A 72,089-nucleotide genomic window follows, 5' to 3' on the forward strand; every position below is an offset into this window, starting at 1 on the left:
AATAGCTTTTATTAATGCCTTTAGCTGTGATGAGTGAAAACTCCAAGCTGTCAGCTGGAACTGCAGCAAGAGTCGTGATGCTGTGCTCAGGTTTTATATTAAAAAAGGATGAGAAACCGCACATCAACGTGTCAGTGAAAAGCCTGTGGAAGTAAGAACGCACTATGTATTGTTTATTAATATTATGGATCAGTCAAAATGTGAAAGCTGTCAAGTGGGGAGGAGAATATGAGGCCTGAGTTTCTATTCAGTCAGGCTTTGCAGTCCCCATTTGACTATTTTTTCTCTTTCACCTTTATATCAAGGGGGTAGTTCAGGGACCAGTCAAAAGGCTATTTATCTACCTCCTTACACCAACAGATATCAGTGCCTCTCCTCACTCAGATTATCTCCACCACTGAGCAAATCTCTCTGGGCTCTTCCACGATTTACTGGCAACTTTCTCTGTCAGGTTACAAAATCCAGTTTCTGGATGTGGAAAGGGACTTGCTGAGCAGGGCTGTCTGTCCAAAGAAGGGTAGATCTTCTTATTTTCTATCCAGAAGCTTAATCTTAGCAGAGAGTGTTATGTGGCTGCCAGCGTGGGTTTTTTTGATGCTGGGTAGAAATGCTGAGCTGATAAGCTGGAGCCATACAGCCCGGGCCATGTGTGTCACCTCCGTAATATTGCAGCCCTCTTGCCCAGGTTAGCAGCCACCAAATACAACACTCAGATCCCACTGCAGTGGCAAGAGCTGTATCTGTCCTGTCCAGTAGGGCTGAAAGAGGGAAACTGCTGTTACTGGGTTATCCATCCTTAGTTGAGGCAAACATGAGATGAAGGTGGGTTGGGAAGAGCCTCCTTCCTCCAGTGGTTCGCTTTAGCAGTGGCTGCTGTTGCCCAGCTGGGGTTCGTGCTCGACTATTAAAAGGTATGTCCTTTCCTGCTTTATCGTGCAGCCTTGTTAATCATAAATTTGCATTATGCAGTTGGACAGAAACTGAATCTGGCTCAGATTTGATCAGGGATATAGGAAGACAGCATGCTCACACCTTGCAGGAGCTGCTATCTCCTCTGCCAGAAATGTAGTATTTCTTTATTTTTTAAGAAAATCTCTGGTTGCCATGGTTTCAGGGAAGCACAGGTTTCGCATTACAGAGAACCTCAAGCAACAATGCAAGAACTGTAAAGATCCTCTGCCCTGCCATGAGGCTGATTTGGCCACAGGCCTTCAGACAAATAAAGCATTTGGTTTAAGGAAGTCCTCCTGTGCCAAGACGCTGTTTAAAGGTTTCAACAGGACACGTAAAATCTATCCTCAAAACCAAAAGATTTTTCTGCTGCTGTAGGTTTAGTGTTATAATCTTCTATTTTTTAGCCTGTTTAGCATCTAGTCTGTCAATCAATATATTTTGTCTCAAATAAAGGATTTTGACTTTGGTTTATTTTACACCTGTGGGTGAAATCTTGTAGCCATTAGAGGCAGTTCATCTGTTACACATCCAAGGAACAGACAGGTATTATTAGAAATACTATCACCTTTGGGGCATCTGTGAGGAATGTGAGTAGAAGGAGGACTTCCAGGTGGCTTTCAGAGGAAGGCTGGCAGCTGAGGAAATGCCCTTGGAACTGCTCCTGCCTTCACGCTGTCAGCCAGCACTGTGCTGATTAATCACTTTTAAAGTTCAGTGAATCTGTAATCTTGCTGGGAAGTGTTGAGAAAGCAAATTTGCTCTTAACAGAAGACAGTGAGTGGGCTCTGAGTGTCTTTGTTGGTGCAAAACTGAGATCAAGCAGGATCCACAAGTGTCTCTAGTTTGCCTTCCCCTGGCCTTTTTTTCCTTTGAGGGAAGACAATGTCTTCAATTTTTCACTGCTCTCAACTTTCAGTGAGAGTTTTGGAAATGAGGGATGGTTTCCTTCTCTTTCCAGAACAGACATGGGGGGGTGAAGGTAGGAAAAGATCTTAGGAGGACAGGAGGGCTCTGCTTCTCCTCATCTGCCTGACCTGCTTAGTCCATGCTGGCCACCAGCATCAGCTTTGCAAGTGAATACCAGTCCTTTAACTGATACAGTTTTTTGAATGCAGGAATGACACAAACCAGACCTGTAGTTATCATGAACAACAGAAATAAAAGGGAAAAAATTGCCCCTTTGCACTTTCTTCTACTAGTAAATGGCAACACTTCAAACCCCGTGTCATTAAACTGCTCAAGAAAAACAGGAGCTCATAGAAAGCAATACCAATTCCTGCTTCTGTGTGGACTAGAGCCACCAAAACAACTCTTCCTATGGTATCAGCTCCTCCATCACCAGCAGAGTGAGTCCAAGAGGAAAAATTAGTCAGGAAGGTAGGAAAAAAAAATCCACCTCTATTTTTTTTTCTTACCAAATTAAATGACCTGCACCAGGGAGTTTCTAACACTTCTAAATGCTTGACTGAAGGTCCAATTTATTTCCTGTCAGACTCTCGCAGGCTTCAGTGTGATGAGAACTGCCCTGCAACCACTGAGAAGTCTCTCCCCACTCCTCGCTGGCATCCCACGTGTGCTGCTTGCGTGAGCTGCTCTGGACCATGAGTTCCTCACCTGCATTCAAAGGCCTCGCTCACCAAATGTGCTGCTCGACCTCACCCCCTTGGATATTTATCAGGCTTATGAACTGAGCAACTGCTCAGGCAGTGGATGCAGGTTTTGATATGTTTTACTGTTGATGTTTTCTAAATAACTGCTGTGTTTGCAGCTAGTTTGGGACTCCTCATAGCTTCCAGGAAAAGCATTGTTGTATGAACTGTCAGCATGGGTAATTCGTCCTTCTTTCAGATACTTAGCATAGTTCTGATGCTGGTGTAAGATCACTGTCTTGCTTCTGTCACAGATGTATGGACATAAGAAGAAAGGAGGAAAATTTGGAAGGGAGTAGAGGTGGCTTTTGTGTTTTTGGAGTGCAGCTCCTTGCAGTCTGCACTGTAGCTCTGGCCAGAGGGAAGTCAGCCAGGATGCAGCTGTGTTTCTGACAAAAGCTATTTCTGAAGGACTTGATGATTTTAATAGCTTTCAGCTAATGTGAGCAGATGAGACTGAGTCAGGAAAGACAGCCCAAAATATGAGGCTTGCTGCTCTGCTAGGGGAAGCAGCCCAGTGCCAGGTTTTAGTGGGCAACTGAGGTGTTGCAAACCAGCCAGGCTTTGCCAAATGCCGTGGGGTTGTGCTGGCTGGTGGAGGGACGTGTTGGGGACAGCAACAGCTTATCTGGGTGAAGAGAAAAACAACTCACAGTCCATATTGGCAAAAGCAGCATCACTCTCCTGCACTGTACAGGCCACAATGCTGAGAGCTGAACAGCATTATGTATTATATCTTATGCATTACAGCATGCATAAGATTAGTGATATTGTATTTTTGTTTCCTCCTTTGATTAGGAAAGCTTGCTGCAAGTGATGTGTTTAAACACATATTATGCAGGATGGTGATAACCAGTTTTAAGTCATTATACAAGCAGTTTAATTTGATGTTGCTCTATAAATAATCTAAGTCTATTTGCATGCATATTTTATTGACAGGAAGATAAAATCCATAATTCCTACAAACAATGTAACTATGTCATATCAGTGGCAAAAAGAAAGACTTGACAAATTTACCTTTCAAACTGCAATGGTTCAATCATTAAAAAATAAAACTTCATCACATCCAGTAATACTAAAAAAAAAAAGAGTACACCTCCAGAGAAGCAGAGAAAGACTCAACCATGAAAGCTGGAGACTGTGTGTTTTGCTTCATAGCCAAAATTAAATTAAATATAGTATTTCTTTTCCAAAGCCACATTTGCCAAGTCAGGGATGTATTGCCATATTGCTGAGGCATATCCCTGGTAAAGAAAGTGATTGTATCTCCAGAGTGCACAGTTCGTTCATTCCTCAGTGGGTGGTTCTTCATTATCCAAATTGAGTTTCTTAATAAAAGACACCTGTTGTTGGAAATAAGCTGGAAATTTGGCTACAAAGAAGATAGAGACTTCCTTTTTACAAGGAGTCACATGGAAAACACAAGGGGCAATGGGTACAAGTTACTCCTGGGGAGATTCCAATTGGACACAAGAGGAAAAATTTTACGATGAGAATGTTCAGCCATTGGAATAACTTCCCCAGGGAAGTGGTGGATCCTCCAACATAGGACACTTCTAAGATTCAGCTGGGCAGAATGCTGGGCCATCTATTCTAGACCATGCTTTTGCCAAGAAAGGTTGGACCAGATGATGCTTGAGGTCCCTTCCAACCTGGTATTCTATGATTCTGTGTCTTAGCAAATATTCTTAGCACAGAAGTTAATAACCCAATTATTTTAGAGGCAGCACTTTTCAGATTTTTGCATCTTAGTTTTAGTTTATGAGAAAGCACAGTGTCTCATCAGTTCCTAAAAGACAAATCTAAACCACATTCCTTTGACTCAGACACAACCTCCATTTGTCATCATCTTGAACTGCTGAAAGATTTTCCAATGTCACACAACTTGTCTCTGTTGTTTTGTTGTTGATTTTAAAATAAACCATTTCAATGTCAAATAGGTTCCTAATAAGGCACAAAAGGAATCAAGAATGAACAGCACAGAAGTTCCAGTCAGCTCCGAACAGAGACTTGCCCAACAAGGAAGTCAGCAGGAACACCAGGAGGTGATTTTTATCTTAGAAATGTATAATTACAAAGAGTTAATGGAACTAAGAGTTTGTGTACCAGTCAATTTGTTTCTGGTCTTCCACAGAGCAAAATCCATGTGCCCATATTTTTGGTACCTGGTATCTCTGTTTAATGCTCAATGTGAGCCGGCAGGTGGGACCTGCATGTGTCACCATGGCTCATGTGGGAGTCTCTGCCTTATATACAATGAACTAGATTTTTCTGAAGAGCAGCACATACAGAGTTGGCAGCAGGTCTGGGTAGGCTTTATGTCTTCTTTGATCAAGGACATTCTCCCAGACTGGTAAACAGTGAAACTTTCTCTGTGCTTCACTGAACATATCTGGGTATAGAGTTATTAAGCAAATGGCCTTTGATTTGCAACGGGGAACAGTTAGTAGCTCTCTATGGGTTTACAAAATGACATGCTATGTAATATGACTAATAATTTATCAGCATAGAGTATGCATTTACTGCACATCAGGACTTAAAATAAATTGGTCCCAGATCTGAAATAAAATATGAAAAGCAAACAAATGAGAATGAAAACAGTTCTAGTATGAGGCTTCTGATCCCATGGGCACAAATATAGTTGACGATAAGAACTACCCGGTTCTGCTCCCATCTACCCAGGAATGTTTCACTGACTCGGGAAGCCCGGGAGGTGTTGAAGTGACTCTGATTTTTTAGCAAATTGGTGTTTGGTTGTTTTTAAATGACATTCTCATGGTTGGTTGGACACTCAGTGAAATCTGTCTGAAGTGATGGTTGGCAGCACTGGCAAGTTTGGGTCCATTCACAGAGGAACTGCACTAGACAGAGTAGAAGTGCACGTGGCCTCCTTAGGGATGCCCAGGCAGACAGGTCAGGAGGGGTGGCTTTTTGGGCCAGTTTCACCGTTCTGGAAAGAACAAGCTTTTTCACGGCCAGAACAGAAATCTGCAGTGCACAGGCCAGCCAGCTCCTCTGTTTTGACCTCGCTGCCCTGCAGCATCCATCAGCTGGTAAGTGTTCGCTTTGTTGCACTCTCTCACTTCCATCACCAACATTTTTCACTTCCTTTCCTGCTTTTCCAGCTGCTTATAATTTGTCCTTTTTCAGGGTGTTGTTCTGTTAGGCCTTTTCTTTCCTATGGTGCACAAAATTCCCTTATTGTTTGTGTTTGTCTTTCTACGTGCAGCATTACGGCGCTTGAGAGGACTGTTGTGGAATCCTGCAGTTTTCATGAATTAAATTGAGCAATGGTAAAGCAAATAGATCCAGGCACCTCAGAGCAATTGCCAGGCTGACAGCATTGCTTGGGTTTTCTATTCACTATCTGCTGGGCAAGGTGAGAGTCAGAGTCCCAAGGTAGATGGTGTTAGGTTTGGGGGTCTGCTATTCTTGCACAAGGTCCCTTGTGTGTCTTTTGCAACTGGCACATTGGACCTTTTTACCTTCAAATTTCATGCTTCACTGCTGAACTCATGGTGCCTTCTCAGTCCTTTCTGCTTAGCCAAGAAAATCAATTTGGCTGGGGAACGGGTGCCAAGGAGACTTTCCAAAGGAAGCAGAAATGTGTGTATGCGGAGTCATGTTTTACAGTGCAGGCCTCTGGCAAGCAGGGCTGTATTTCATGTGGCCAGGGTTGTCTTCACCAGCTCTGAAAGGCCTCCTTTATCCAAAATGTACAGACGTCTGTGCCACGTTGGACTTAGCAGTGTTGCTGTCTGATTCCTATAACTCATTTATGTAAATCACTTGATTTTACTATAGAAACAAGTTTGTCTTCCTTCTTCCAGATATATATCCATCCATGAGGAAGAAACACCCTCTAATCTTCATGACAGATGCAGATTTTTTGATCAGAAGGTAGAGTTTCACATCATAGAAGACTGTGGCTTCAAATCTGGCATGCAGACAGGAGAGTGACTTCTTTGCAGAAGCCTAGATCCTGTGAAATAATATTAATCTGCTTTAATTGTCACACAGCTGGGTTAAGCCTTGCCTCATTATGTTGCCATTAGGTGCATTAATATTTTTTGACAAAACTACATTAAAACTGTAGATTGATCTTGGGGCACTGTGGATCCCATGCTGGCTTTCTAGAGTGCCTGGAAATGTTTTGTGTTTTGATGTGAAAGAAGATGAAAGGACTGAGAGTCTATTAGACAGATGTCCTGTGTGGTACTGTGCCATTTGGTATATCATGTTTTCAGAGAAGGATTTGAAATGGAGCATGATATGGTGGAAGGAATCCATAGACAGGATAAGTCAGGATACAGTAACAATTAGATAAAAGATAGATAAAATGAAAAGCTACAAGTTCAAGTTACTTCAAATTTTTAATATAATACCTTAGATTTCTAAAAGCCTGAAGTCTAGAAGTGAAGGGTATAATTAATTTCAGCAGTTGTCTGCTCTCTTGCATCCGTACATCTAGCATTAAGACTGAACATCTGTCTCTCTGCAATAACTCTGCACACCAGCAATGTCCTCCATGTTGTAATTTTTTATATTCGGCTGTGCTTACTGGCTGGATTTTAGCAAATAGATCAGTCAGCTTTTCCAAGGACAGGGCAGAATAGGTGCAGGGTAGGTCTGGAAATCAGGGGAAGCTCTACCTTGCAGAAAGCTCAGCTCTGCCTGGTAGTTATGGATATTAAATCAAAAAGCTGAAGCCACACACAAGAGAGCATTATTATTTTTAAATATGTTGATTTGAAGACAGACGGCAGGATCATTTTACTTTTTTTTAATAGATAACTTCCAGTTAGAGAAAGATAAACTTGAGATCACCCTGATTTCTACCATGCGGGATCTGGGGCAGGCTCCTTAACTTCTTGACTCTGAGATTTTGTTCCTGGCTCTTCTGTATGCTGCTGTATGAACAGAGTAACTGAACTTTAAGAGTACTTGCAAGTGGGTTTTAGCTCTTTTGTCTTCACCAAGGGAAGCCAATAAGGACTTAGCCTGCATTTTAATTACCACAGCATGAAAATTGTGCGGCAGTGATTAGGTGGTTTCAGAGGAGATGAGGCTGGTATTTGATGGGAGTCCATGACTTGTTCTTCACTGTTTTGCCCAGAGCAATTCTCCTCTCTTGTGCTGAGGACACTTATTTGTACCTCGCTTCATCTCTGGTTTCACTAATCATCTACAAGCACTTTATTACCTGTTGCTAAGGGATGTAACTTAATACAGATTTGGCCTCCCATCGCCTTGCAGTGACTCTAACAATGTCCTTTAAAGTGCTCTTTCTTATTGCAAAAGCCCCTTGACTGTGTGGAGTTGTCCCTTATGCTCTGTACCAGCTCAGAGCATTGTTTCCTCCTATTACGGTTATGAACTCCAGTTCAGGCTCCTTCAGCTTATTCTTTACAGCACCACTGAGTACTCTGTTCAGTCTTTGGGATGAGAGTAGGGGAATGTATTCTCTTCTTAATGAAATCTTTGCTCCATTTCGTCTTTTAATAATTTACCTGACCAGCTGGGATCGAGGCTAGAATTTTTCTAACATTCCTTTCTCCTACCAAGCAAAATCAAAGCTGCTGAACTCTCGAGGCTGGCTGCTGATTGAAGTGCAATCACTGCTAATCATTGCAACCTGTGAGCTATTGACTTCTAGTGATTCTGAAAGCCAGTGGCCAAAGCTGACCACAGGGCAGGATGGAAGAAACCTCATGGAGATAAGCACCAGGTGGCTTTGCCTCTCTAGCTCAGGAAGAGCAGTGGGAAAACACGAGTAGCAGCTGATGGACTAAGGGAAGAGTTGCAAGGAACTAATTACACAAGCCTCTGGGACCAAGAGGACTTATTCTTGATGCTAGTGAGCAGGAGTTGGAGTGAGTAAGAGGGGACTGGATGTGGAAAGGTAAGTGAGAAATGAGCAAAAAGAGAGGGTGCAACAGGAGCTGCATTTCTGGGGAGGTGAAGGAGCTCAGTGCTTTTTAAGGTTGTTTGCTGTGTACGAATCAGCAGCTGTCTGAGATGCTGCTGGGCTTGCTCCATACCTTTAGTTTTGGGGTGAGCTTTAAGAACCCTTGGTTTAGGGAGGAGGACCTTGATCTTTGCCACCTTGTGGTATCAACACTAGAGGGGAGGCAGCCTCTGCTGCTGGACACAAGCTCTGTGCCATGCAGGTGCTTGCTGTACAACAACCCCAGAGGCCTGCGAACTTGGAGGTGAGCAAGGACCTAAGGTCCCTCTCAGAAAGGCAGTGTTCAGTCTCGAGGCAATGAAGACCTTGTATGGTGAAACAGGCTTTAGTGCTGCAGTGGAGGCTGACAGGATGCAGGGGGGACACTGCTCAGCTGGTGCTGGAGGGCAGCCTCCTTCGGAGGAGAACTAACTCCTATTAGAGTTAAGCTTCAATTTAATTATTTTCGCTCCACTGGGATAATTTAAATTAGCTCTTCACATCTGATGTTTTCTCTCCTGTTTTGCTTAGGCAGCATTTGTCCAGATTTCTTTACTCTTGTGCTAGAGTTTGGCGTGATTAAAAGTCTTGCCTGTGCTTTGTATTTATGCTTTGCATTTCATTGTTTATCAGATCGTTCAGGAATTGAAACACCTTACTGGAAGCAGTTTCTTTTTGATTAAAACTCACCTGAGGTGTGGAGGTTGGGCTCATTTCTCTGCCTCTCTTATCACACCAGAATCAACTCTCAGCCAGGCGCATCCTCTCAGATGATTACAAGCATTCTTATGAAGTCCTGTCCCACCCCCACCATGGTAGTCGCTTAGCAACTGCATTCCTGTCATGTCACACATGTGATGGAGCTAATGTGCTGGCGGTATCTCTTCATTTGTGAGGAAAGTGTGCTTTGAAAAGAAAGAAGGTTACATAAAGAAAATGAACTCTATAAGCTTTGGTGAAAGTGGCTTGTTCCCTTGGGGTAAGACATGTTTAAAAACTTCGGCCCCCCCCAAAAAAATCTTTACTGGGACTCAGGGTAGTCTTGTGCAGATGGTGGGAGAAGTAGCGTCCTCTTGATCAGGTCACAATCCCAGAAGGGCCTCCTGGATCTGTTCTCTCTTCAGGGTCAGGACTTCCCATCCTCTGGTTTGTACTAAGACTGAAATAAAAATACATATTACATTTTGTTTCCCTTCCCCACATCATCTACAGCTCTGGGATGGCTGTACCCACGCGTCATATAGGTTCTTTCTTGCCTGTATTTATTTCAATTTCTAGACTGATTTGTGAAGTGCTTTTTTTTTTTTTTTAATGTATGTCAGCTGTATAATTCCATGATTTAAGCCACTGCCATCCCTGCTCTGAGGGGCTTATTGTTACACAGATGGATGTGGCTTTTTTTGCCCCACAGAATGGTGTTGTGCAGCTGCATCTGTTTTGATCTTTCATGGAGGGCAGGAGCTCTGCCTCTGTCAGTCTGGAGACCTCTGCTCGCTTGTAGTTGTTCTCTGTTTGTTTTAGCCTAACCAGTCTCTCCCAAGTGGTTGGAAATGTCAGAGATGTGATAGTGTGGTCTGAAGGACTGCCTCCATTCAATATCAAAGTAAACTTGTGGTTGTCTTGTAATAATTAAAACCAGCTCACCTAATCAATATGTCTCAGTTCAGCTAACTCTTACTCAAGTTCAGACTTTCTCTTTAATTAAACATGCTTCAGTGACCTTTTGTTCCTTTGCTTGCACCAATAATGCCATCCACTTGCATGTATTAATGCAACAGGAAGAATGCACTTAAGCCAGCTGCATGGGAAATCTTGATAAAACAATTTTGTGAGGAAAAGGAGGATTTGCTAGGAAGATTTGTGATGGATTTTCAAGAGAAAGACAGACTCGGCTAGAAGAAAACTACTTCAACTCCTTCACAGGAACTGGAGGCTGTTGGCAGTGAGTGTCCTAACTGCTGGTACTGTGGAATGTTGTATGTTTCCTCTGGTGATCTTCCATGAGGTCTTATTTTGTTTGATCTGCAGCTAGATGCTCATTTGTTCTGGAGACAGCAGGGTTCACCATTTCCTATAAATCTTGGTCTAGCTGTGCAGAATCTAAGACTTATATTGTTAAAGCTACGCAGATCCATATCCAATAGGACATGGAAGGTGATCTACCAGATCACCAGTCTGCTCTGACATGTGCCCCCTCTTCTGCTCCTTTTGGGAACAGCCCAGATTTGCAGAGTGGGAATTTACCATTTGTTAATTCTTCACTCTGTGTGAAACCGGATCAATCAGGAAACTCTTTGCTGTGACTGTAGCAAATTTACATGTTAAATTCTTCCGCGGTAAGAAGCTGAGTAATACAGATGACATTTTGTCTGGCTCTGGATTTGCAGCCTCTGTTGGTGCGTGCCATCTTGAGATCTCTTGGCTTTACGCAGACACATCTATTTAGCTGTTTTATTTCCTCTCCCCAGTAAACACTGGCTAATCTTTCTTGAATGCACAGCAGGAGAATTTCTAGTGGGAATAAGTCTGCTTTGTGTGAGCCAGCAGAAAAATCCCAGTCCTACATCGTGACCCACTAACTTGGGGATGACAGTTGAGAGTCATAATAAAGCCAGAGGGGCTTTGGGCAGGGTTTGGCGCCAGCCAGCCCAGTAGGAAAGTGCGTCATGCTATGATTCATCCTGAAATGGGAAAAATAGCTGAACTTTTAAGTCACAAGAGGGTGGGCAGCTTTGAATTGTTTAAAATCACTGTTGCATAGACGGTGTGTGAAGCAAACCGAATGTGCTGACTTTGTACACCCCCTGCCAATCTGCTCCCCTGCTCTTTGGTATTGAAGGTCACTGGATGCTCTGCAATACTTAGCAAAATCTTGATATACTATGTCTATCTTTTGGTCTACTCCTCCTTCATTGCACAGCTGTGGCCATCTGGGGTTGCATTTTGACAGCAACAAAATCATCCTCTCTTTCTGCAGCTCTGCGTCAAGCTATCTCCTGTGTTATAGAGGCAACAAATGATGAAATTCAAGGCTGCTCGGTTCTGCTTCCTGCTTGTTGAAAAGACGTCCAAAGGGTGGAAGCTAAATGAAGCAAAGGCAAACAAAGCATTTTGCATTAATATTTTCATAAGCTCTGGGGGCAGCATCTCCCCTGTCCCTAGATAATGGGGTCCTGAGTTGCACTGACAATTACAGTGTGGGCACAAGCTGAAAACTGCACTAAATTAGCTCAGTTGAAATAAAAAAAAAAAAAAAGAGAGATGAGATGAGTGTGGCTAATCTGAAAGCAAAAAAGGAGTCTCAGTTTTGCATTGCTCTGGACTGAGCTCCTCACTGCTGTTATGCTTCCCTCATAAATATCAACATAGAGAAGCTGGTGATCTGAGGAAAAGCTGTGAGCCTTTTCTTGAGGCTCCTCTGTGGTGACAGTAGGGTAGGCAAAAACTTAATCCATTAGAGCGATTCTACTTGATCTCCCATGTCTGCTGAATTTCTGTTTACTTGGATCTGTAACTGTAGATACAGCGCGCAAAGGATGCTTGCACACTTGGAGCAAAAGCCCTTTCACTGCCAAAGGGAGCGGACAGGGGATCGCAACCATTTGGCTGTGTAGGAGGAGATGAAATGCAACATTAGCACACTGACGTGTGGAAAGGCAGGTAATGGCCCCGTGGAATGAACTGGGTATCAACTGTTGAAAGGAAATAATTACCAGGCTTCCCATTTGCATGAAATATCCTCCTTTCTGTGTCGGGGGTTGGTGAAGCTGCCGATTATATTTAGCAAAACTGAATATTTCTTACCTGGTTCTCTTCTCGTTCTCTACCTCCCCTTTTTGACACTAAAATTAAAGCAGAGTAGGATCTTTTTTGTTATTGGATAGGAAAGCTGTAATTAACTAGTCCATCATGATTGCTTTTTATATCCGAGATCATTATAGGTAAGGTAAAGTCACATCTGTTCCTATGATATGCTGCTATGCTATTGAATGTATAGATACATTTTGAACATTTTCCTACGAGATCTCTAATTTAACTGAATATTACTGCAGCCATAGGCCTCTTTTTTATTTTTTTAAGCAAGGTGCTTCTGTGCGTATATATATTACATATATGTGCATGTATGTATTACCTTAATTACACAACTCTATATTGGTAATTTGGTACTTAATTAACAAGGGTTTCTTGGGTCACGACTACTTCTTTTCACTCTGTATCACTACCAGAAGTTTATTTGGGAAATACAATTTCTCCTAATTACTGTCTTAAAAATATTTATGTACAAAGGTAAATGCCCTCTGGTTAGAAAAGACGAGATTATTGGTGATTTTGTCTAGTAAATGCTCTTTAAATCAATCAAGCCATGCAAAACTAACAAAAACAAATAAATAAATGCAAAAATCCAGTCTAAAAAGCCCCTCCAGTCTCACAAGAAGTGGGAGAACTCGGTGAGTCTGTGGTTTATTTTAGATGATGGCAGTTCTGCAGTCTTTACTATGAATGCTGTAGCTCTTGTGTATGTGTCTTTCAGCTGCTTCCTTCAAAAAAAAAAGTTTCTCTTTGGCTCATGTTGGTGTTGCAGGGGACTGTAATGTAGCCAGGCACTACACCCCCAGGTGTAACCCATCTACCCCACTCTCCTCCACCCCTTCTTGCCTAAAGAGATCAGACGAAAAAAAAAATAAAAAAAAATTTCTAAGATGAGAGCTGCTCCCTCTATAACCAGGAGACTTAAAAGCCTGACAGTCATGTGAGAGAGGGGGGAAATTCCTAATTCTTCCCCCCTCCATTTACAGCCAGTTTAATCTCAGATGTTCCTATACATGACATAAGACACGGGATCTGGAAAATCTAGGTCATTGCAACCTTGAAACTTCAGCCAGGGCTGTGCTGCCTCCTGAGTGTAGTTGCCAACCACTAATACCTAAATCTGCCAACCAATTTGTGAAGCCTTTAAAAGATGATGCTTAATCACAACCATTATGGACTTTTCTCTTCCCAGAAAGCCCATCTCCTGGAGGGTGAATAGCAGAACTGATTCATGGCTGCGGTTAGAGATGCCCTGGCAGACTTGACCAAGGTCAAGATGCAAAGCATTGGTCTCTTCCCTGTACGTGGGTTAAACCTTCCATGGAGAGCTAACTTGGGTTTGGTTTGGCCAGCACGCTAAGCCACGTAAGAACAGTCACAATCTTGCCTCTGGTGTCCCTTGTCTTTCCTTCTGCCACAGCTCTTCTATCTGTGTATTTAAAATCAGGTTCTCGGACAGCCTGGCCACAAGGCAAGAGCCCTGCTGATGGGTCCAGCAACCGCTCAGCAGAGTGCAAAAATGGGCATCGCGGAGGTGCTCTGAAACAGACAGCTGCATTTCCTAATGTTGGCCATCAAATGTTAACTAGGTCGTAAAAATGTCTGTGGGCTGGCTATAATGAGTCTCCTAATGAGATGCTATTTCAGTCCCCTCTCCAGTGACCACGTTTGCGAGAAGGATGGCTTGAGAAAGGTTGCATTTATGAAAATGTTTTAGGGTTAGTAATCATTTCACTCTAAGTGGCGGCAGTGACTGTGTGCTGGGAAATGCTCCTTCAAGTTTTTAGGGCTGATTTTAATCTAATGTTTTCTTGTCATTTGGCGTGAAGAGATGGTATGTAGGATCACTTAGGTTATATGCAGACAATTGTACTACTCTCCGAGCTGGACAGAGATAGGATAATAACCAGATATATTTTCACAGTTCTTTCTTATCCCCATCCCTCCACAGATTTATAAATTGTAGGTGGTTTGGGGTTTTTTTGAGCATTCGCAGCTTAAAAAGCACTAACCCAATGGCTTTCCTGTGGTATGGAAAGCTGTACTGAGATTTTTGCAACCTGGCTTAAAACTCTAAACAACAAAAAAAGGCTGAGTGAAAATGGTAGAAACGGTGTTTTCTAGACAAAGTGATGTGGGACTGTTGATGGGAGCCAAAGGCAACAAGCTCCTCATTTAAGGAGGTACTGCGCATAAATAATTGTTTGCTGAACCTGCTCTTCCCATGGAATTACCCCTCCTGCCTTCTCACAGGGAGTACTGGGTGGTGGTGGTGGGCAAGGGCACAGGGTACACCATGTGTATATTTGCACTGCTCCTTCTTTCACCTGAGCTCTCTCCATCCAATCTGTGAAGCTGTAGCCCCATAGCTGACCTGTAACACAGGTTCTACTGTAGCAGCGCAGAGCAACTGCCTGCAGCATCGGCTCATCTTTCTGCTCCCTCTTGAGCAAACAGATTTCATGTTGCCAGAAGGGAAGGAGCAGTCAGATGTGCATAAGCTGAAACGTCTCATGAGCTTTTCTGGAGAGCTGACTTTCCCTAGACAGAGTGGCTAAACCCCAAAGTGGGGCAGCCTGGATTTGAGCACCTGGGCCCAACTTGGCAATTTGGGAAGTAGCCCAAGAGGTGGAATTGAAACTCCCAAATTACCTGTTATGAAAGAACCTGTGCAACTTTCATAAAGGACAGCTGGGGACAAAGACATTTCCCTGTTTTAGGTCCCTATTTCACAAAAATATTTTGTTGTTGGGATTTTTTTTTGTTTTGGTGGCTTTTTGCTTGTTTATCAAGCACATCAAGGTCCAGAGGCAAAGTAGGAGTAGGCAGTGTATGCCTCTACTGTTGTTCCAGCTCCCTGCTTTGAGTCCCTGGCTTTGCAGTGCAGTCTTTTGCAGACACCGTGCTCCTGGGTTGCTGTGTGTAGCTCAGCCACATTGCTCTCCTATTGGCAATTGCTTTGTCCTACAAGTTGTGAGCGCTCAAGGAAAACCAGGCATCCTCCTTCCCTTTCTTCCACCTTGCTCCACAGAGAGTGACTCCTGCTAACTAAAATAATTGAAGCCCTAATTCACATTCAGTGAAACCAGTGGGGGAGCCTTTCTGCTGACTGCCTGATGCCTGCCTGCTTTGAGTTGCTTTAGGTACTCCATGGAGCTCTGGATTTCTCCCCTCATAGCACCTTTTCTGGCCTTGGCCAATGCCTTGCTGTGCAAGGCTACTATAACTAGACTTTAATGAAGCATGAGCTTGATTTAGGTAGGGACCATGTCCTTTTGCACTGGAGCAAGAGGGAGGAAGCCTTGCTGTGACTGCTTATGCAGACTAGCTGAAATGAGCTCCACGTGGAGCATGAGGTACTACCTGCCCTGCAGGGGAGGTAGAAGAAAAAAGTTAAAGTCTTTGGCTCATTGAATTCAGTAGCATTTGTTCTCATGACTATCCAGTTTTGGAGCATGTGAAGATTTCTGAGGGATGGTAAATTAAACTTTGAAAAAAAATCCATTCTTCAGAATAGCTCATAAAAAAGTATCTTTTGACAGGAGTGCAATTTCTGCTATTATTTAATTCTGCCTTTCTGTCCTTTGGAGCTAAATGATCAGCCAGATTATGTGCTGTGCTTCGTTACTCGAGAACATTGCAGCAACGATCTGGAATAATGAGTATGAGGCTTCATTCAGATGGTAGTTAAGATCCCCAGAGCTTCAAAAGATCAGATTTATCAATGAGAAATACTGAAACAACCTTATTTAAGAAGTGTCTATTTTCATGGATGGTTCCGAAAATTACAGCAAAATCAGCTGAGATGACTGGCATAAAAGGAGATACAAAGTCTGAAGATGGACTGCGTGATTTCCCAATAATACAATCTGAACTGAGTCTGTCTTGGCTGCCCTTTCTGGCACTCAGCGTTTTGCAGTTCTCATTTCCAACTCTTTACAAAAACAGGCAGGTTTGGCTTTATTTGTGAGAGAGAGAGATCTCTCCACTAGGAGTGGAAACAGAAATAACTGACACACTAGCAGCAAAATGTAAAGAATGTAATCAACTTTGCAAGCTTTAAAACCCATTCTGGAGGGGAGAAATGGTACTACCCATCAAATTATTCTCATCTCTCCTACCTTCTTAATGTTAGGTTTCAAGCACCATTTAATCTGCAAGAATAAGAACAATATCAGTTTCAAATGCGCGAGGCTGCCAGGCTGCTTTTGTTCACATGAGCTATTGTGTACGGGAAGGTTCAGTTTGCCCTTATCTCCTGCATAGTCTCTGAGCTAAAATATTAGCATTACTTTTCCAGAAATATATTTTATCTGTCTAGAAATGAATTTAAATATATCTTTAAATGATGTTTTGTAAGCTGTCTTTCATGATGGACTTTGACGAGTATCATGAGCTACCTGGTTTTGTTTCCCTTCTTCAGACAAGCTGACATTAAAACCTCAGGGTTTATCCTGAGATATCTCGTGACATTTGTGTACTTTTGCTGGGCATTTTGGACATAATTTTGTCCCTTCCTGGATTAGTTCTGCTTTACCCAATCACTCAAAGATTATCACTTGTACCTTGTGCCCAGTATAACTCTTAATTCCCTGGTCTGTAATTCCCACAAAGTACTTGATTAACTTCTGAGGTATTCTGGATAACGTTGTCCTAAGTCTGGTTAAGTATCCTCAAAGCAATTTAGCAAGCCTTGCTGCCTTCACAGTATTAGTGTTCTCTTAATGTTGCATTCTGATGATAAACCTTATTTTAAATAAATAAGCCCACAACACTGAGTATGCATTTTGATCAGACTAACACTGATCTCTCATGCATTAATATGAATGAGCAGGATTAGCATGGGAAAATTTGCAATTTCTGTAAGTGCTGGAAGCCTGAATCAGACTAACAGTGTTAAAATTTTGCCTTGGTTTGTTCATCCTTAAAGGGTTTTTTTCCAAGATATAACCAAGCATATAAATTCAGTCAAAGGCCAGGAGCATGCAATATATTTAAGAAGCTGAAACTGTAATGATATAAGTTAAAGACATGATAATTAGCAGGCATTTTTATTCTGAATTTCCTACATGGTTGCTTTGTGGGTTGTTTTTTTGTTTGTTGCCTATTTTTCACATTGAAACACACATTCTAAACTGGCAGGAGCTGGAGTGCATGACACATGCAGAGGGTGGAGGTAGCTTTTCAGCCTGGAGACAAGGAGATGAAGCAGGAACTAAATGTCATCTTTAACTACCCGAAGTGGAGGCTGTAAGGAAAGAAGAGCTAGGCTCATCTGGAAGATACAGATTAAAGGGTCATGAGATACCTTCTCACCTAATCTATTTTGTGGGTGTATGAATTAAGCAGGTATTTGTGTGCGCAACAGTCCCTCCAGATGTGTTTTTAACATGTGTTACAGAACATCAGGAATGACAAATAGTCCCTGTCCCAAAAGGCAGTGGGAAGGAGGGTGTGTTGGGTGTGTGGTTCACAGCCAAACGGTGACAGGACACCTGTGATCTGCAGATAGGTTCCTGCAAGGTCACAGCCTTTCGTGGCTTGCTTGCTTTCATGACCTGTGCATCTGTTCGACTTACAGCCTCTTTCCCAAATAGAGACATCAGGCAAACTCCTGGAAACTGCTGACAAATGGCATTTTTTGCTGTTCCTCTTTGAGGCATCCTCCTCCAAAGAACTGCAGTCTCCTTACCCAAGCAACTTAATTGTAAACTCCCTGGTGAGCCAAGCTCTCCTCTTTAGGTCACTGCAATGAGGAAACAGCTTTGTCAGAGCATCATCCATCAAGGATGAAGACAATGTCAGTGACAGCTTAGAAATGGAACGAGCTTCATTAGTGCAGCCATATGAACATCGCTTTTCTTCTCACTGCCCTGACACTGACTTATCAGGGGTTTCTCAGGGCTTGGGCCATAACACACAAGGAGCTGAAAATTGGAAAACGGCATCATGGACTATATTTTCTCCTCAGAACTCTCCTTTCTCTGATTACTTCCTCCTCCCTCTGAGTATACATTAACTTTTGTTATCAAATATACATCAAAGCATTGTATGTTGTTACCACCCACAAATATTCCCTATCTTTACGAAATAAGTGAGATGCAACTGCTAGATGAAGTTAGTGAAAGTGTCTGGATGGAGAGAAAGGAAAAAAAATAATAGAAGAAATCTCTCCTTTTTGGGTCTTGTTTACTGTGCTAGGGACAGTGGATAATTAGGACATGGATTTTCTTGACATACCATCTTAGACTGCGCTGTCAGAAAGCACACATCTCCCTCGGGGTCTGGAGCAGGAGTGGAAATACAGAGGCAGATGCCAGGTCTGCCAGGAGGAGGGCTGGCTCTGCAGCAATCTTGGTCGCTGCAGTTCCCTGCCCAGGTGAATCTCACCTATTATCTGTTGTTCCTAAGTAGTGATACTTCTCTTCTGCAGGGCTGAGGCTGATCCTGGAGCTAAGGATGTGCAAGAGAGAAAAGTTATGCCGTCCTTCCTGTGAGGCAGCAGAGTCTAGGGGACTTCACTTCCAGGCATGCTGCGTATATTTTCTTTTTTTCCTATGGAAGCCAGCCTCGGCAGTCAGCTAGGGTTGCCTTAAACCAATATGTCATGATTTCACCACAGCTGTGTCATTTTGACTTTCTGCATGTTTCTGTAGAACCATTTTATATGCATATATGTATGAATAGATTCAACTCCCTAGGCTGTGGCTGGGAGCTTAAGCCTCTAGCAAATCCAATTTTCAGACAGAAACAACATGAGAACAAGAAAATTCAGACACTAGGGGATCTGTTTTGGTGCTCCCAAGGACTGAGAGCTCTGGTTCCTCCAGAAACACTCAACTCCTTTTTTGGGAGGCTCCATGGTGGTTTTGTGAGGGCAAAACAAAAAAGTATCTCCCTTGCTGATTTTCACCAGTGCAGAAAGTGCAGCAGAGTTGCTCTCCCACTCTTGGCATGTGGTAGCTGCTGGAGACTGCTGTTTGCTCCAAACCCTGTTGCTTGCTCAGTCAGGAGAAGATTAGAAGAGGGCTCTTTGGAGGAGGGGCAAGGTGCATGGGGAGGTAGCTTGGCTCTTTCTTCCTTTCTGCCTTGTCAGTGTTGGTGCATTTGGGTTTGCAGCAGCTCTTGTGGGTTCCAGGACTGCAGAGGAAGAGGCAAATGCTCCAACCCATTAGCAAAGCCACTCTGAATGCTGTGTAATTCTCCCCACAGACAACTGAAATACTTACAGGCATGATTAAAGATCTGGAGGCACCAGGTATTTGTGATACTGACCTCCTATGAATTTTCTTATTTTATGATATTGCGGCATACAGTGAAATAGTGGGCTCCTCACAACACAGCAGCCTTGCACCCAGTGTAGCCGCCAGGCTGCTGCCTGCTGAAATGAGCCTTTGTGTTTGAAGGTTCCCTGGCAACCAAGGAGATGTATCCAATCCCCTTTTCTTTTAAATGTCAATATAGTTTTGTAATTAAGGAGGAAGTGATGGAAAGCACAAAATGTGGAGCATTAATGTGTTATTTTGCAGCATTTACTTGTTTGCTGGAGTGATGGGCAACTCAGCCTGCAGGCACAGCGAGATTTCTCCAAATGCTTTTGTGCTGGGTCAGGGTTAAGCCCTGGGTTTCTCTGACATTTGGGGCCTGGAGATCTCCAGCACTGGGTGAATAAGACGACAGTTTTGTGCTAATAATCTTGGTGATCAGAATGCAGACACCTGTAAAGATCTGGTGGGATTGAATGGATAGAGGTACAGCAAAGATCCTGTGTTTCCTCTGTGCTGAACTTTGCAAATAAGTGACTTTGGCAGAAATGCTGTAGGACAAAAGTTTCCACCTTTTAGGTAGAGAATTGCCCTGCTGCAGATGAGATAATGCTGACCCTGAGCCCCCGTCCCTCCTTCACTTTCTGCAAACTTAGCCACTTCAGGGTTGTTCCCAGATTTCCAGGCACAGGGCACAAGGCAAATCTGAAGCTGCCAAGCCTGCAGTGATGCAGGTATAGGGTCAGGGTGGGAGGATAGTTCTCAGCCCCTTGGTTCTGTTACAAGAATCTCTCCCTCTATACACACACAGAAAAAAAAAACAGAGCCAGAAAAAAAGCAATTTGGGATGTTATTATTCAGACAGTGCACTGTGAATTCAGGAAATTGGACCATGGAGTGAGAAAGCAAAACCCTTGCTGAGTATGAAGCAACAGGGAATCCAGCTTAAGGAAAGAGGGAAAGTGGGTAATGAGTCTGTTTATTTCCTGGTGCTGAATTTCTGCTGAAGAAGCAAAACCAAGACTACGCAAAGTAGTTATAACCAGGTGGAAAAACCCTTCAGTTCTTGGCTTTTCCGGAAGCAGCCTCATTCACTGACGACATGAGGTTAGGGAAAGTGCTCTGCCTTTCACAAAGCTGAGATGGGTTAAGTGATACTTGAGTGTAGCTGTTAATTCCTCCAATATTAGTAATATTTGGAGGTACGATGGTAAAACTTTTAAATATGTGTCTTGTGGACAGCGAGCTATAACAAACAGCAAATGATTAACGTATGACTAATATGAATTGACAGACAATCATGCCAAAACTTGCCAAACTCTGAAAATCGAGCCCTTCTATATTGAGAAGTGAGCACTTTGAAAAGATCTGCAACCCAGAAGCACCATTGAGAAAAGTCAATTATGCTGCGACCCTCCTCTCCTCGGAAGTGCAGGGTAGCAAGTCAGAGAGCTCTGAGTTACCTGGGTGTTGAAAGCAGTTCAGTAGAGGCAGAAATAGCCATTTTGAAGCAGTGTTGGCATCTGAGAAAGAAGTGAAATTGGAAGCAGAGCAGGAGAAACATGGCATGTTATGAGCTACATGCTTTATTGTCTATAGGTGTTTTGCTGTGTTTGGTCTCCCTAGTTAAGTCTGCTGTTGGTTTGCTTCAAAGTGGGATCAAGAGTTTGACCTCTATGACGAGGTTATATGAAGAGGAGGGCAAATTTGCCTGGGTTATGGCATATAATGTGAGAAGAGACTGTGTGGTTGCACAGGGGCATTGCAGCAGAAAGACAAATAAAACTGTGATCCCCTCAATCCCGATACAGCTCCTATTCCTACTGCAGTCAAGCAGCAGAAAAAAACTCACAGCTAGAAGTGGTGCTTGCATGATGTAATCTTAAGCAGCTGCAGTCCTTCGCCTGGAGTGCCACATTGGATTGTAGTGGGCTCTTAAGTCAAAAAGTCCAGTTATACTTAGGTTTAATTCAAATTAATACATGCTCTTTTGATTTCCACTGAGAATTACCTGATATGAATCATGAAAGATTGAAAAGCAGACTCATTTTGAGCATTTTTGTATTTGTCAGTCATGCTGACAATTTCTCTCAGGTTTTCAATGCATAAGCTCGTAAAAGTAGCTACCCACACAAATGTGGGATCTAAATCTCATCTTCTGGAGAGACTGGCAAAAATATTCACAATCTGAATGGGAGCAGCACTGGTAGCTGGACTGTCGCTCTGGGGAGCACAATACTCAATGCCTATAATCTATAACTTGCATGTAACGATTTTGCTGCCAGGGCTTTGTGGATTGGGCATATGAAACCAATTTATTTATGTGATGCCAGCAATAATTCTAGTCTAAATATGGTCATCCCAAAGTGATTTTGCTAGTAAATACCTTGTTTCATTCTGGAGGTTTTTAGAGGTGCGTTTGACAGGTATGAATTTATTGGTTGTTGTCTGTACAAACTGCATCGCTGTTGGGAGGGTTTGTTGGTAACAGGATACTTTGCAATAACAGAAAACCACCTCTGATAGCTGCAGATAAAGGTGGTAAGTGGATGAGGTAAAGCACAGGAAGCAGTAAAGATGTGCTCATTTTCCTCCACTACTAATAAATTAATAAAGCCAATGTACTGTGAGGACTTCACATGATTTCAGCGCATGAGCTCACATGGCATTAATCACTGAGCCTTTCTCCATGTCACCAATGTGTATCGTGGGAAGAATAACGGCACTATTAATCAGCCATCATTCTGCAGGAATCCAGAGTCTGGCTATTCAGGAGGGTGAATTTTTTCTTATTTTTTGCCCCCATCTTCAAAACTGCAATTTAACTATTGGAAGATCTGTAGGAGACAGTTTTCCTGTTGAGGAGCAGATATTTATGCTTTGAGAAGCAAATACTCTTAAGTAACTAATAAAAATAACCTAGCCAGTTACTCTCTCATGACTGCATTTCAAGAGGATTTCAATAATGTCTCACGACAGGCTGTAAACATAACCTGATTATCAAGACAGGTATAACGTCCAATTCCAAATAATGTCCATTTCAATCCTGAATATAAAAATCTAAAGCTGCTGAGAGATAAGAAACAGGTGGCAAATATAGAGTAAATGACTTTGCTATTGGAAAGATTTTCTTGTAAGGTTTGCAGATAGGAAATGTTTGTTTAGCTCCTTTGATCTGCGGGTACCAAGCTGTCTTGGAGTGGGAATAGCCATTTCTAGTTGTTTTAGAATTTCAAAAATCATTTGATCCGGAAAAGTATTAGAGACAAATTCTCTGAGTTTCAAAGGATATAGATAATACATCACATGCAGTAAGAGACACCACTGTTGTTCTCCGAAAGATTAGACAGGGCTATCTGAACGTCCTCAGGGAATTTTAAAACAGGCACTGAAAAGTATTTGTTCTGTCACTTATGAGGAATATTTGATGAAGCTTGTTTGATTTGATTGTTTCACTACTGTGTGAGCTCGTCTATCTAATTATGGTATTGACCACTTTCTCATTGTATTGAATTTTAATAGTCCCAAGATTAATTAGATGTGCATAAAGAGCAGCTGCGAGAGATGTGAACCTTTTGTTCTGGATCTTTTTTTTGTACTCTTTTGCGAAGAAGAGATGAGAGATAGCGGAATGCAATCAAAATACAGTCATGCTCTTGATTAACAACAAAATTAGTTAAAATCTGAAAGCTTTGCAGGGAATATCTGCACTTGGTATCTAGGGCTCTGCACTGTCTAGAGAAAAAGACAACGTTTGGGATTTGGTTTACTATTTATAAAAATGATTGAATCTTTTAATAACAAAACATGTCTTTTTTTTCAGTAGTAAAATAAGTAAATAATAAACAGCCAAACTGAGAAGGTATGTTTCATTGCTGTTATGCAAACCCCAAAAGGGAGAGTTTGGTCTCACCTGCAGCTATTTTGCAGCTGGCATTTCTCAAGCTTTTCTAATGCAGACCCAGTCTGATGCTTCAGAGAGAAATGCAGAGGGAAAAGGGCTTTTTTCCTGGAGTCAAACCTTCTTTATAAAATGCTTCAGCTTAAGTGGATGCTTTAGATAGGCATAGATGGAGGAAGATGGTGCAAGTTGGGAGGGTGCTGACCTGGTGTGGCAGCGGCTGGCAGTGAGTGGGGATGCACAGAAGGTGGAGGAGGCCATTATCTTCTTTAGCTACGGACTAAAATGTATACTCAGCATTTTTTACAAAAAAATATCATTTTTTTCAGTCTTATTTAGCAGTTCGAATTAAGAAAAAAAAGTATCTCAGGCTGTAGCTGGTGGGAAAAACCATGAGACTTTTAATGAAGATTTTTTTTCCAAAATGCTCCCCTGCTTCAAGGAAAACCTTATTGCCGATGAATATTTGAAAATACCTGGCTTTGCACTGAGTGAAAAATCATGTCTAACCTTAAAAAACAAAGCATTGCAATTGCTATCATTTGTGCATAGTCTGTTTATTTGGCAAAGGAAAAGGCACAGGACAGAGAACTGTGAATGATATCTTATTTAAATTCTATGTAATGATATGCTTTTACTTTCAGCTTTAAACAGAATAAGCTATTTAAAAAGCCCTTTGAAACTATGGGAAGGCACAAATGTGGTAACAATGAATCTGTATGTTCTCCCAAAATAAAATATATGTCTTGCTGTTCTAGTGTTATATTCTTGAGGATTTAAGTGCCTCCACTCCTATATAAATCACTGAATTCTCTTGGTGTATTTACATGTTTGCAGTGTATTCCTTATAAGCTTTTCACCTGTCAGTTTTAACTTATCAGATTCCACTTAGCATCACTGCTGAGGATCACAAAAAATGGTAGACTAGAAAGCTAGCCAATTTATTTTTTTCTGTAAGTGAAACTATTAATTTCAAAGACTGGAGGAAATCTGGCTCAGTTACAATGATTTCCCTGAAAGTTTTGATCTAGTTTTTTTTTGATGAAAAGTAGATTGATTTTTGTTCAATACGTTTTCAGTGCCCATAAATCCCTATTGTGCATGAACTACTACTTTGCAGAAGGAATTTATGGTATAGATTGCTTCCTTTCACCATTCTTATAGCTTATAAATATGCAAAAGTAAATTCCAGTATGGAATTTATTATACTTTTATTAATAACTGTCTTTTCTAAGAGTAATTTTGTGTAAAACACCGTCTTCATAGATTCACATTGTAGATTTGTAATCCAGAAAAGAAAGTATTACCGTACCTCACACAAGGGATTCCCTGGGAGGTAGATCCACTATTTTCCAACAGGGATGTGCAGAGTAGAGGGTTTTGGCTCAAGAAAAGCCGGGTCAGTTTGATTCTGTTCTGGTGTTGTTGATACTTTGGCTTGAAGCTTTTTCTCTATTCCAATGAACTGAAGCACAACACAGAGGTCTTGTCCTATTTATACTGAATGTGTGATAGTTGGAAATTAACTGTGCTTGCAGCTACTTCTTGGTGGGCTCATAAAAATTCCTTTTAACTCTGCATGTCCCTTCAGTATGCAGAAATTCTCCAGTGCACCATCTGCTCAGGGCTTGTGGACATCTGCAAGTTACTTCTCTGTGACGGGGATATCTGACTGCTGTGCGGCTGTAGCATCCGTAACTAGTTGGAATGTTTCAAAGCGAACTACTGGTGGGAATGCAAAAGGGATTCTAGCACAAAATATAGGAATGTACTTGCAACTGCTTACCTTCTTCTAAACTTGTTGCTATTGAATTAATCCTGGAAAAACAATCATTTCATTTTGCTAAAACTGTAATTCATGCATTGGATGTGTTTTTAGAGCTTCAGATCATCTGAAAACACTTTTCTTAATTTATCACCTGCTTTCCAAAAACCTTGATTTGTAATTTTTCTACTGTGCAATCAAAACCCAATCATTGAAAAGGCTGTCACTCAAAATTTCCCCTTTCTTTTTGTGATGCGTATATTGTTAAATGAGTTCTCTGTCAAGTAGCTTGTGGAATTCACTGGGGCCAATTCTTTTCCAGATCTGATCCTATTTTCACAGCTGTAAAGCATGAGAAAGTCCACTGACTATTCACTGCAAATTATCCGATCAGCTGTTATCCAGTCTCCTGTTAGCAAAACCCAGTGAATGTCGGGTGGATTTACAGGCTGCTAAATACCCTCTTCCTTAAATCATTCTGCTCCTGAAAAGGAGAGTGGTGTAATGCAGGAGAGTGCTGAGCTGAGGATGCCCTGACTATAAGGCAGTGAAAGGCCACTGTTATACTTTCTTTCCATCAAGCAGAGAGAACAGATCATTTGGGTTCTGTAATCTGTTGCCGTTGATAGCTGACCTAATTTCTGAGTGCAGAAATGACTCAGTAGCAATCCCATCTCTTTGATAAAGGCAGTGAGTAGAAGTGGTGTGTTGTTGAGTGGCCTCTGCCAAGAAGGTCAGCAAGTTCTTAAGGGAAAATGTTTGATAGATGCTATTAAACGTACAAGGCTTCTGCCTATTGCTTATCGACAGATTCTAAAATTAAATGATTTTCTCTCAAGCTTGAAGGTCACTTCTCGTATGTGCCTTGGCACTAAACTCAGGATTACTTCAAATTAAATGCCAAGAGCGGAAATGAAAAATTAAAAATATTCATATGCAATTACAAAAACCAAACAAATCAATAAAGGAAGCATGTTTAATGAGACTCACAAATGTCAGAATGCAACTCCAAGACACATCCACGTCCATGGCTGAGTAAGACTTTACTCTGTGCATGCCCATATTGCAATGCTGAAAGACAGAGGAAAATTGAACCTCACTGACACCCTTTATCTGTTTAAAATAATTGCTTCCAATGCATTGCTGGGGAAAAGCAAAGTGAATGTATAATTAGACATCTCCCTTGGTAGAAAGTCAGTCTATAGGCTTGGATGTCTTTTTATTTTTAACATCTCCAATGCCATCTGGAGGTTACTGTAACCCCCAAATGTAAGAGACTGTTGGTAAGACAGAGCAACTCCAACAGGGCTGGGCCCTGAGGTTCAATTATCATGCCTGGTGTAATGTCATAACTCATTAATTTTCAGAAACATAAATGTATAATGTAATACAGCAGGCATAAATATTTTTGGCATTTGACGTGAGGGGATTAGAACAGAGCTGTAGGTGGAGTGGTCTTTTTGGAAACATCGCTGTGATGCCTGCTTATAAAAGGAGCAGCCAACTTCTGGATGTGGTTGATTGTGGTGATTGTGTTCTGTCTCTGGGAGGTATTTTTCTCTGACTCTATAAGCTGTGAAAATGGCCCCCATGAGTCTGGGTTCAGACTTTGTGCTGCATTTGCACATTCCATTACTGAAATAGGATATTTGCTATTACAGTATGGAAGGTAAATAGGGTAGCACTTTTTGCTTTAATATATTTGTAAATGCTTACGTAGCATGCCCGGCAAAGATTTAATTGGTTTTCTTTCTGTATGTATACTACTCACTTCTAAATGTCCAGCTATCCTGCTAACTATGACAAGGAAGTTACTTAATGTGCTAAATTAAAGTCTTCCTGTCGCGGTGCTGGATTCAGAGAATCCCAGGAGACCTTTGTAGACCCCCTGGATCTTGACTTTTTGCCCTGCTTCTGCAGCTTCTTGTAGATGCTCCTTGCGTGCAGCAGTGATGGGCAGGTGACAGGAAGCCTGAGGGACAGGGTCAGACACAGTCCAGTGCAAGTCACCCCTCTGCAAAGCCTGTAAAGTCTGTATGCAGCCTTCCTGGCCTTTCTGCCCCTCTGATGTTTTTGCTAGCAAGGAGCGTTTGGAGCTGCAGCGAGTGGTATTCATGGGTCACCTCACCTTCCTTTCAAATGAGACTGGTGACTTGGAAAGCCTTTATCAAGAGTGATAATGCATTTTGGAAGATGGATGGAAAAATTCTTGTTATGCATAATACATATCCCCACCCCCCGAAGGACAAAGCTGAAAGTGCTTCTCGTAGGATGCTAATGATAGAGATGAGATGGAAATTCCCACCTTGAATTCAGACCCACAGTGCTGTTTAGTAGCTGGTGAGCCCTGGAAGGTGGAAGGCTGGAATTTCCTCCTGGATGCTACGCTGAGTGCTGCCAGGATAGGATTTGGGGGCAGGACAGCTATAGAGCAGTGTTTCAGCTAACTGTGTGTCTGGATTCAACCCTCTCAGGACCTGGGACCTTCCCAGAACTGCTGCAGTATTTCTGGTGGTTCTCTCAGCATCTGAGGCCAACTACTGTTTGTGCACAGGGAGAGATGCCAGTAGCTCCACATCTGTGCTCCTGCACCAAAGCATGGGCTCTGCCACTGGAGAAGCAATGCCCCAGGGCAAGACACATGGAAGAGTGATGCATGAGTGTGCAGCTAGAGTATATTACATGGCTACTACCAGCGGTACTGGTGAAACAGGGTTTTCAGATTGCATTAGCACGAATAACCACATCAACAGACCTTGCCTGGGGCTGTGTTAAATAAGTACATGAGCATAATGCAATTAGCAATTATTTCTCAGTTTCCCTGTCCTGAGATCAGAAATAATCCTGGCTGTGGCTCTTCCATGTGTCTTGCTCTTGGACATTGCTTCTCCAACAGAAGCCCGTTGTTTTCCTCTCCTGTCCCTGGCTGAGTTGCCACTCAACAATCATGGGCTTGGCAGTGGGATGCTGGTGACGTGGGCTCTGTTTCTCTTTCCTGGTTATATACAAACCCTGGGATCCCTCATAAGACTATATGTAAAATGCGGCAGCGAAGGTTTTCAGCACCAGCAGGGAAGGGAAAGGAAGGCAAAGGACTGCAGGTCAGCTATGAAATGTTGGTTTGCACTGCAGTACAAAAGATCATCAGCAGATATCTGGAAAAGCGTCCTAGTGGGCAGTGAAGTACTTGAATAGCATAAGGAGGTGATTAGGGACGGATGAGACATCTCACAGGCAAAGGTTCAGCTGATCCTGCCTGAGGCAAGAGAATGTATAAGCTGGATCTGCGAGGTGCCTTCCAGCCCTGTTTTTTGTGATTCTGCAAATCTGTCATTTAGGCTCACACAACATTTCCCAGTGCGCTCTGATGGCCCCGTGGCTCTCAGCTCTCATGGGCCCCTGCACCGTGTTCAACACTGGAGCATCTGAGAACTGAGCACTGTGTCATGCTCAGCCTGAGGGGGCTGCTGAGGCCAGAGGTGCCTTGCAAGAGTAAACCCAGGAGGAATTTTCCTTGCAAATAACACATCCAGTCTCCAGCTCACTTAAAGGGCAGCATTTGAGCACGGTGGGTGAGACAGCATCTTTATGAACCTACACCCAGAGAATACCTGTGCAGGGAAAGAAGAGCACAGCATGAACTTCTGGGCTCATGAGATGCAACAGCTTGTTTTTGGAAGCCTTGGAAACCTGTTTTTCCCAGCTCGTGAATTGAATAGCTGATTTGCACCCACATAAATATATGACTCTATATGCCGCAAAGCATCAAGAAGTACCACTTAGTCCAGTTCACAGGCAGTGGGTTTAGTCTGACTCCAAGACCTATTTCCTTCCCTTAGAAATCCTGTTCACGTTGCTGGGACTCCTAGTCAAGGCACTTTGCATGCTGCAGCAGCCCCAAATGCAGATTTACTGCAAACTCTGCTATTGTTGCCTGCCATGTGGAGTTACTAATTCTCCTTGTATGACCCCAGGTGAGAAAGCCTTTTTGCTTGTCTTCATAACTTCTATTGCAATAGAAATACAAAAGTTCAGTCTCCTGGCTATGGTGGAAAGAGAAGTTTTATTGGATTATTGGGAATGCTACACATGTGGTTGGGCTGTAATGAAAGAAAACTGGTCTTTCTAGGATGCTTGGATCCAAGATTTTGATCCATCATGGTCATTATGGAGAAGAGACCTGTGTGGAACCTGAAATTTGGCTTCAGATAGTTTCCAAACATTTAGATGCATGGCTTGGGTCAGGAATGATCTTTGGTTCTTTGCTTTTTTTCTGGTGTCTGTTTTTGTGGACTTCAAGATGCAGACGTAATTTTTTTCCTTAGTCATCAACATTGCCAGAATTAAAATAGCTTTTGGTGAAGTCACTGATTTGAGGCAAGTATACTAACACCTGATAGGCTCTTTCTGGCACCTAGATTCAATTTTATTTCCTATGAAATGCAGATTCTATAAAATGCTCTGTGACTTCTCTGAGCTGTTTTGGTTTTCATAAATCAGTTTTGAAAAAAATTCTTCTTCTTCAGGCAATCAATTTTCTTGACTTTTGACCTTTAAACTCAATCTTTTATATCCAAATTAGTTGGCATAGGACAAAAATACAGTATTGGAAACTTAGCTGCCTTACAGAAGCAATGATCAAAATTCTGCTTGCAGTACAAATCCAGATTTAAATTTAGAAGTTTTATGCCCGATCTGAACTGAAAGCAAAAGGGGGCTGCTTAGTTTGATGCCAAATTCTATTAAAAATTCTGTACAACTTGTGTCCTTGCAGAACATCGGTGGTTTTACACATGAAAATATTTACATCATGAATAGATGATGTGGTAGAGATACTGTGGCACTAAACTTTCAGGCATTTATACTGGAACAACAATGTAGCATGTTGTTATTTTAAAAGATGCTGCACTTGTAAGGTTTTGCACCTCATTATAAGACAAATTTGCCATTTTTCTAGATAGTTATAAAATGTGACCATAATGTATCTACAAGGCCACATTAATTAAAAATACAGTGAATAAAGTGTTATCCAGTTTAAAGATGTGTTCAGACTGTAAGTGATGAGATATTATATTTCAGTGCTACTTTCATTAAAGATTTTGCCAGGAAAAAATCAGGTGTCTACCCCTGAAAAGCCCTTGGCTACCTACTGCGTGAGGGGCTGTGAATTTTATTGTCCATCTAATTGCTTGGCTGAAGATTCCAAGATTTAAAATCCCATTTCCCACCTCAGTAGGGATGGTAGATATTTTTTTCCTGGACCAAATCCAAGCTTAGGAGTGATTTTCCGCATACCAATGTGCCCCTGCTGCTACAGCTGAATATACTTCTTGATGGTTTGTCCTGAAAATATTATATAGCATTGCTTTTGCTCTCTGCTCCACGGGCGTGTAGTGTGACTGAGTACCTAAGCAATATAGTGAGTGACATTTTCCTAGTCCTTTCGAGTCTGCCAAGGAGCCCTGTTAGGTGCAGACTTATGACCTGAGGGTCTCCTAACTCCACCAGGGCATTACCTCACTTTTATGATCTGCTGAAGTCAGAGTGAATCTGGTATATAAAGGTGGGATATGCAGACAGGGGCCAGCTGTGAACCTCCATATCATCCTACAAAAAGTCAAGATACTTGGGAAAAGCTCTGTAAAAAGTGATGCATAATGCACATTGCAGGGGAAGACCCTTACGTGTTATTGAGAGAAAACCTTTGTCCTATTTTAAATTGAGTTTATTAATTGTCTGTGTAATTTTGAGCTTGAAGACAATATGATAGTGGGTGAAATGGCAGTGTCATGTGTGCAAGTGTCATACCAGCCTCTCAAAACTCCTCCAGCTCTATTCATGGATCAGGTATTGCACCCATGTCAGCTGCTGGGAACGATGCTTTATCTGCCTTTGTTCTCATTTAGTTCAGGGCTGGGTTCACATCTTATCTCTTTGTGAAGGTAAATCTATGGGATTTGCTATGTAGAGCAGCATAAAATTCCCAGAAATGCAAAGCTAATTAGTGTTTCCTTTCTGCCTGCATGTGGTGTGGATATAGCAGTGAGGATCTGGTCATTTAAATCGTGGGGACCTGGAAGTCCCACCATGAGGTCTGTAGACAGCCTGATGATTTATAAAGAAGTAAAATATTTGTGAACTAGGCAAAACAAGGGAGGAGACAAGAAATACTTCAGATTTTCTCTCCAAAAGTAGTAATTTACTGAGCATTCAAAGCTCCTAATTAAGTATATAAAATAATCACTCCTTCTTCCTCTCTCTCTCTTTTAATAAGGTTTCTAGAGCAAAACAAAGGTGTGAAGTCGGTCAGGCTCTCCTCAGAGGATTAAGGCAAATTGTGTAAGTTATATTTAATTCAATTAATCTTTCCAGATAGGTCCTAAATCATGTCATCAATCTATTTGATTCCACAGGCATAATCCTTAACATGCAGCTGCCTTGCACAATAAGCCAGGGAGATGCTTGGTTGCATTCAGGGGAAATAAATTTAATTATAAACACATCATAGAGTCGAACATTTCCTGAATTTGGAATTCAATGTCTTGTCAACCTTCCAGCCAAGAACACCATCAAACTTTTATAGAGAAGTAGACTCTGTTCTGAATTTATATGTACTGGCAAGTAGCTTAACCAAGGGAAAACGTAAAAGCTATGTTTTCTTTTTTTAACGTTTTTAAAATTAAAGCTACTTTTGTCCTCAGTCGCACTATACACAGTATTAAATAAAGCCAAGAGTGCTGCTTGTCAGAACTTGTCAGAAAAAGGAAGAAATAGAAAAATCTACCAGGTGCAGAGGGACACAGCATCACACTCAAAAATGCTGAGGACTGGAGAGGGGCCTGGGTTGGTAGCGGTGGTGTGATGAGCCATTCACAGCCCGTGTGCGCAGCCAGAAATTCAGTCTCTTACTGTATTTAAAACCTGAGGGCTCCTGTTGGTGCTGGTCATTACTGAGTGATTCTGCCGAGGACCTTAGATATGAGACTGATCTCGCTGTGCTCGCAGTGACTTGGGAAGTTGAGGTGTGCTGGGATCAGAAGTCACTCAGTGAGGCATGGCCTGGTGTACAAAAAGGAACAAGCACCCTGCAGAGAGGGGTATCAGTCCCTCCTGGGGGTGACAAAGCCAAGCCATGGACGTCCTCAACAGGAACGGAGCTTCCCAGCTCCGAAACAGCCCTTGCTGACTGGCAGAGTCCTGTTAACGTTAATTGAGCACATCATAGCACATCTGGATTTATTAGAACATGAATAATTCTGTTCTCCTCTTTTATTTACTTGTTACTATAACTGGGAATTGTCTCCTCAGCTGTACAGATGCCTGGTTCTATCTGGATTCCTTGAAGAGGAATGATTGACAGATTTTTTTACTGCCTGATTTTTTCACGTAACCCCAGGTTATGCTAAATATTCCATAATTTATAATGGAATATTATATAACAGACATTTTCAATGAATTTTATGCTTTGGAAATTATATGAAAGAAGAAAAAAAATTTTTGAAATCCCTGAAACATCCCCTTCCAACATTTTCTCACAATGTTCCAGTTAAGGAGTCAAAATCAGTTTTAATTTTCAAATGTGACATGGTTATGCTTTAGAGGCTTCACAAAATGAAGTGTTTTCATTGCTCTTCCATTGTTAAAGTAAGAGTCCAGGCAGCAAGCAGCAAGGGTGTGAGAGACAGAGCGGCTCGGAGGTACTTACGGAGGTCAAGCAATGGATTTTAGTGTTCTCAAAAGAAGGTGTCTGTGTTAGTGTATTACATATCATAAATGCATAATGCAGGAAAACTATTCTTAGGTAATAGTTTCATTTAGTTAAGAGTAAATTTTTAATCTTCACTTTTTGCAGGCTTAATTATTAAAGCCAATTTCACACTAGTTGGGGGTGTTTCATGCTAGCTTTGGCCCTTCTTGGGGAGATAACATTTTATTTATTTATGTGGCAGTTCTCCAGTGCCCTACCAGCTCCCACCTACAAATTTACCTTCTCCCATGTTCCATAGTTTGCATTTATCTTGTTGTTTCTAATGTTACAATGATAAATAGTCTTCATTTATAATCAAACCAAAGTTGTGCTGGTCTTGAGGGCTCGTGGTTGTTTCTATGTTGCCCTTTGTTTGGTGCCTGCGTGGGATGAAGTTGTGTGGGTTTGTATTTTCTTTTCTTCAGCTGTACTGCAGACTGTTCTATCGTCCACGGAGAATGAGAAATTCTGGGCTGAGGAATAAGTGATCAGACGTTTTCCTCCTGCCAGGGAGATGCTCTGAAGCGGATGCTGGGGCAAAGGCAGTGGTTGCTTGGTGGGACGAGGTGGGGGCCAGCTCTGAGTGCTGGGGCAATGGGGAGATGCTGGGTCACCTGCCTCCTTGGACACACAGCAGGGAAGGTGGCAGCTCGCCTGCATTTCCTACAATAACCCCCTATGTATGTAGCATTAGACACATACAACTGTTTCACCTAGTATTTTATTACATCGACTGTTTCCCCATATTTGTCTGGGGTATTGGCAGAGCAGGTGTAGAACAGCAGGAACCTGCCTACCTGTGTTGTGCAGGAGAGGCAGCAACAGCCACTGAGCTGCCTCAGGAGCCATTATTTTTAGATGACATCTTTATCTGTGCAGGATTTGCATCTGTCTCAGGTAACCCTGAGACACCTCACCAGAAAATTTAGCGGCTTTCAATTTCTACCTTTGTTTTTACATACGTGGTAGCTTCTCAGGAACAGTTAAGCTTTCATTCATGCAACACTCAGTAATGTCCATTATACTTTTTACTAAAGATGCTAGAAAAACTTTTGTTACTTATATTCTGTGATATTTTTTTATTTAACAGAAGCTAGATACTATTAACGCAAACTAGGTGCAGAGTATTTTGGTGATGGTTTGAAAATGTTTTCATGAGCATCTCGCTAAATCTGTAGAAATCTTTTCCTAATTTTTCCATCACAATTAATATAGAATATTTTCCAAGCTCTAGGTGATGCCTTCACTGTTTAAGGGCATAAATTAAAGATAGTATATAGAAAGGTGAAGATGTCACTGTTGTCTGTGATTGACCTCTTTGACTACAGTCTATTTATCTTGAAAACAGCAAGATGAGTAGGCAGGTCTTGCCAGGGATGGCAAGATATTGTCTGACAGTGCAGAAGCAAATGACCACGGCTGCTTGGGGTGGGAGACTGCGTGCTGGGAGACAGCCCAGAAACTGGATACTGAACGCTGCTGCAGGCCACAGCCTCCTATGGAAGCGCAGGGTGATGGGCTCCTCATGCACCATCCTGTAATCTGTGGGGAGGAAAGCTGAGCTATCACGAGAGACTTCAATCTGACTGACAGACAGAGGTCTCAGGCTGTCAGTGCTAAAACATCCTTGAAATATTTCATAATTATAGATGACAATCTCCTAACTCAAAAAATGTTGCATTTGGCACAGGAGAAATCTGTATTTGACCTTCTCCCAATGGGGAAAGAGGAAAGATGTTTCTAATAACTGAAAATGAGTGATTTGCCTGGGTACAATTAATTCTGGCTGGACTACACTGCCAAGACCATCTTTACTTGCCTGGGTGATGGAGGGTAATTTAGTAACAGCAGGTGCTACAGAGTAGTAGACCAAGCATAATAAGTTTTAGTAGAAACCGAAGCCGGTTCAAACAGGAACAAAAAGCTTTTCTGAAGCAAGGAAAGTCAACTGCGGGAACAATTTGCAGAAGAATTGTGGTCAAGTCGTTATTACAAGAAATTTTCCCAAACACAACCAGATTATTCTCTCTGAAATCTGTCCTCTGGTTCCCACAGTGATTGGACTTGAGGCAGGAATTAATAGAGTGATTCTCTGGCCAGCTCAGGCACTGTTTTGGGAGGGATAATCACAGCAGTCCCCTCCAGCTTAGCAATTTCTGAATCTCTGAAAATATCCACCCAAGTGGATTTCACTCTCTTCTGCTTTTCCCTGTTTGCATTTACAACAATGTATTGAGGCACAGTGATATGGCATAGCAAAAGCATCAATGTTAAGGAGAAACAAGATCTCTAACAGAAAGGAGAATGTTTTCCTGATGCTCTTTTGTGCCCCTCCCTGAGGGGGGCTCTTCTTTTCTTGGTGCTGGGCTTATTTATGGTGACAAATTTTGATTATAGCATCATCTTTGTGGGTGGTGGGTGCCTCACGCACCCATGTTGTGCTGAGTGTGTGTAATCTGGCAGTGCCTAGAGGGAAAGTTTGCATCCCCCACTATTCCTGAACCACCCCGAGCCAAGGGAAATCCCTTCAGACCCCATGTTTGGCAGCCAGGTTTATGGCATGTGCCTGGAGCAGGTGCAGTGCTGGGGATGGACGAGCCTGGCTCTAAGGTTTCATTTTCAAGGTAACTTCTCCAAGTTATCTTACAGAACTCGGGGGACAAGTGCAGCTTTCCAGCCCCTGGCACTTGCCTGGGGACACTGTTTGGGGTGAAATTTCATCTTTTTTTTGGTGGAGGGGAAGTTTGGCTTTCAGAGCAGCTAAAGCATGGTCGTATTAGATTCAGGTGACAAATGTGGATAGCTGCAGTTTCAGCTTCTCTGGCATTGCATTTACTTCCAGCAGCAGAACAGTGATTCCTGATTGGAGAGAAGTAGAAGAGGTTTTGCCTTCAAGAGCCACTTTTCTTTACTTGGCTAATACACCAAAGCCAGACCATTAGGTATATGTATTTGTGCTTTAATTATAGTTAACAACCCTGCCCTTACTGCTCTTCTTGATTTTCTCTCTACTTTCTTGGAGATAGTAGTATGCCAATTAGTGTCTCTACTGGTAACTGCTGCTTCAAAAGGGGTGAGAAGTCTGTCTTTTGGAGCATTTCAAAGTACACATGCAGACCCGATCTCTTCAGTATGTGTTTAGCAGAAAACTGCACCATGGAGAAAACCTAAGGAGAGAAAACTACCAGGCTGGGGAGTGGGCTTCGGTGGAGTTGGAAAAAAGGGTGAGAAAAGCGAGTTTCAGGTGTTAGTAAGCATGGATATGTGCATGGATGAAATAAGCCAAGACTTGGCTCATTCAAGAGGGGTAATAGTTCCAAAACATCAATGTAATTCTGTGCAGAGGACAGTTTTTAATGGCTTTGGTGCTGGCCATTGTCTGCTCCATATCCTTAGAGAAGTTAGCAGGGGTGATGGTGCACACATTATGCTACCTCTGGTAGAGAGATATGGAAACAACATTATTTCGCTCTGCAACCTGGTGAGCAAGTTAGCCAGTGTGATTGGGCTCCCAGTTCGGCAGGAGGGAGAGATAGCTTCTCCGCCAAGGAGTGGGAGCAGTATATTGACTTGCTTCAGTCAGGGTAGAGAAACCACCCTGTAAAAAGTGTCAGGCTGTGCCTCACAAGAGCCTGAGAAAAGCACAGACAGCTCTGCTGCAGTCAGAGACAGCTACACCTGGAGTGTTATCACATATTTAGTTACAACCACACTCCTGGAGACACGACTGCCCACTGAGTGACTAGCAAAGAATTGCTTGGCTGGCGTGGATGGGGGGGAAGAAGGGTATAAATGCACCTAAAAGGCTTCCTTCCATGCAAAAAGACACCAGTAAACACTTGGGTTTTTAGCAAGGGTGAAGTGCAATCTGTTAACATTCTGCTGCATTAAATTAACATGACAGATTAGCTCACAGCAATGGATCATTGCAGGGGAAGATGTCTGGAGCAGCTTGCTGTGAGCAAAGTTCTCTGAAAGTACCATGAAAGGTTGTCCTTTGACCAGTTTTGAATGAGGTCCTCTTGGTCCGTGACATTTTAGCCTAAAGACAATACATGAAGTTAAATCCTTCTCCATGCTCCATCCTCATTGTCTCACGGAAAGAGAAGAGATTTAAATCAACCCCCCAATGTATAATACAATTATCCCCCTGCCTGATAAGCCCCTGAGTAGTCTGGAAAGAGGTGTGTGTGAAGGAAATAAAATTCTTCACTGAAAGGGTCATTAGGCAATGCAACCGTCTGCCTAGGGAGGTGGTTGACTCACCTTCCCTGGAGCTGTTTAAGGTGCGGGTGGATAAGGTACTGAGGGGCATGGTTTAGAGATTGGTGGGAATGGTTGGACTCGATGATCTGGTGGGTCTCTTCCAGCCTGGTGATTCTATGATTCTGAGATGGAACTGAGCAGTACTGGTTTCAGGGCAGGGGTTTATGCTGAGATGATTGCTGCTGGTGCAGCACAGATGGAGAATTAGCTGCAAGGCAGTAGATTTGCCAGCTGATGGAGGCTATAGCACAGCACCTGCATGTAGAGGCTGCTGGAAGAGGCTTCAGAAACTACGTTCTGAAAAAGGCTTCACCACTCACGAGCCAGGAGCTCTCTCCTGTGCTCCCCTTTGGATTGACCCTGACTCTTGAGTAGACCAGGGAGCACAGAGGGATTGAGGGAGCCCAAGTGCTATCACTGATAACTAGGCACCCCTCTCATGTGAGGTGGTGTTGGGACCTGTCCTTGTAGTCTCTTTTTGTGCTCCACCTTAGCAGCTGTAGCAAGCAAGCAGATCTGCTTTCATTCCATTGTAAGACAAAAGAGTTGAGAGCTGCTGCTGTTGTTATGGCCCTTTCCACTCCTCCACACCTCTGGAAATGGATCTTTATTAGCGTTATTGTCAGTCATAATGGATTCATTTCCATTTTCATTACTAAAACAATTTTGGTGCTTGATAAGTCACATAATTTTCACTTATATTCAGAGCTAATTGATTCCCTTTGCTTATTTCCTCAGGAGTAGAAAAAACATTGCTCATAGCCAAGCAGAAGCTGTCTTCACCCTCAGCCTTGGTCTTCCTCTACTGCAATGTGGTCTCTCCTTCTTTCCCCAGTCATTTAGGGGCAGATGAAGACATTGTGCCTCCATCTCAAGTGGGAGCTCTCTCTCTGCACAGCCCAGGAGGGGTTGGCTGGAGGGTACATGGGTAGGTGACTGTTTTTCTGTACCAACTCCAGGATCTTCCAAGTGCTGCCAGTCCCAGCATGAAGCATAGAGGAGGAGTGAAAATCTCCCATGGTTTGTAGGTGAGCATTAATTAGCCCACAGCAGATGCACAGTCACTTGCTATTCTTTACCTAGAAAGTCTTCATGTGCAAGTCTGGGAAGAGGAAAATGAAGACAGGGCAGAGATGTTGCCAGGCAAGTCATCTTTGCAAATAGTGATTTCTCTTGGCAGAAGAAAAGACATCCAACAGCAAAATCTATTCTTTGTCTGTGTTTAGGGAAATAGTTTGGTTTCCTTACAACCCTTCCTTATGCTTTTGAGTCCTTAAAGTGTTTTTAAAAGTAGAGATATAGACATATAGAACAAAGAAGTGCCTTTTTAGTTGTTTTCTATATAAACCAGATAAGATCTCAGTTTCCCCTTTCAGCTGAAAGGGTCAGAAAAGCCAGTGCCATGCTACAACTTCTTAAGGGAGAAGGCTAAAACCATGTTCAAGGCTTTACTATTTGTCAGATGATTATTTCTTATTTTTGTGTCAAAGAATAGGACAGAATAAAAGGAGGGATGCCTTTATTTTAAAGTCGAAGGGACGATATGTCGAATTTTACATTTCTATAGCAACATACACATTGGTAATATGTGCACAAACAGCTGAAAAACAATTATAGCAATCTAATATTTGACATCAAAAGTGAGGCAAAGCAGGGGAATCAAGCATGTAATTTGTTCATTGTTCATTTATCAGACTCAACATGAATATTTTTGTATCTGAGACTTGGACTCAGGGGAGTTGCATCATGCAATCACAGAGCTTTGCTTTGAAAAGAGCCTTTTGCATTAAAAAATAAACAGTAACAGCAGCAGCAGTCTTCTAACAGATCACAGCTGAAGCAAAGCAGTTTTGTTTCAAGTAATAGAAGTTGGTTAAGAGAATTAGTGGCTGAGGCATCAAGCTGCATATGATAATGAGACGGGTTATGAATAATGTCATTAATTTGCCTGTCCTTTTAATACATGCCACTCAGTTAATGTACAAATCCCACATCTCTCAATGCAAAATACACTGACCTCCTCATTAAAGTATCTAATGGTATGAAATCTGGTTCACGTGTATCTGCTGTCTAGTGCTCCAGATCAGAAATAATTACAGGGAAGCATTTCTGCTCCTGAGCTAAGAGGCAGAAGTATTTCTGTCATGAGAAAGTAAGAATCTCTTTGTGTTTCATGTTGCCTTTTCTAAGAGTTAGGGTGTGTTATGGGGCAGCACATCCCCCTGTGCCCTGCAAGGAGAAGCTGCCTTGGAATCAGAGCTGGGGTACTCCAGCATCCTCCAAAAGCTCTGTCTGTCTCACAGCACTCCTTGGCATATTGCTGCCAGGCCCTTAAAGCTAAATCTACTTTCTTCATCCCTCTGCTTACTCCACTATCAGTAATTTTTCTGCCAGGGAAGGGTCACTCCTCATGGCAGTTGGCATTTTCTCTGTTGAAGCCTCAGCTGGGTTCCCAGGGATGCTGAACAGAGGGATTTCCTGCAGGATGGCCTCACCCCTTACAGGCAACCCCAAGTTTGTCACTTGTTGGAAAAGAAACAGTCATTATGGGGAGCAGACGTGATGTGCTTGCAGTTCTTGGGGCTATACAGAAAGGCCCCAGCGCCTCAGTGTGCACCATTATATCAAAAAGAAAGGCAGAAGCAACCGTTTGTTTTGGTGGGGGTTTTTTTCACTGTTTTTCTAAGTGGAGAAGTGAATGAACTTCTGGAAATCACCTGGAGAGAGCAGTTACCTTCACAGCATCACATGAGAGCAGTCAGCATCACATGCAGCTTGAGTAATATTTGTCCTCTTTCCATATTAATAGAGAGAATGTGATGGGTGTTTTCAACAGACAGGCAAACTACCTCTCTGCGATATTATGGCTTTTGTCAACGACAGTTTCCATGGTGTTAATGTCTTCTTCCTCAGCCTCAGAGTTTGCACAATTTAATTATCACCAAAGACAGTATTTAAATTCCCAACTTATTAATTAATTAAACACTGGTAACTATAGTTCTTTTCTAAATAATCTAACAAGGATAATTCTGCTTTGGTGATGAGAATTTAATTATAAAAGCAATATTTATAATGTACCTATAGAAATTGTAATCAACAGGAGTGCCGTGTCAGGACAGTAAAGGTCGCCTCTGGTCTGCACAGCCAGAATCCTACTTCATGATGGGAAAGGAGATGCTGGTTTAAATGCAGAAAATATTGAGCCTGTGGCCATTTCATCAAGGGATTTGGGTGATCTTTGGTTAAATCTCTCATTTCCTACTCCTGATCCCTCCCTGAGGTGATCTGATCCCACTGCAGCTGCACTGGGCATAGTGTTCCTGGAAGGAAGGGATGCCCTGTGGTACAGGGATGGTGCATCTCCACTGACCACCTGCGTCATGAAGACACTGGCCAGTTTTGTTCAGGCTTTTTTATCAATGACCTTGCTGATTTTTTATATAAAATATTCACAGGACTTAGAGCTAAGGTGGAGCTGTGGACTTGTGCTGTGTGTCCCTCTTGTGTGCTCGCTGCACTGCTGGATTCAGATGCGACTTTGAAAACCCCATTCAGAGTGGACTCTAGTTAGCCTGGCTTTTGCTTGAAAGAGCTATTTAAAATGCATGGATATGGATTGGAGCTATAGTGTGACCGACAATAAGTGGGATGAGTGCATGGCCTCCAGCTCATTTATGTTTTGAGGGATTCCATTCCTCAAGGTTAACAGAAACCTGGAACCAGAATAACCTGAAGAGTTTGCAAGGATTAAGATTTCTGTTTTCTTTCCAATGACTTTCTTGGCACTGATCTCTGCATCCCTCCTGACAGAGACCACAGGCTGTTCCATACTGCCCAGCATGGCCAGTCTTAAACCCTCCTACGCTAAGAGATCATTGCTTTAGAGGGTACTTACAGCAAATGGTAATCCCACAGTCACCAGGTCACTGAAACACATCAGCATTTGCTTGAGCTGAGTTAGAAGGGTCAAACCTGTGTTGGAAAAAGTCCCTCTTTGGAGTTAACAGGGGGGTAATTTTGCTCTGAGACTACTTGCCCAGCCCAAATGCCCTTAAATCATCATATTGACTTACAAATCATGAGATTTAGAAATTAATATAGCTGGTTGGTTTGTTTGTTTGTGTGTTTCCATCTAAGATTTGAGTTTTCAGAATGCACATTTCAGACTTTATTCTAAGCTTTCCAGGGAAGAAAAGAAGATGCTGACATCCCTCTGTAATCTCCTGCCTCTTGGAGCTGCATCTCCACAGACACCAGGTATCAGAAGAGCTAACAAAATCACAGGGGTTCAGAGCTGGCTTACCTGGCTGTGGCGGGCAATGTGTTTGCTGTACTGACAGGGAAGCATCACTGATGGTGTGCAAGAAAATTCTGTAGGTTTGCCAATGCTCATATTCACAAAAAAGAAGCTAGAAATCCATGGCAGAAATGTCAAGAACAGGGGTCCAAATGGCCTCTTTAGTCACCTCCTGGACTACGGGATACTCGGGGCAAACAGAGTGGAAAGAAAGCTGAACTGTGATTTTGGGTTGAGGAGCAAAAATTCACCCCAAAATGACTCCTCTGAAAACAGCCCAAAGTTGCAAAGAGCCAATGTCTATGAAACGTCTGCAGTTACTTCATTATTTAAAATTATTCCCTTTTCAATCTGTGCTAAAGTAATCTGGTTTTGTCATACAGTGCTGCTGGCTAATGGGTGCTGGCTTACAACATCTGTACCGGTGTTTCTTCTTCAGTTTCTGCAATGCTGAGTTGAAGATGGGTCTGTGCACCGGGCTGGAGACTAATGCCAGAAGAACTGATTTAATTCCTGGTCTGGCCTCAGCAATTCCTCCATGCATTAGGTAAGACATTTGCCTTGGTGATGTTTATAACCTGGTCCTGAGGACAGTGATTCCTGCCTTCGTGACAACTGCTGGCCTGCCATCATTCTCTGCTATTGCTGCAAGAGCTGCCCGTCCTGGAAGGGACATAAAACATATCTAGCTTTTTCTGTAAGAAATTAAAAGTGGCTTCTTTATATTGGTAGACGTTACACACCAACTGGCTTATAAATATAACTTTAATGCCTAAAAAAAAGGTGATAATCACCTTTATACTTGCTTCATGGCATCATTTTAAAGTGAATTACTGACATCATATATTACCTTCTTCCCCTACAGTAAATGGTCTCTCTCTGCTGTGTTTTATTACTTATTGTAAATTCATTGGAGCAGTATATTTTGCTTTCAGCAAGGTACCCTCAGTTACTTTTTCTGTCCAGGATAAATTGAGATAAATTTTGCCTGTGCCTGGGTTTTGCTCATGGCATCCATCTTTGCCTGTGAAAAGTTACAGCTGGAGTTGAACAGGACTTGAGAAATGGTAATATCATCCTGCAGAAAGTTACAGATCACCAGTCTGCAGTCAAGCTGTGTACAGAAGACTCACTGAACCAGCCAGGAGTTTAATAGGAAGTGAAAAACATAAAGAAAGGTAATGCATTCACTAATGTTTATCCTGATAAAGTAATAAGTATATTACAAGAAAATGACACTGGTTATTTACCATGTCATCATAAGGTTCTACAGTAGCATATCACCCCAGGCACCAGTGTTTGTCACTATTTACTATTTTTGCCCTTGGACATCTAATGGATTCATTGCCTGAGCTATAGAAATGTGATTGGGGGGGGAGGGAGGATGGAGACAGGGAGATTTCAAATAACAGAGACCTCCTTCCCTTTGCTGACAATTCTATGCTCCAAAGACTGAGTAAATCTCATAGCTACGGTCACCGTGCTGTCAAATCAAATAAAAGCCATAAGGCTGGGACCAATCTGCTTCCTGCAGGAATTGTGCAGCCCCTGTGAAAACCACCTGATTGAAGACTGGTTTCACAGCCGTGGGGGTAAAAGGTGACTCCAGGGTAGGTCAAGCTTTGCAGTGGCTTTGGGGAGACGTGCCCATGGCAATGAAATCTTCACATTTGTATGCTTTTTAGGTCTTACTTAGGTCTCCCTAGATGCAACAATTTTATGGGTCCATCTAGCCCTTGGTTTGCTGATCTTGTGGCAGAGTGATTCGAAACTTATCATTGGGGATATTTCTGGGCATTGCTGGAAATCCCATTCAAATCTGATTCTCTTTGAAAACAGGCAGCATGCTAAAGCCTATTGTGTTTCCAGTTCCCTCTGTGAGGGGTCACAATACATATGGATCTGCAAATTTCCCTTATTTTGTTACAGAACTGATGGAAGGGCAGGTCTGTGTGCTTGAGGGGACCAGAGCACTTGTGGAAGGTGGTTCCTGAGCTCTCATGGGCTGTCTGTTGGCTAACTACTGTAAAACCTCTGAAGTTTATTCTGTCCACACACGCTGATGAGAAGACAGAAGTGTTTCCTCTGGAGGTTTTAGCATTCTGTAAGTAAAATCAATTGATTTTTAAATTATGGGTCTGAGAGCTGGAAGCCAGTTGGGATGGATTTTGTTTAACTTCCCTATTTAAATAGCTCATGCTGTTTGAATACTTACACTTGCCTTTTTTCTTAGCTCACTCATGTTAGCAAGTTGTATGTCTATATCTCATGTCTTTGAAAAAAAAAATAAGAAGCTGGCAGGTAGACCTACAAATAGGTATTAGCCAACATATGATGTAGAGAGAGTAGTTGATATAATGGCCTCCTAATGCAAGCAGAGCATGAAAACCTCATGTCATTAGGTGCCACTGGGACATTTTCCCACTCCCACTGGCCCTTCTAACTGCTGATTTCTTCTGTGGTCAATGTCTTTTGGGCTGTCAAGAGCACCAGGACTTCCACCACACTGTTGTTATCTAGCAGTAACCTTGCACGCAGCCAGTAAGCTGCGAAGGGCAAGGTCATCCCTGATACTTGCAAAGCCAATTAGGACGTACAGAGCACTGAACTCAGATTTCTTCAAGCCGTTTCATTTTATTGATCAGGCACACTTATATTTCCACATTGCTCGCTCCTGGGAACCATCCAGGTTTCATAGTGCAAAGGACTGTGTAAAATGTAATGATTCAGCACTCCCAGTGTGGCCATCAGTGGATTTTGTTAACCTTCCAAGCTGCATTTAAGATGCAAGACAAGGCTTGAAGAACACCACCATATATCCAAAGCTTTTCTGAAAGATTTCTGCAATTTGCATTTCCCTGTTGTCCTCTTTAAAATCAAAACACATCCTTCACCTCTTTCTTGGTTAAATCCTAGGATTTTCCTGTGGGGGAGATTCCCAACATGTAAGAGAGTTCACTTATTCAGACAGTGCATGCATTGATACTTAACTAACTCTTTGTCCAAAAATTTCCATACTGGTGGGTAAGTTTTTCCCTGGGACTAACTGATCTCAGGTCAGACAGGTAGCACTTCAGGTGAGAAGCTAGAGTTCTCCTTCACCCACAGAAAGTGCAGCACAGCTATGTGCTGATATTGTTTCTTTACCAGCTTCATGAGTGCTGGCTCCAGACACACACGGGCATTTTTTGGATACTCTAACATGAGCAAAACAACTTTACTGACAGTTTAATGCCTTTTTGCACAGGAAAGATATATTCTTTTTGCATCAATTGAATGAGAGGCTTAAAATCCCAAGAAAGGAAGTACAGTGATTCTAGATCAATAGGGAGAAATACGTAGTAAACACTTTAGTATGTTGTGCAATAAAAAGAGCCCTCATGCCTTATAAATACAGGCTCTTAGCTTATCGTGTGCATACAGCCAGTCCTAGTACCCACAAGCTGTCTGAAGGGCACACGGCTGAGCAGGTCTGAAGCCACAGAAACTCCCTTTGTAAGAGTTTCTCCCATAGAATCACTAGCTTGGAAAAGACCTCTTAGGTCATTGAGTCCAACCATTCCTATCTCCCATGTGGTGAGATATCTTGGACCAAGGAGTCTGAGAAGAGCTGCTACCATTGCCCTGGTCCTAGGTGTTCAGGGAAGTGCAGGGCAGTGAAACCTGTGCCAGCTCTGCGCACATCCTGCTTATGTTTAAAAACTCCATCAGCCACGCTTGTTACTCTAGGTAACACAGAAATCCCTCTTACAGTGCTGATCATACACGGGTTGCCTGGATATAAACGAAGACAGGCAGCTGTAGAGTGATGACTGGAGCATCTTTGTGTGAGAGATCTGCAAAAATATCTGCAGAGCAGAGGGGGGTGAGCTATCTGCAGAGCTATTCACCTACCCAAGGTGGCCGTGCCTCTAGAGATTTCAGGCTTTCTTTGCTGTAGTCCTATAGTTCAGTGAAATTTGGCTGATGGAAATTCATGCCATCACACTTGTCCAGGGAGAGGCATGTGGAGAAAAGGTTGAGCTGATTGCAAATACCTCATTTCCCTCTGAAATCAGACTAGAAATCTTCCCAGCACACATAGGCTGGCTATAAGCAGCTCTGGGTATACAAGAGATGAGAATGGTGGTCTGCAAAGTCAAACAAGCAGGATGCTGAGAGCTAATAAGATATAAAGCCTTTTGTCATCAGTGCCTCAGCTTGAATTTTGTGGATTCCCGTTTTTTTTTTCCTTTCAGTCTTCAGTCATCATTTCAGTCATCAGTTATTATGGCTCTGGCTGCTCAGCTCCACTTCCCCAGCCCATGTGCGTTCACCCAGGGAAGCACCAAGCCAAGAACTTGCACAAACCCAACTGGGCACTTGCAGTGTGCTGGGCTGTCACAGGCCCTCTGCAAGACCATAGGCCACGTCTCCTCTGGAAAATGTGCCACCAGTTCCTTGAATTTTATGTGAGATATTGTATTTCTGTACATCACAGAAACATAAGAATTAGATGTTTAGTTGAATAGCAAGCGCAAGTTGCAGATTACCACACTTTCCAAGTATTATTCCCCTGGTCTTGTCTACAAGCCAAGGAGGAATTGATCAGAACAGATTTCTCCCTTTCTCTTTCTCCTTTTTTTTGTAGTAGAGAATCTGTAATGAAATACGAGAAGATTTCTGTGGTATCATCATATTGTCATGTTCCCATTTCACCTCCTTGCCTCAGATTCCTTTTGTTCCCCCTCCATCCTCCCACCAGCCTCCCAGTTTGTTCTTTTTCCTTTTAACTGCCCACTTTCACATTCATTTTGGCTTTCCTTCAGCCTTTTAATACTGTATCTATTCCTTGAATTTACTGTAGTTTGACATTCTGTGTTATGAGTCACCTCTGGGGATAGAGTTTGAAGTAGATCATATCACAAACTAGTTCTTACAGCTCCCTAAAACTAATTTGAATTCATGTTCTTTTCTCCCCTGATAAACCTTTCTGGATTCTTTCCTCCACACATTCCCCACAAAAGAGGATGAAGTAAATATATGTATTATTTATCACATGTGGTGATGACTGTATGCTGGGGGTGGAGGAGACCCACAGCTTCTTTCCTGTTCCCTCTGCATGGGGCTAAGCTAACACACCACAGAAAGCCTGAATTATGTCTCTTTCTTCAAAAGGTTCCCCTAATCCTTTTTTCCCCCAATTAATTTAACTTCTTGACCTACAGTGAGGAAATTCAGTGGTAGCAAACAGACTGTGCATCCCCATTTCCTAGTGAAATGCTCCAGAGCAGCAACACTGAAACCTCAGGACTTCCCTGGCCAAAATTTGTTTTCCCTGCCTTTTCTTCTATCATGCTTTGTGGAACTTGTTTTCTCTTAAACAGTAGGAATAATGCTGGCACTTAGAAGAACACACGCTTACCAAACAACAGCTAAATTCTCCAGAGAACCCCACTTCACCTTGGTGTTTAATCACCTTCAGAAATTGTTCCCAAGCTTGTATGTGCTACCTTAAATAAATTTTTTTCTGTGATGATGTGAGATGATTAGGTTGGCAAGGATTCCTGTTATGGTGTCATCATAATTTTCATTAGTACAGTGAATTATGACAGCTTGTTCTCTGTTCAAATTGATGTGATTACTACTCTGAAACCCTGGCACATTTCACTAGCACCTGACATCTGGAAGAGAAAGGTGGGAGTCAAAGCAAGCTCTCAAAGTTGCTGCATGATGCACACCAATGGTCTCATCATTTGTTACAGCAGCCAAGGGCAATGGCCTTTGTTGGTCAGCAGAGCTAATGCAATTCTTGCAATGATAAAACAAATAGCTCTTGTGATTAATGATGGAAAATATCATCAAGTGATGTGTTGTGCTGAATAGGCAGCAACTAGAATTAGCAGCATGTCCCTATTCAAACTACCAGTAGTGGGTTAGAAGCAGGAGGATGAGTTGGGGATTTATTTTAAAAAGAACAAAGAGCATGCATCAAGTGTATGTGTGTACACCAAAGAGAAGGCGTATCAGAGCAGACATAATTTTTACAGCATGTTAAATGGAAGACTGTTCTACTAGCAAAACTGTAAAAGGGTGAAATTCTAGCTCATCTAACAAAGGATGAGCACTAGCCCTTCGGTGATTGTGGTCCCTGGCAGGCTGGTACTGTACAGGTGATGTTGCTTCTGCAGGAGGTGTGCAGACAGCCTGCTTTGTGCCCAGCTGCAAAGGGGAGACAGATGTTGTACCTACTGAATGAGAACAGCCACCACCTCATCCTTTTTCTGTCTTTCAGGGAGGTCAGCGACACTGTCAGATCAGTTTCCACGCTACGTGCCTGCAGGAGCCCCTCACCGTGAGGTGGCAGCGAGAGCTGCAGAGCGAGACCAGGGACACCCACGATGGCCTGGACACAGCCCTGCCTGTGACCCTTGACAGCCTGCAGTTATCCAGCATGCATCTAATGCTGCCGATAAAAAATGATGGCATTTAACAATAGCATCAAAAGGAGCTACTGAGAATAAGGCACGTTCACAGCACAAGTGAATTTTCTTTGCATTACAAGAGAAGTTCCTTTTCTGCAGCATTAAGCCTCTCGCCAGCAGCTCAAAATGCAGACCACTGGTAATGTTTTCTGTGCAGACATATATATTCCATCATTCATCACTGGTGATGAATCTTTTCACAGTGATCTTGTTCCCCGCGGAGTCAGCAAGCCCCACGCACTGCCAGTGCTATGAGTGTCCGACAGGAAAATCTGATTTGCACTTCCACCATTAAGCTTCTATATCCAGCTCTGAAAATTATGCTGGGTGACACGAGGCAGCCAGGCTCCATAAAACAGTGTAGACAAGACTGTCGTATCACTGCCTTGGCAGAATTATCTGCTCTGACACCAAGGAAACTGCTGTAAGGGTAAAACAAGCCCCGACCAAGCCAGGGATGTGCATGAGTGTGAAACACCAGTGCTGTCAACACAAGACCTGGAGACGCCTGAGTGTATCCCCATATGAGACACCACTGCCTGGGGACTTGGTCAGCACCGTGCTTCTCCAAGCAAAGTCAAAGCTCCATCACGCAATCTTTGTGCACGAGCTACAACTGTATGAAGGACCCCCCCCCCCAAAAAAAAGTATCTTAGGCTGCTGGTGGTACCCATGCCTGTGTTGGGCTGTGGTACAAACACCAGGGAGGCTGCAAGGGGTCTTGGCAGTAGATCCAGCTCAGTTAAGTTTATATGCTCTTAGCAAAAAACACATGCAACTTTCCCAGCTCTGCATCCAGCTTTTCTTACAACAAAGTGAGGTCTTGTGGCTGCCATTATCAGAGATATTTTCTGTACAGCTACATATTAAACTTTTAAGAAAGTAACCAAAACACATTAATCACTAGCATATTTCTTACTACTGTATTGGCCAAGGACTACTTCAATACTTACTTTAATGGATAGCTCAGCTATGAACGATTTCAAGGTTAGAGGTCTTGCAAGACTCTTCTTATAAGCTTTCTGAAATCTAATCCATTACTAATTTCCATATGTCTTCCACAGCACTAGGGTAATGTAATGCATCACCACATAAATCCCTCTCTGATAAAATTATCCGGGGTATTACAAAAATTCAAAGCATTGTTCTTAACTACGTGTGCCTTATTCAGATGTCTCACTAGTTGAGAAGTAAGCCTAATGTGTTCAAGAAGCTTTTTTCCTTAATGATAGCTGGAAAAGGAAGTTTAAGATGACACCTAGCAGCTTAGATTTTCCATGTCAGCAAATGTCACAGACAGAAGTGTTTTTTTTTTAATGACAGCTCTTCCTAGAGAATAACTAACATTCTACTCTTGTGTTCCCAGACAGAATTTTTGGCCCCAATTCAAGTATTTTTCATCCAATATGCCAACCTGCTTCTTTTAGCACCATGTAAAACACTGATGTGACTCCTTTGCACCTTCATCATTGATTTCCCCAAATAATTTCAGCGTTCTTGGCTACCCAGGATGTACAACCACCACTTTAAGCATCAACAGTACTCTGTTTCTGATCATTGCCTTGTTGGTTATCCAGCTGTGACCTCCCACAGAGGAGAGGGGGAATAGCATTATCCAACTAATTCTGGTACATGCAAATGTACACTTAGCTGAGACTAGACAACTTTTGGTTTTCTCTATCTTTAAGCCACTAAGAAATTACCTATAAATGGTGGGAGGAGGGAAACATGAGAAGCCAGGCCAGGTCTGCCATGGTTCGTGTTATGGGGAAGGTCTGCATCCAGATGCAGAGACAAAGGGAAGCAGGAATAAAACTTTTTTTTTTCAAGAAGTGTAATGAAAGCTTAAAAATATAAGCCTATTAGCTCCTCACAGAGTCAGTGTGACATCTGAAAGAGTATAGAAGAGGAGTTAAACAAACTAGAAAGGAAGCTTTGTTAGTACATTGGTAAAAAATATGGGAAAGGGAAAGGTCTCATATGTGAAGTCATACACAATGATTGTGGAAAGAGAAATCATTATTTCTAAGTCTGAAGACAAGAAAAAATACACACCATGTGTAGCGAGCAGTGATTCAGACAAGAAGACTGTGCAAGTACCTGGCATTACCCCAGCAAAACAGCAAAAATAGATTGTGTACATTAAGCTATCTTCAGATGCAAGAACCAAACTCCACGGAAAGCAGCATGCTGAGAAGGAGCTGCCGGAGGTTACCTAAAGGGAGTCTGAGTAACTTACCTGGGAATAAGTAAGTTCAATAGTGTGTAATGCAGTTGTATCTCATCTGTGCTGTGCCAAAGCCGATTGCAAAGCAGAGCTGAGCCAGCAGTTCAGAATTAAAGGTGGCTGCAGAAAGCAAAGGCAGACACGAATTTACAGAGAAACCGAAGGCCTCAGAAACCACCTTTTAAGAGATTTTTTTTTAACCTAATGCACCTGTCACCTTTAAGTCCTTGAATATCATCACTAGTACAGCTGCCCTGTACATGGGAGGAATACAAAGTTCACCTTTGGCTGGCTAAGTATCACCTATTCAAGGCTGCGTGGTGCTTCTGGGTGCTAAGGTATTTCTGAAATGAAGAGATCCCCGGGCAGCTGGGCTTTTGCCTTCACCAGCAGTAAAGGTGGTTACTCTCTGAAAACAAACTTTGTTGGAGTTTGCAGTGGGGAGGACTCTACCCACAAGGTTATTTAATGTAAGTCTTATGACAATTCATAAAATGTTTCCAGTAAGAAGTGCCTGGTTTATTTACAAGTTACCATTAAAGACAAGATTTGCATCACCTTATTAAACTGATATTGCTGAGAATGATGTGACCAGAATAGTTATTCATGTCTCATGGCCATAAATGATTTATGCCAAGCCCACCTCCATGCCTCCCTCTGTACTGCCTCATCTGTGCTGACATTTCTTCGTGAATATTTAAGGTAATGTCTGCTTTCATTTCTTGTTCAAAAATCAAACACAAGCACACTGTAGAGCACAATGGGCAGTTACTATTCAACACACAGCACACCGACATGCAATGGATGCTGGCAATGAATGGATACAGCACTGATTTATTTCCTGAAAGCTAATAACTGCGAGGCTGCTTAAGGATGTGGGGTGTATAACTCTTACCAACTTTACCTGGAAAGTGGATGCAAACCTTGAGCCCTGTTAGAGCCTTTCCTTATTTAAGTACAGGAATGTTTGATGGGGCAGGAATCAAGAGGTGGTGGTGCCATCAAATGTGAAAGGCAACTGGTTGGCTGAGCTGCCAGTGGGACAGTCACCATGCCATGAGCAAGAACTGAGCCTTTCGGAGACCTTCCCGCTATCCCAGAATCTGCTCCGGAGTTTGTCTTTCCCAAAAGGGCAGCTCTGCTGCTGGTGTGCTGGCTTAGCTATCTGCATGTTAGCCAAATAAATGACAGCAGAGCTCACTCCTTCACAAATGCACTGACCTTGCGTGACAGAGTTAATAGTGAAAGATATTTCAAGAAAATCCTGACTGGGGGCACCAGGTCATTTGTTCGTTTATTGAAATGACGCCTCACTGCCTGCTGGGCCACGTATAATGCCCCTGTTAAGCCTCTTTAAGCAATACCTATATATATAAAGCAAGTTCTGCACAGCTATGTTTGCGTGTTATTCTCATCGTGACCTCTTGGACTTATTCCTGGCATATGATTGGGCTGCAAAAAACACAGTAATCTGTCCCCAGTGCCTGCAGGGTTTGTGCTGCAGAGCTACTGGGAGATGCACATGATGTAGGAGAGATGGGGGCACTGAGGTTATTATTAGCACCTGCCTTTGCCACACAGCTTTTTAGCAGAGCACCTCACATGTGAAATCTCTATTCTGCTTCTGCACACCCTGTGTGAGGTACTGGAGGTATTCAGCAAAGCTGGGGACCACAGACCCCTGGCTCCGCTCCAGCTCAGCCTTTGCCGGCACCCTGCACCACACGACAAGTGAGAGCTGGTGCCAAAACAAATGCATTATAGCACAGTCTGCTGGCAGCTTGTTCTCCCTGTTACAACTGGGATGTTTGAAAAATATCCCTGTTTTTGTTCACCAGAATGTTGGCAACAAAGCAGGGAATCTAGGGGAACATCACAGACTAAATGTTATTTTTATTACAGCCACATTAGGGTGATTAGAGAAGGTGGTCACAGTGCAAGAATTTTCTGTCCTCTCTCAGTTCTCCATTACTGGAGACATTAATCCGAAAAACAAACCTACCCCTCCTTCCCAAAATTGTACTCACGTCTTTCATTCGCCTTCTCTGCTGCAGTCTGCAAGCCTTCAGATTCAGATGATTTTTAAAACATCATCAGATGGTAGTCACAGATAGTTAATATCCATGGATGTATTTTCTATGCATAGGTTTCCCAGCACAGGGACCATCTTCCTCACCTCACACCATGTAAATACAGAAATTTTCACCTGTAAGACAGTCCCATGGTATTGTCAAGACAGCAGCTTTTGAGCACTGTTCTTTGCAGTCAGGCAATGCGCTTCTCATTCCTGAAGCATCTCGAAAATGGGCAAAGGGTGTTCCCCTTCCAGAAAAGGGAGAAAGAAACCCTCTAAGTCTGAAGGACAGAAGGACAAGGGCAAATTTTGCCCAGGGAAAGAGTCACCCAAGCTTAGGAAGCAAGAACCTTGAAGGAAATAGAAAATTGAGTTTGGATAATTTTCCAATTCATTAACTGCTGAAATGGAGCAAATTCCACATCTGGACCTGGTTTCACTAAATCACATGTTTGAGTCACATTGCCATCTTACTGCCTAAGCCCATTGCTCTCTAACCAGACCAGGGTGACCATCCCTAGTTGCTCAGCAGTGCTGTCCCATTGCAGACATTCCCAACAAGCAGCTCAAGTTGCCCAGCCAGGATTTATGACCAGCCTTTTAAACCCAAGGCTGCTTCTCAAAGCCAGGACAGGCCACTTTACCTCATGCTCTGAAATCCTGGAGAAAAAAAAAAAAAAAGAAAAAAAAAAAGAAAAAAAAAGAAAGCATCATTTGCCTGCATAGAGCAAACGAAGCCTGGAAATGCTGCTGCTCCTGGTCTTTGATCACACTGAGATGGTCTGGACATGCTGCACTGGGCAATGAGGAGCAGACCCAGAGCACTAGGCTGCAGCAGGACTCCTGGCTGTTAAATTGTGCAGCATGTAATCGCCTCCATGATTTCTGACAGCTCAAAAAGTTTGTGGCCAGGAGGACCAAACAAAACAAAATAAAAAATAGATACACACATTTAGTCACCCTCGGTCTGTATTTAGGCACCTACATACATTGCCCACTTTCCAGCTGGGACGCAGGAATTTAGTTGCAAGGAGCTGAGATCAAGCTTAGCAGGATGCCCACACATTTCAGCATCCCCCACACTTAATACTCATGATTGTTACAACGTAGCAACTAGTCTGTAATTAGTACAGACATTGCCAGAGCTGCCTTTGTATTACTTATGAGTCATGCTACTAAAATATTCTTTATTCATTATCCAAGTCTTTTTCATTTCAGTGCCAGGCATTACCATGTTGCAGGCTACATAGAACTCTGTCAGGTTTGTCAAAGCCAAGTGCTTTCTGATGGGGATCTTCATATTTAATCTGACGAAGAGTTACTTTACAAAAGAGTGAGATCAAAAAGTTCATGTCTGCACAGAAGAAGAAAGAAAAACTTAAATGCATCTCAAAGTAAGGGATTTTCTCCTTGTTGCTTCTCCAGGCACCCATCTGTGGTTAGAAGAACCACTTTCAAACCTGGCTTAAATTGTTCTGTCAGTTAATTAAATATTTGTATTTTAATGGCTTTCTAGTTAACTAAGTGAGGAAAAAGGCTCATGAAAAACTCAAACTGAATATGAAGCTTTTTTTCATCTTTAGTATTATATATGGAACAGAAAGGGGAAATTATAGCTGAAATGTATTATGACAAGCAAATAAAAGTAATATCAAAAAATTCCTTTGGGCAGATTCTGTTCTAGGCCACTACTATTTACTAAGATTTTTTTTTTTTATTCACTGTGTTATTAAATCACTGGGTTGGAAAGTCCTTGGGTCATTTCAAACCACTGTCTCATTGATTTCTTATTCCTGAAATGTCCTTAATATGGGATTGTCATTAGAGCCAATGACAACGATCCCTCAATCTCCCTGGGCAGTGGGCTAATTGTCTAAATGTTCTTGCTGTGGAAGAGGAACACCGACAGATTAATTCAGGCCCCAAGATCAGGTTTGTAAATAAATGGGTAGGTTATAAAAAAATAATTTGACACCATCAGAAAAGTTCCTATAAAAAAAACACAGTAGAAAACGAGTATCTTGGTTCGCTGTTTCCCAGCTTGCACGCAGCTAGTTGGATGCAGGGAGCAAGCAGGGACCGCAGCGTGACAGAAAAGCATCTCAGCGCAGAGCAGAGCCCTTGGGTGCAAAGGTCCTGGGTGTTAAACTACTACTATTTTGAAGACTGTACACTTTGATGCTTTAGATCACATCTATTGTTTCTGATTGCTGGAACAAAAATCAGACAGAGGTTTCTCCTCCAAGACTAGTATTTTATGAGAGGTGTTTTCCTCTCCAGTTAATTTCATAAGCTCAAAATGTTCTGCACTTCTCAAGTATTTTAAAGTGTTTCTTGAATGCCTTTCTGTTCAGATTTAGCTGCATACTTTAAGGACTTATTTTTACCACAAAGTGGTGTTCATTGCTTTATATTCTGGAAAATACACTCACATGTTTCTGCTTCTGAAGATGAAAGGAAAGAGTAGTTTCAATTTATTTCTACAGCTTCTTGAATCTTTGCCTTGCAAACAGAAATCTCTACACTTTCCAGTTTTGTACATTTAACTGGTTAATGTCTTCTAACTTTTCTGCTTCCATTTTCTACTCCTTGCTGATATATTCAGCATTCCTCGTTACCATGTGGAAACCTGCTGTATTTAGGCTTCAGAGAGTAACCACTCTCTCTGCCAGAGCTGCAGCATTTTTTTCTTAGCCATACAACACCTGGAGAAGGGAAAAGGCCAACACTGGTACCTGTTGGGGCAGCACTGGACAAATGTAATAAAATTACTGATGGTAGTGATTGCTGAGACAGGCCTATCAAATATCATCTGTGTCAGAGGAAATCAAACTGCATTCAAGAATAATCTTTGAAATATCCAGCTTAGTGATCTAATTATTTCCCAATTAGAAAGGACATGGCAGAAATGTAGTACAGGATGCTGCCAAGAGGAGAGAAAGAAAACTTCCAAAGCATTAATCTAGTAATAAAATTAAATTTCTATTTTTAAGCTGAATTAATTTCTCCCCCCGCCCACGTCATCTGTCTTCTTCCTTTCAATATAATCTCTTCCTTTCAACAGAATCCATTTCTGAAAGCACAAAATCTCAGCACTAGAGTGTACCTCCTGCCTTTCAGGAGAAACCAGATTTCATGGCATCATTTTCAGCAAGTACTACAGATCTGGAAAGACACATCCTTGTCTGTATAGAGAACGACATCAGCTCCTTCTCCTGTATCAAAATCCAGTGGCAGTGGGTTGCCAAGGAGCTGAAAACACCAGGCACTATGCTGCACAGAAACACATAGATGTGGACAAAGTGCTCCACACCAAAAGATCTCAAATTCATGTTACCAAACCTTGATATATTACAGTATAGCCTGAGCAGGTTAAAGGTCTAATTTCTCACCTTGCTCACATGCTGGGACCAGGCTGCACACAGAGGGGGTCTCTTTGCCGCTGGGAATGCACCATCTTCATCCTTCTGCATTGGTAAAACATGAAGGGACAGAACCAAAGCCAATGAGACAAACCACCAGCCGAGTAGCTGAAAAAGTGCTGCTTTTACTCAGCTGCTTTGTTGTCCCCTTTTGACCAGTCTTACAAGCACGTGCACCTGGGTAAAGACCCAGCAGTCAGTTTAGGGCATCATTGGGCTTTAGCAAAGAGGGGGTAGATAACTGAAAAGTTCAGCTGCAGGAATGATCACAGTTGCCATTTCCAAATCACAGCTGAAGGAGTTTAAAATAATGTAAAATAATGCAAAACTACTTTTGAGAGCCAGAATAAGCTTCTCTATAGCACTAACAGATACTAAATTGTAAATTTCTTCATTAACTCATCTTGCTACAGAAGAAATGGGATTTCAGAGAAAATTCAGAAATCATTTCTTCCACATGAAAAATTTTTGCACTTAATTTGCAGTAAACCACCATTCTGAATGCTGAGGAGCTCTGTGTTAGCCAGATGATGAAACAGTATCTGCCTTAACTGCTTTTTTATCCATTTAAAAATTAAAAGACATCCATTTCAGTAGTGAGATATAAAGCACGGTTGAGAAAATCACAAAAGAAGAGAGAAAGAAATGCCCAGTTTTCTAACCAGGTTTTTAGAGTGAAATAGCTGATATTGCCTGATTCAGCACAAAGGAAAATGATGGGGAATTCTTTTACAAGAATTTTTACAATGAACAAACACAGTAAGAACATTTTGGTGGAACATATAGCACACAAGTGGGATTTCGAAACAATATAAGGAACTTATAGATAAAGAGATACATTTATTTCACTACCCAGAATGTTAGGCTTGCCTTGGATCTAAAAGAAAACATCGTCAATGGAAAGATTTGCAGACTTGGGAATCTGAAGTCTGAGCCAGATTTCCATAGATTTCAAAGTAATCAGGATAAGGAGGTAATTGGAAACTTCAGCCTCATATTTGTGCCTAATATTGGCTCTGCACAACAGTAGCATCTACCCCATTAAAACTCCCTCCAAGAACACGTGCAAGACGCAGCCTGCATAGAAGCGGGGACAGAGAGGTCATTTTGACCTCACTCACTACACTTCTGGTGCAGCACAAGAGATATAAAGGACCCCGGTCTTCTTTCTTTAAAGAGCCTTCCAGATACTGGACTTTTACCCTGCTCATTTCATGGAGAATACACCTTTTTTAACAAATTCTGACTAATATATCATTAAAGACTTTTTCAGCTGCTCCTTCCTTTTCCCCTCCCTCCCAATACTTAGTTCTTGTATTTTACGCTCAAGACCTTACTGCATATAAAATTATATTATTAAATTTGAAGTGAAATCAGAAGACTTTTAATTGCTCAGAGTCTTGGGAGCCGCAGCTATCCCTGCAGCAGGAATGCGTTCAAAGATCCAGCTGCTCAATTAATCCCATGGTTCAATAGATGAATCCAAGGTCCAAATTGAAGAGTCTTGGAATAACTGGATCACTGAGCCCAGAAATCCTTATGGTCAGTAATGTCCAGCAGCGGGCTCTCCCCCCAGATAGGCAGGATTTTTATCACAGTCCACTCCCTGCAATAAGTTCAGGGTTCAGTGCATAACTGCTCTGTCTATAAGGAAGCTGCAGACCCAAATTATCAGGAATAACTTAATTAGTGGGCCAAGGCTTTGAAAACTGAGAAAACGGATAACTGCAGAGCATATTTATTTTTCTTGCAACATTTTGACAGACTTCTGAGCACAGAAAAGGCACCATTCCCAACAAAAATTGTAAGGGGCAACAGCTAGCTGCTATTTATTCTTCATGGTTAACGCAATATTTTGGGCTTAGTCACCGAGCGGCAAGCTCTCTTAGCATTGCAGATGTTGTTCAGCTCTTCTTCTTAGTGCCTGTGACACACGGAACTGGAGAACTAGCATTTACAAATGTTCACGCATTAAAGATGTTATATAGAGAAGCACTGAACATTAATGTGAGGGAACACTGACTGAATCTTCTGCTCCTTTTGAGGGAGTTCCAAAGCCTTTCAATGTATTATCTGCCTGGGGGATGGCGTCTCAGTGAGGTATTTTGTACCATTCTCTGGAGGAGTGAACTGTGTCCCCATAAGAAACTAGCTGCACATATCAGACAAAGCCAACGTGCAGATTTGTAGCTTCTTTATCTGCTTTGGCAGCTACAATATCACAAGCAGAAATCAGGGAAGGAGATGTATGTGTGTCTAAAAACGGCCAAAAAGGCAGAAAGACACATTTGCCCGAATTTTTGCTGTAATTAGCAAAACATTGTTAAAAAGTGGTTACTGAGCATACCCATCTGATCACTATGATTTCAAAACACTGTCCTGGTTGTACCCTACACACTCTGCTCAGCAGCCATCTCGAAGCAGTGAGGATTTTGTCAGTAAGGAGAGATCAGAACACGCCGATTCATTTACCAGTGTGCTACAAGCCCTGCCGCGATCAAATTGCATCTACCCATCAGAGTTCCTCGGGTTACAGAAAGCACAAGATAGTGTCGGGGAATAAAGTACATCCCTAGGAAAAGTTACAGAAGTGATCTTGTTGGAAACAGCTGAGCAGCACGGATAATGAAAGTCCTCCTGAAATGTCAGCAGGTTGATTGGGGACTCTCAGACCAGTGCTGGTACAGTTAAGCCACTTCTTGCCATTTAAATATTATCACAACAATTCCTATAAGATCCTAAATTGAAAAAATAATGAGCAGTTCACAGAAATTAATCATTGGCTCATACTGGGAAAGCAGAAAGCCAAAATATAAAGGACCTTTACAGTGTCACAGAGATATTTTTGACATAGTAATGACTAGTGAGATGGGTTTATGTTTGTCTCTGTTCTGCTGCCAGCCTAATCAGATCAGCGCTGCTAATAAAGCATATTTCCCTCTAGCTGGGGTTGAGCCTGCAAATTTGTGTGCAGCTCAAGTTGGGGCAGAATGAAGAAAATGGTTGCCCCTGCTCTGCTCTCATAGATTTCAGGAAAGGGATGACACTGACTTCTCAGAAATCTAGGTTCAAATTCTGAAAAGATCCACAGAGGCATGGATGAATTGGGTGAGCCTGCTGCTGAGCCCTGTTTCACCCACATTTGCTCTGCTTTGCTTATGCAGAGAGCAGCTGCTGTGGGACCCTGTGCAGCTGTACTTGTGCAAAAGAGCCCTGATCTCTGCGTGGTCTTGGAGGAGTAGGATGTCTGTGTGAACAAGCCCATTCTCCTTGCTGTCCTTGAGCTGGACCAGTCCTGCTTGGTCACCTTCCAGGCATGCACAACAGCTTAAATTGCCTGTGCATTGAATTCCCAGCAGAGCTGAGGCTTTGATGTTATTTTATTCCCTTAAACCACTGCTAAGATCAGTTTTATCAAGTACCTTTTGCTAGTCTAATAAAATATTGTTATCATTTATGAAGGAAAGCCAGATGCACAGCAGATGAAGCTGTCCAGGAGAGTGCCGGTGACAGCACTGCAGATGCACTTAGATGAAATCAGTTTATGATAACGATGCTAAGCAAAGGAGCAGATGTGCCAATCTCCCAGCTCAGGTTAGGATACTGCTTCTCCTGACACCTTTAATCCTCCTTCTCTCTGCCATGTTTAGCAATGCACTTAGCCTGTCACCAGCCTGAGAGTTATCTGGTGTAGGCAGCAGCGACAGCATCCTCACCGCGCACCCACAGTGAAGAGCAGGCGATGCTTCCATGCATGTGCAGGCAGGCTCCTGCTGTGCTTCACTCAGTGCTAACAGACATTTTTTTTCTTGTTGGCATTCCTGAGACAGTTTATTCATGCCTCCGTGTTGGGATGGATGTCAGCTTGTGTGACTACAAGGACCAACTTACTGCAGGAAAAGCAGGTATCATGCTGATTTTCTTAAAGTGTTCCTAAGTGGCCTTACATACGAAACATAAATTACCTAGCCCACTGCTTCCCTGACAAATACCTTTTCTAGCTTTTTTTATTGCACAGCTGTAAATACATGACTTGGTATAGTACCTGTAGAGCCTGCTTAAAGATCTTTCCACCAAGTGGTATTTCCTCTTGAAAGAGTGAAATATGGACAAAACCCATCGCTTAAATGAGGAACAATCTCATAGAAATTCAGATTTCAGAATGATCATGACACCTTGGACCAGTTTTCAAGAATACCTGTCTGCTTTTTATTATGCCTGAAGTTGTTTGTACAATGGACACCAAGACGATTTGATGTATTGTTTTCTGGTAGCAGTAAAATTAAAAATGACACAAGAAATACTATTCTTGTGAGTTACTGCATTTAGAGTCATTGTGAGTCAGCTTTGAAAAAGCAACTCAACAGGATATAACACACCTTTGGGGTTATGCCCTGTGACAGTTACTACCCTCAAGCTGCCCCATACACCCACCCTGGCAGGATCACACTCAGTACTGCTAGTACTGCTCACAAGGAAACGTAAACACAGCACCTCCAAATTGCACTGTGCTTAAGGGAGCCCCAGGATGCAGGACACTCATTGGGACCAAACAGCAGCAGGACATTCTGGCTCCATCTCCCTGCGGATACCGCTACAGCTCTGTCAGCCAGGATTTCCCAGATACAGGGCTGTGATGTGGCTATTGTTCCCCTCTTTCCATTCTTGCTAGCCTGAAAGAACCCTCTAATATGTATTAATTGAACTAAACTAACAGGCAGCAACACTTCAGTAAAAACTGCAGCTGATGCCTGGAAATAGGGAATTGCCGATACCATTAAGGGGATTTCACGTGCTTAATTGTCATTACTGAAGATGAAGCCGAGTTGCCTGTTTAGATGGGTAACATTATAGGGTCACAGATAATGTATAAGCATACAGTTGTGCCTCCTGACAATGTCACATTCATGAAGTCGAAGATTATTTTGCTTTTTGTGATATCTTACACTAGCATAGGAAGAAGGAAAAAAATGCCTGCTTTGCACATCACTAGCTATTAGGCTATGTCTGGTTACATCACATCAGCTGACATAACGTAAACCAATGTAAGCAGATAAAGTGTGACACAAATGTCATGTTGCATCAGATTTTAAAGAAGTTGGCAGCTTTTACATATTGGATGAAAAATACCAAGTTCAACCATCATACCTGTAGGCTCTCAAGATAAAGCAATGCTAGCCACCAACTGCAATCCACATTTTCATATTCTAATAGTGTATTTCTAGCTTATGAAATGACAATTTCTACTCTCTGTTATGCTCCTATTCCTTCCCAAAAGACAAACAAACATAATGAGGACTAACTTTGAAAAAGCACGCATCAGCAGGGACTTCATCTGCTGAAAAGTGAAGAAAACCTAGAGCCTATGTAAAAAAAAAACCAAAAACAATAACAAAAAAGCCAAACAATCAAAATCAACAGTAAATTTTCTCTTGATGCAGACAGGAAATGGATCAAGGTCCCCATGTCTCAATAAATATTTTTACTGTACAACTAATTTCCCATTAGAAGGAAAAGCATGGGGCTTTTGTAGACCAGAGGCAGCAGAGGTAGGGGGTAGGAAGCAGGGCAAATTTTATGTGACAGATTACGAAGGAAAGACAGCACTTAGGTGATGCATTACATACTAATATCGCGTTTGGGTTATCAATGTTTTCTTTGTTTTCCACTCACACAGAAATTTTACGCTGCGGGAAGAACAAGCCTGATGTTTGCATCAGCAACAAGACCATGACACATGCACGTCCCTCCTAACTACAATGGGTATAGAAAACATGGTACCCAGGGATCACAGAGCTCACTGGGCAATGACCCTTTCCTGACTCAGCTTCTGGAGCCAAAACCAGCTGTGGGACCTTTAGAGGTGGTTTTTAAACTAGTCATTTCAGAGTCACATCATGTAGGAGATAACACAGAGAAGCCTGACTGTCCTCTGCAGGAATTCCCCTTAGCTACCGCTGCAGCTTATATCAATTACTTTCAGCAACCTGAAGGTATTTATCATACAGCGGCTTGGTAGGATTCTGCCTTTACAGCAGATTATTGTCACGAGAAAGGAAAATCTTGTGCCACGCTAATAAGATAACACTCTGCTAACACAGCTGGTCAATAATTTTTGTTAGAAGCCAAGTCGAAACTACAGAATTGCAGCCTGACAAAGGAAAGAAAACAGAAAACGGCCAACACCAGCACTGCCTGCATCCCTCACGTATCCCCTGCTCCCCTGAGCTGCAGCAGCATGGGAGAGCACAAGCTGGCTGAGGGATTTTGCTTCCCAAAATACATCACCTGGATAGTTTTCTTATAAAACTCATCTCTTGCTTGTTTTCTTTTTCCCTAAAGGCTGTAGCAGCTCCACTCCTCAGCCCAATTCTAGGGGGAGAGCCCACATGCAGGAAGGTGCTGGGGGCAGAGGTACAATTCAATAATTGTTGAAGTAATGTTCAGCTAAGACTTTAAATACATTTAAAAAGGTACCTGTGCTTTTCTCCAGAATCCTCACAGTAGCTGCGGTGAAGGGCAGGCTGCACAGAAGAGAGACAACATTGCCGCTACTGCCCTGTGAGAGTTTGCCTTTTGTATAGAAACTCTGATAAAGGACAGTCAAACAAATCAGACATTTTCTCTGAAGTGAAAACATTCCTGGCTTATCCTCTTGATCCTTCAGATTGTTGTTATTCATCGTGCATGCAACAGCAGTGCCTGCGGATGGACCCAAGCAAAAGAATTAATTCAATAATGAATCCAGCAATTTACCAGTAGACTAAGACTCGGATTGCAAAACGATTCATCTTAGAACCTGTTTATGAGTGAAAAACAGATATCTCGAGGCTGGTAACCTTTTAGAAGCAGAACGGTGAAAGATTATGCCTGACAGGTTTGATATGAATTTTGCCTGCTATATAAATATTGATGGGTTTAATGCTTAGCATTGCAGACTTAATCTTCTTAGCAGGTACATTTCCAGATCTAGAGCTGCACTGTGTACAAGGTCCTCCTGCCCTGGCCTGGCAATGAAGCGCTGCACAGCTCAAGGTGTTATTTAGAGGCATTAGTCCTTGAAAGGAAAAAGTTAATTGACAAGTCTTCACAAATGCTGTGTGCTTGAGGGTCTCAGGGGAATTGCCCAATTAATATACTCTCAACCAAATGGATTTGGGGTCATTAAGAGCCTCTGACCTGTTAAAGGAGGCACCACACGGAAGGCACAGAAGAGAACGGGGACTCCTGTGATGGCATTGCCCTCCTCGTGATGGGGAAAAAGCCATCCTTTTCTTCCATGTTAAAGTTAACTGCACAAAGGACACACAATATCGAGAAAGACAGGAAAAGAATGCTGGAAAATCCTTACATCAGTTTGTTTGGCTTTCTGACTTCCGGATAGTTCCTGTTTGTTTACTACATCTCAGTTCACCTTTAAATAACTTAGCTGATTAAAGTTTATTCTCACTTTTAAAATAAAGAATGTTTTAACCTAACTGTTCAAATTACTGAGCTGCCCTGCAAATATTCTCTTTTGAACCAGAACCACACTCAGTCAGTCCTGCCAAATCAGATTCTTTGACCCAATTTCTAAGAATAAACTCCCTCCTGAAGCTGAACACAGCCACAACAACCCATATTGTCCAGCCTGCTGAAACTGAGTTTTTATAACTAAAATATGCAGAGCCCTTAGTGACGGTGATGCAAATTAAGCTACTGTCTCTTTTTTTTTGCCAAGGCTATTCTGAAATTCTGAGGTCAGTACTTATACGGCTTGGTGACAAGAGAATTAACTGCACAAAGATCAGGTGATATTAGTATGAAAAAAAAGCTCACTGGGAAAAAATAGAAGCACTCAATTATGTATGAGGCATCGATGTGCAATTGTTTAAAGTAAAAGAGCTGCAATACTTCTTTTCTTTAATTTTACACTCAGAGATGGATGCAATGAAAAAAAAAAGGACTTTGTGCAGTCCACTAACAAAAATTCTTTCAAAAAATAATGATCAGATGCCCATGATAAAAAACTTTTAAAGATATTTCATATAGAATGAGATAACTGGATTTCATATATTAACTGCCAGTTATGTCTAACCATGCAGAAAATTTCCCCTTCCTTCTCCTTTATGTTTAGGCTGCAAACCTGCATGTTAAGAAGTGTATCTCACTGTGACCTCTTGCCCACACCATATATCAATGGCAGTTTTACTGCTGAGCCACTGTACTTAAATGAAGCCCTATGTGTATTAATAAATATGAAATCACATAGCAGCTTGGTGCTGTAATCCTGACAGGTCTCGGAGGAGGCTACCTTCAGAAGCATTGTAGCCTGGTAGCAATTGCTGCTTGGCACATAGAATTTGTATTTCTGCTCAACGCTGGCTACAGAAAGACTCCAGTTTGCTTCAGCTAATGCAGATTTAGGCCTATTTAATCTCTCTTGGTGATATTTTTACATGCTATTTTTCAGGGGAGGTCATCATACAGGGAGAATACATGACCAGCCTTTCTAGCACGGGCTTGATCTTGCAAGCTCCTCACTCAGCTAGACACTGAGGTAGATCTGGCTGCATCTCAGGGAAGAGTGGTTTGCTGCCACATCCCTAAATCTCTCTGAGCAGAGGAGAAGGCTGCAGCAGCACAAGCCCAGGCTGTCAGCAGCCGAAATCACCACTCTCCCAGAACAATGCTTGCTTTAGATGTAATAATATATATGATGACCAAGTCTGGAAAGATGCAGGTGGAACTGGACCCCTGAGAGAGAACTGGGAGCAGCCCCTTAAATGCTTGCTGCAGAAACCAGGTTTTCTGGCTGAGCCATTTACCTCTTTCTAAAGATGCGAAGACACAAACCAAATTTTGTCAATACAAACATCTCATGAAACATTGATGAAACCCTCTATAGCAGTGTTCCCACCCATGCATGCTGATGCGTGGCAGGACAGGGCTCAGGCTGTGCTCCAGCTACATCAAGCTCACCCACTGCCAAGGAGCTCAGCACAGTCAATCAAAAATAATCTATGATTTCTGTGAGTTCTGCCTTGTCTTTCAGAAGTACTTCTTTTCTGCTGAAAGTATACTAAAACATAGTTGATGTATCTTAAGACTAGAAACTTTGCAACTCTATCATTGCTATTTGCTCCAGAGAGAGGACCTATCTCTGAATCAGTGCAAAGAAGGGGCTTCTCTTTGACTCAGAAAATGGCATTTGTCTATTTAAAAGAGCAAATGGGCTAAAAATTTCACTGGAAGTTCTTGTCTAGATTTATCATTTTAAACAAAAATAGCTAAAAAGTCTTCCTTAATAAAACCAACAAAATAAAGCACAGTTTTGAAGGGAAAATCAGACAGAACTGTGGTTCTACACAGGAGCAAAGATACATTCAGAATTTGAAAGAAAGAAAATACCTATGTTATTTGCAGTCTTTTTTTTAAGGGAGAAGATTTTTTTGTCTCCTGCTATAGAGCAGAGAGCTATTTCCAGTCCATCAAAGAGAGAAACTCATCACAGACCTGGTCAGCCACACAATCAATTTCCATTATTATTTTTTTTCTGAAAGCAGTGAGCTTCTATGAAGCTGTATTTGTTCTGGGTTTTTTTTCTTTTTTTTTTTCTTGGGTGAGTGATTTTGCACTAATAACAAGATTATCAGTAGAAGTTATGCATGCACTGATTTCTCAGTGTCCTATGTTTAACTGCAGGATTTCTTTCCCTTTGAAGACAAGAGGCGGATAGAGAAAACTGTGGTGCATAAGTGATGGCCACCTGCTCTGGTCAGTAGAAGACAGAGCTGAGATAAGACAGAAAAGATATATTAGGGGATCTTGCACAGCTGTAGGAGCCAGTAGACAATCTTGCTCAACTTGGATCCAGATAGCTGCCATTATTGCTTTAAATGGCAAGATTTGTTTAGGATGCTGGGAAGATTTTCTTCCACATGCTGTCTGTGATTCTGGCTGGTTTTGGCTGAAAGCAGGCTCAGTGCTTGGCGGAAGGTCTCAGCAGCAGTCCTGAGGACTTATATCTCCTCTAAACAGAGCTAGTCATCAGGTACCAGCTGGAGAAGAGTCCTCCTGGCATATGGGACTGTCATGATATTACAGTTGAAGTACTGCAGGTCTACTCTCTTTACTTTTTAAGTTCAACCACTTTGCTTTTAGCCTCATCACCGAGTGGGCTGAAGGAGAGGGAAGCTTTGTTGGCAAGGTTTGCCTTGCAGCAGGGTGACAGTATGTGAAAGGCACAGGGAAGCTCTCTGATGCATGGGCACACTCCTCATCAACATCCCTTTTCTTCTTCTCGCTCCTCAGGGGCCCAGAGTCCTCCTGGGTCTGGGCATGCGGTAGGACTGCAGAAGAATAATTTGTTTGTACAGGGACTAGCAAGGAGAAAGAGCACCAGCAGGGTAAACTGCAAGAGAGAGCCAGGAGAGGAGAGTATTTCATGCATCAAGGTGATCTGGGCTGTGGTTTGCTTCTCTGCCCTTGCTGGAGTGAATATACAGTAACTGTATCAGTGGGGAAGAAAACCATGGCAACAGAAATTTAGTTCGTACTTTAATTTATTGCCATCGAGATATTTGCCAAGTGCCAGCTCCTTGGGAGAAATGCATTTTTCATCAGTACTACCCAGAAATTAGCATCAGAAGAATTAATGCACTTAATAACTGTCAAGGAACACAGAGAAATGTGCCTGAGACATGAAGACAACTGTATTCATGAGTCCCTTCAACCTATAGCAAACATCAGCTAACTGGATAAATGTCACTGCAAGTTTTAATCATGATTTAGTGTCATTTTAAATTTAAGCGAAGCAAGGATTTTCTTTATTTAGCTAATGCTGGAAGTGACAGAATGAAAAAAGGGGCACAAGCTCCTGTTTGTGTTTCAGATCTTTCAGCCTCAAACCTAGAAGGAGGTGAGGGCATTTCCCAAAGAGTTGAAGTCATAAGCAAAGGTGGTTATCTTGTACCCAGAGAAGAAGGGGTGTGTGACAGATGGAAACAGTTGGACCCTTCAACCAGTCTTGGGACTCACCTCCTCCTGCTCAATTTTCCAACTGTATTTAAGCACGGAGCCACTGAAGCCCTCTGGCATTGCTGTGCAAGCTCCTCCCAGCCAGCAGAGCTCTCATGAATCACATGTAGCCAGTCATCTGCTATTTCACAGGTGGCAAAGCAGCAACATAGAAAATCTATGGGTATCTTTAATAGATCCAGGGGCTGTTCTTCTGGGCCAAATGCTTTTGATTCCTCTCTGATGCTCCATTCCCTGGCTTAAATCTAACTTCATCCTCTTGCTACCCCACACTCTCAACAGCTCAACTTCTTTGCATCGCTTTGTTATTTTCCCTCCCTCCATATCACAGCCTGCTAATTTGAAGTGACAGAAAACAAGCAACCAGCTGCCCAGAGCATCGCCAGGCTTTACATTATTATCTCGAGAGAGTCCACAACTTGATTTTGGCCCAGAGACAAAAAGATGTATCTTTTTTCCCTAACAATAATGTTGTTAATGCATTAAATATACAACACATGGATTTCAAATAAGATTAAGATGACTACAGGTAACATCACATCTCAATGAATATTTTTTAAGGAATATCAGTCTCTGCTTTTTTTTTTTTGTAATATACTGCATTGTCAAGATACAACACCTACCGTCAGGCACATACTGTAGAAGCCAGTCCTGGGTTTGCTCTCAGAGCAAACCTACAGGGACTTTAGGAAATCTGGGTTGTGATGGGCCTGTTTTCCCATCTGAAGCAACAGTTTTTTCATACTTTTCTAGAGGATGATGTTTTCAGACATTTCCTGATCTGGAGCCAGACTTCCTCCTCCAAATTATTAAACACTATTTGCTTACACTGAAGACTGTGTTACTGAAATTCATTCCACATATTAGTCTGCAAGCTGCTAACAAACTGACCACTTATAATTCAGCCTTATGCTTTTAGCAAGGCACATTATTTTCTACCACATACAAAATGGTATCTTCACTATGACAAAAATAGCAACTGATTCAGCTGATGAGTGGAATTACCTTCATCACTGTGTGATTCATCTCACGACTGGAATCATGAAGGAATAATTCAAAGCCAAGTCAACACATCAGTAAGCTCTAAACTAACTGCAGACCTGGGCATCACCATGGACAGCAGGAGAAAACCTGCACTTTGCACACATCATCAATGGACACAAGAAAAATGTGAGCGTATCTCTGCTGCGGAGTAGTAGAACTGCAGAGATGAAAGCACAGTTATAGAAATGGATGATGTTCCCTCACCCAGGGTCCACTGTGTAAAGCCAGCCCTCAAGGGAGAAGGCAGAAAAAGAAGCAAGCTAGTGAAAAGGAGTCAAAATTTTATTGTAGACAAAGCAATATCTGTGCAGGAAAAAAGTGACAAGCATTGAAATGTTACATGTGCTGACAAGACAAACAGGATAGACCATGGTGGATCATTCTAGGAGCATGCAAAGCCTGATGCACGCCTGCTTGTACGTAAGAGAAGCAGAGAACAGGTAACAAAAGGAGAAGCATGCAAGCCAGAAGCAAATACGAGGGGAAAAGGAGTTGGGAAAAGGAGTTAGAAAAAGCAGTTAACACAAAGCAAATACTCCAGGACCCAGTAACACTGAAAAATATGAGATAGGGATAATGAGAACAACAGCCATGAAAACAACTCAAAGGTCGGAAGGATTCAGGTCCCCTGATGGGGCAGGGTAACAGGAGTGATCTTTTAGACAAATTGCAGAGTATTTCTCTGCCACAGAGCACCATTTCTTTCAGGATCCTGCTATGGTCTAGACAAAGTGCTGCAGGAGGCAGTAAGACAGTGTACATTTGTTCCCACGGCACAACTTTAGCGTGGCCAGAAACATGGAGTTTTCTAACACTGTTCTAGCATCAGCTGGAGAGTGTGCAGTGGTGCCAAGGGGAACACACACAGGGCAGCCCTGTGGAAAGCACCAGATTATAGATTCACTAAGTGAATACTCTGAAACACTGTAATTGCTGTCTGGGATGCGTTATTGCAATATGAGGGTTTTAATGGAGAGTTAAGAGCAGTGCTGACCTTTAAATACCCTACGCATTCTAAGGCTGCACTAGATAATCTTACACCTATTATTTATTAGCATTATAAGTAAATGAGTTCTTATCATTCATGAATTCTGTAACAGTCAATTTGTTTCTCTGCCCAGAGCCTTGAAGTGCTTATTTCACAATTTCTTAGAGATGTAACCATAGGAACTAAGTGGTTGCCACGAAAACCTTCATAATTAATGATGATAAGCTTTCACCCTATTGAGTGATACTGAAATGTGTACAGAGTCGATGAAATACACCTCAAGGGCCATGGGACCCTGAAGGCAGTACATCGACTTTCTGTATGTAACGCATACTGCTCGAGCGAGTACATTGGCTCAGCTCTGCATTTTTTAAACTCTTCCACAAAGAAGTGTGCTGTGAATTTGAAGACCAAGAAGGCAGATTTTCTGCCCTGGAAAGCAGAGCTCCCTCTGAGCCATAATAGAGAGCAAAGGCAGTGCCCCTGACCCACTCCCAACCATCACAGAGGAATGCGAGATGGCAGTAGAGAGTGGCCGCAGTTCCCCAGGGCAGTAGGAGCAGCAGGGCACTGCCAGGTACCATGCCCTGGATTGCTAGGGTAGCTGCAGAACTGAAAGGTCATGATCTGCCACACAGTTTTGAGCAGCCTCCAGAGCTCAAGCCAACTCCACTCCCACACCAGAGTACCCACCTCAGAGTTGATATTTACCTGCAGTTGCCTCCTGTAGGGCCAAGCACATAAAGGCAGTCAAATAGCTTCTGAGGTTAACCTTCCCATTCCTGTCACACTGGGATGAGTATTTCCACTCTGTTTTTTTTCCCTAAGCATCTAGTGCTGGCAGGCAGACACCTCCACTGCAGATGTCAACTTCAAGTGGGTGTGCAGTTTCCAGCAATAACTTGGCTTTTCCTGCAAATCTATACAGGGACAAAAATGCTCCATCCCCAGGGGTGGTAATTTTATATACTTCTATACCAGGTCATGAAGGAATGTGTTTGCTCTTGCTTGCCTGTGACCAGCAAGGCACAAGACCTTCTTAGCTTCAGTAATCTCACCAATTAGGCTGGCAAACCACTTTCTTACAAAGGTGGGAATGTTTATAAGAAGCAAGGTGAGGGGAAGGCAGAGTGCACTTGCAGATTGAGCCTGGCAGTGTGAGTTCAGAAAGCTCAGCTGTGGATCACCAAATGGCCTCACTAGCCATGCGGGCTCCCTGTTTTAACATGCATTTTAAAAATGCAGGTCAGTAAGGTCTACTATCTGCTTGCATATTGGCTTTGTGGTTACTTTTTGGGGAAAGGGGGAGAAACCCAAAGGTTTGAGGTGCCTGTGAGATTCCCAGAATACTTTGTTTATGAACAACTGCAACAGCTCCCACCAAGCACAGCCCAGGGTTGTTAAATGCAAACTACACAGACCAGCCAAAACGATAAGTGACAGCAGGAGCTGAGAAGCAGTGTGTGTGCTCAGATCCCCAGTCCAGCCCTGCTCCCCAGCCAGCTGGGCTAGGAATGCTGACATCTTTCTTGATCTGCAGGCAAGAGGCACAGGAGCTTTTGACAGCTGTGATAAAAGGCTCAGTGCACATCTTGCAATACATCTTCATCTACTGCTTCAAGAGAAATATCTACATGGATCAAATGTCCCTTATAAAAATCAGAAACAAGACCCAGATGACTTTTCTCAAGCATGTTGGTGTGGAAATAGGAAGTATCCTTGCAATGGATTGGGGTTTTATGAGCTCACTCTATCAAAAGAAGATACAAGAGATTTTCCCATTTTTGAGATTCTTGCTAAAGGAATGTTGTAGAAGATTATAAGCTTGCTCCAATTTCAGTGTTGGAAACTTATTTGCCTACAAGGAAGTGGAGAATACAAGAACTGTCACTTGGGGCATGACCTAAAGTTATTGGAACCCCTGTGCTCTTGGGGAAGATGTTATGGAGAACATGCAGGGAAGTGCAAGCAGCAGGTGAAGAGCTGCAGGTACATTGTGCACCTTGCAGCATATGGGGAGTAAGGGGTTGCTGGAGCCAATGGGATGAGCCCTGAAAATGAAGAGAACCGAGTAGAAGGAAAACATCTGAAAACAGACACAGAAATAGCTTCCTTTCAAACTTTGGGGAGTGCTACTAGAGAAAAATGAGATGCTTCAGGAAAGAGACAGTGTAGGCTGGGTACACTTCTGTGCATAGATACATACGCACACATTCATTTCTCTCTAAGCTGTCTATACATAGCACCTTGCATTTAGAAGCCCCTATTTTGCTTCTGCAGTGCAATAATGCTAACAATAAAGAAGTGCATATGCATATTTTACTTTGTTAGGTAAACCGTACTGATCCTTTAGGAAGGTTATTGGATATCTTGATCATCAGAAACACTCAGAATCCTCTATGTTTAAATGTATCTGTGTTCAATTTGGTATAGAAACACAGTCACTGGCAGATAACATTGTCACACAAGTTAATCGGCTCCTGCTGCTAGATAAACACTTACAGGAAGATGTGCATTTGAATTTTTATTCTGTTGGCTTTAATGAGATGTCATCAGCTCACATTTGGCCCTGTACTTAGATGTCATTAAGAGAAGCTCTATACAATCATAGCAACAATAAAAATGTTCCTAATATTTTTTAGAAGAATTTCTACTGGAAATGGGTTTCCCTTACAAACACACATTTCTTTGCAGACTTCACTGCTACATCGTGTTGGCAGATAAGGAACCACACACAGCAAGGATGGGACAGAGGGATCTCATGGAATGATCCAGGACTCAGCCACCTCGTGGGGTCCATGTGCCTCCCCCGCAAAGAAATGCAGCCTGTGCACACATGGTAGCAATGTCCTCTGTCCAAAGAACTGGTGTCAGTGCATGACGTGATGCTGGTGTGGTTATATTTGACATGGACATGGTTCAAATCTGGTTACCTAGCCACACAGGCAGGAGAGGTTTAGGCCTGATAAGAGCCCTCATTCACAGTCATTTGAAGTCCTTCATGCTCTAGCACACAGGACACTTTCCATTGCTCCATGACAGCAGCTGCATCCTGCAGCAATAAAAGGCTAAAAACCAGTCAGGTTTACTGCTTCCATTCTCTTTGCTTGCCTCATATGCTGCTAAATTCCAGCATGTCCAGCTCCACATCCCTTTCTTGGTGACCTCTGATGATTTTAAGATCTCCAAACCCAATTTTCTCCTTCATATTCCAGCAGGGATAACTTGGAGGAATAATAATTTGGCCATA

The 72,089-nt window shown here is 42.4% G+C and overlaps 1 long non-coding RNA gene across 1 annotated transcript; it reads left to right on the top strand.

Annotated features, from left to right (window-relative positions):
- The first annotated feature begins 41,464 nt into the window (after positions 1-41,464).
- Positions 41,465-48,685, top strand: LOC138726180 (uncharacterized). Its single transcript, XR_011338381.1, has 4 exons — positions 41,465-41,561; positions 41,985-43,211; positions 43,531-43,705; positions 47,876-48,685. It is a non-coding gene; the product is annotated as an uncharacterized lncRNA (long non-coding RNA).
- The last annotated feature ends 23,404 nt before the right edge of the window (positions 48,686-72,089 follow it).

Source organism: Phaenicophaeus curvirostris, chromosome 13 (genome assembly GCF_032191515.1).
Source record: "Phaenicophaeus curvirostris isolate KB17595 chromosome 13, BPBGC_Pcur_1.0, whole genome shotgun sequence".
Lineage (NCBI taxonomy): Eukaryota > Metazoa > Chordata > Aves > Cuculiformes > Cuculidae > Phaenicophaeus > Phaenicophaeus curvirostris.